A 68,521-nucleotide genomic window follows, 5' to 3' on the forward strand; every position below is an offset into this window, starting at 1 on the left:
GGTTTTGGGAACTGCTGACCACGTATCAAATCCCAACTGTTGCCTGGGTCAACTTTAAGACATTTATGTAACTGGAAGTGAAGATAACATAGGAGATTATGTGGTCTAACAACCCTTTCACACATGAGGAAATTTAAGTCCAGCCACACTAACTCACAATACACTGCTGGGCGGGGATCAAACTCACACTTGCCAGGCAGGCATTTATGCCAGTGAGCTGAATCCTGGGCCCATGCTAAGTGTTCCTTTTGTGATACTAGGGCAACTGTAACTGTGGAGTAGCTATGTAAGTAAAAGATAAATCTCCCTGGCTTGGACTAGTCCTTCTAAACAACAAAACAGAATAAAAACACAAGGGCCAGGGATAGAGCTCAGGGGCACAGTGCCTGCCTGGCAAGTATAAGGTCCTGAGTTCGACTCCTGATACCAAAAACAAGGACAAAAACAAAAACACAACGCAACAAACAACAACTGGGAGTGGTCAGATTGGCTTTAAAATCAAGTGAAAATCCCTACCTACACTGGGCAGGAATTTGGTGTCTGGCGTAGGCTGGAACTTTCCTTGTGTTGATCAACACTTGGTTTGACTTCAGGAGACTTCTGGCTAATACAGAGATAGGCTGGACTAGACATTTTTCAGGTGAGATAACTGGCCACCTGCATTGTAGCATTTTTTTTATTTTAAAAGCAAAACAAAAGGATAGAAGTAATACAGGATTTCAAAAAAATGGTAGGAAATTAACAGTAGTTAATGTATTGCATATATACTTTTTTGTACCAGGGATCAAACTCATGACCTCTTGCTTGCCAGGCAGGTGCTTGTGCCACTGAGCTAAACCCCTGAGCCCCATACTGTATACTGTTATCTTAGAAGTAGTTGTTCAGATTACAAGATTTAGGCATAAAAAAAATGATCAAATGATGAAAGCACAGCTGCTCTTTTGATGCACTGGAGCGTTTTATCCCATTTGAAAATAATTCCTAGGTTGAATGATTTCAGTTTCTACTATAGACTTCTATATTGGGTGATGTGAAACTATTAGTTGAATTCCAAGGAAATCTTGGGTGCATAAAGTGTTTAGAGCCATAATCCACGGCTGAGAATCCCACCTATGCTGTATGATATTCAGGTCAGAGAGTCTGGGGTCAAATCCACAGTGTGGTATCTCACTAGCGGCGGAATTTTAAATGCAGTGATTCACCTCTCAGGGGTATGGTTATCTCACCTGCAAAATAGGCGTCCCGATGTCCGTCCCACAGAATGTGTCTGTCCCCCAAACTGGGTTGGAGGTTCTGAGTCACAGTGACATTTCTTCAGTCACTTAGTCCCAGCTAAGTTGGTGCTAAACGATGTACCAAGTCAATTCTACCCCTCTTTTCTTGGTCTGATTCTTCACTCTTCCTAAAGCAAATTTCCAAAAAAAGATTTGATTTCTGGCAGTTGAGACTAGTGGCCTGGGTTAAGGGGAAAGGCGATTTCGTTGTTTTGTTTCTCAAGAAGGTCTCACTCTGTAGACCAGGCTGGTCTTGACCTCACCATCCTCTGCCCCAGCCCCCATGGCCCATGCTGGGATTGCAGTGGTGTCCTGTGGGAGGTGTTCCTTCTGAAGGCACCCGGGGTACACTTTCAATGGGTCAGGAAGGAGACCAGAAAGCCCCAGCAGCCCTGCTGCAGGGCTGAGGGATGAACAGTAAGGTCTCATTGCATCTCCTCCCCAGAGGCCAGGCTCCCCAGCATAGTCAGGAACTGGAGCCCCACAAGACAGAGCCATTGGCCACCAAGAGTATCATAAGAGGTGACCATGGGAGTCTTCCTCAGTTTCCCAAAAAGACAACTTAAGTCTCTGATTCAGGTGTGACCCTCAGAAGATTTCGCTGATGACAGAGGGGTTTTCTCATCAAACTGTAGAGAGGTGGAGTTTAAATTCGGATTAGCTTCACCCAAACAATATTTAAAATTTTTCAGATTCTGAGTCACAGGCATAGCTTTTTGATGTGGGTAAAATGGAGCAAAAAAAAAAAAAAAATGTTTGTAAAGGCAGGGAAGCCAAGGCAGAACTCTTCAGTAGCCATCGCCTTTCCTGCAGACAGCTCCAGGCTCCAGGCCCCGCTTCCGACTGCCTGGTGTGACGGCTGCACACTGAGCTCAACCCCTCTGTGTGGCCCTCTGCAGGGACCATGAGAGACACAAGGAACCCCCAGCCGGCGGGTGGCGCCCAGTCTGCTGGTGGGGTGGAGGGGTGACCGCTCTCCAGCAGAATGACAGCCCGAGAAGTCAGGTTTTCATACCAGTGAATATCGTGTCCAGGTTTCACCTTCGAGAGTCACTCTCCGGTGACAGGATTGGGAGTATGTTAATCTGACTTCTGGGGGGACTCAAGCCTAGATGCTTCCAGTGCGTGGCTGTGAGTGGACAAGAATCAAAGTCACACTGTTCAAACATAATGTTTTCGAAAGTAAGAATTCTTGAAGTGGATATAGATTTACATGAACTAAACTTGTCACGTAGCCTGCAGTAACCATATTTTGATTCTGTCTGTTAGAATAAGGGAAAGAAGCAGGAATTAAACGTGGAACAACGTTTTCTGGGAAAACTTACAGAATCTATAGCATAACTTGCCTGAGACAGATTACCATGATTCTTATAATCCACAATGAGATTAATGAGATGACTTATTGAATGAACTAAGATAAATCTGAAGCCTTTACAACTTCACAAATGTTAAAAATCTGTTTCTGCTTAGAATCTGATACAAATCTGTCCACGTGAAGTTTCTGGACCTAAATGTACCTCATTTGCTGCGTTTAACAGGGACCAGAACTGTGCTTTGATGTTTGCTGGTAGAGCTTTTTGGTTCACAGATGATAGTCTGGAGGGTACTCTTTTAGGGGAAACCCAACAAACCTGCTTACTTTTCAGCATGTAGGTCGCTGGCCTCACTCTTATGTTTTCTAGATGCCAAAGACCTTTGATTACATAGTTGATTTTCTTCTCCTTTGCAGGTTAAGCCATGTTCGACTTAAGACACAAAAGGTGGAAATACTAAGTTTAAGATTGGTCCATTTATTATCTTTGCCATCGTAAGTACATTCCTCCAGTTCTCAGCTTCTGATGCCTGGAACATCTTTTACGCTTGCAACATGTACCCATCTCCTGTCTCCTTGTCCGAAATGCTGGGCATTAGCAAACCAGATGCTTCTCAGGAAACAGTGCCACCGTGCAGGAGGAGAAGTTTGAGAATCGAGAAACTCACTGTGAACACTCAATGCTCGGTACAGTCCTCTGTTATATTTAAATAACTTGAAGCTTCTGATTTTAAACAGTATAAAATAAGGTACGAATTACATACAGTTTTAGAACCATTAAAAAAACATATCTTCAAGTAAACATGTATAGTATAAAATTTGCAAACCTTTAGATGAGTCATAAAATCTGGGGAATTATTGCTGTGAAATTGTTCTTTTTATTCATAAAGAACAACTTCTAAGGTATTTGTTTGTATTACAGGAATTTAGTTTTACATTGAATAATAAGTGGTAATAAATGAGTGCTCTCAGGGATCCAAGAAGAATAATTAGGAAAAACAAAGGTAAAAATATTAAAATTCTGATCAATATTTAATGGAATCAATTTAAACTTGATAATCAATTTTCAAGAAAACCTGATAGTTACTGTGCTTTATCTTTATATCCAATAACTGCATCAAACTTAATTTGGATCCTTTGTCTTACAAGTGCCAGGAAACGCTCAGGAAGGATCCTAGAAGAAAGATACGTAAAAATTAGGAAATTAATATCAAGTGCATTTGTAAAGTATCTTCTTTTAATATACATTTATTATGTAGCATGCATTCATTTGAGACAGGATTAAGAACTTTAACTCAAATCCATTTTATTCAAAGATAAATAGAAAGAAAAGAAGAAGAAGAAAAAAATAAGCTGGATGTGGTGGTGCATGCTTGTAATCCCAGCACTTGGGAGGCTGAGACAGGAGGATCACTGTGAGTTTGAGGCCAGCCTGAACTGCATGGTGAAACCTTATCTCGAAAACACTCAAGAAGAAGAACAAGGAGGAAGAGGAGGAGGAGGAAGAGGAACAGAAGGAGAAGGAGAAGAAGAAGGGGAAGAGGAGGCAGAAGAAGAGGAGAAAGAGAAGAAGGAGGAGGAGAGAGAGGAGAAAGATCATTAGTTGGGTCCAGTCTTGAAGAAATTTTTAAAATACAGACGGTTTGAAAAGTAATAAAAATGAGGCCAGAAAAATAATCAACATACTTCAGAAGCCATCTCAGACTGGAACAGATATGGTAATAAAGACCTAAAAAGCTCCTCGGAGAAAGAAAAGGTGATTAAGAATAAGGCAAAGAGCCTGAAGCTAACACTGGGAGTCTGAGGCCTGAGGGACAACTCAGTGAGACCCTGATTCAAAAGAGCAAAGACAAAAAGATAACATGGAACTTCCTGTGCCTCAGGCACGCTGGAGCCCCTCACACCCATTAGACCCAGCACCCGCTTCAGCAGACCCAGATGGCGAAGAACTCCTAAACACCACAAACTAGTTCAGAGCACTATTTTTAAAACTAGAAAACAAGCGATTACTTATCAGGGTCGTAAAAGAAAGACTAACTACTAGGTATTGAGAAAATGAGTAAAGAGCAAACAGAAATGATTAGACTATAATAAATGTGTAAATAATAATAAATGATAATAATAATAAATGAGTAAATAGCAAACAGCAATGATTAGATTAGGGTGGTGGAAAACAAATTAGAGAGATATAATCACATTGCCCCAAACGGCCTGGATTAATTCTAACTTGGGATTGATTATAATAAACCCAAGAGTAATCATCGGCAGAAGATTTTAACTGTAGGGATGTAAGTCCAGTGGGGGAATCTTCGTTTAACATGTTTTATTTATTTTTTACAGTACTGGGGGTTGAACCCAGGGTTTTTGCACCAAGCTACATCCTCAGGGCTTTTTATCACTTTACTTTTGAGACAGGGAGTACAAACAAGTGCCACCATGTCTGCCTATAATCTGCATTTCTCACCAAGTATGACATTTAAATCCACACAGAGTCCAATTTAACAAAGCATTTATTCAGTCGATGCAGCCTCTAACCAGAGGTTGCTTCCTGAAGCCACCCGGGAAAGAGATCGGGCCCTCCCAACTCGCAGACCAGGCCACTCATAATGTCTTGCACCACAAGACGGCTGCCCATGGAGCCCGCAGGCCTGCATTCCTCAGGGCCCAACCCACAGCCTGGCTCTCCAGTACACCGTAAGTCCAAGGGCTGCCTAGCGGCCAAGGCTCCATGCAACCCCCCTGACCCCACAGCATGCATCTGAGATGCTGATGTGAAAAGCATGTTTCAATGGAGGTTCTGCAGGCCACGGTGTGCCTAGCACAGAATTTCCCCCTCATCACCATCTGTCTCCTCAGTGCCCTCGCCTTGGCTAATAACCACAGTGCAGGAGAGAATCCTGAGTTCCTCAGACTTAATTCCTCTAAACTTCAGACTGAAATCAGGACATCCAGAACTGCCAACAGAAGAAAGAAGTTATGAGCAATTCCTCACATGCCCCTGACACGGGTTTTTGTCATGTGATTCTCACTCAACGCTATTTTCATTATGAGTAAATGAATGTAGCATTCACTTCACTGAATCTTAGCACCTTTCTTTTGAGACAGGGTCTGACTATGTAGTTAGGGTGACCTTGAACTCATTATGCAGCCCAGGCTGGCCATAGCAACCCTCCCGCCTCAGCCTCTGGAGTACTGGGACTACAGATATTCCTTAAATTTCTGATCACTTGGTTCATCATTGTAAAAACTGGGTCATGCTTGTCCACACCAACTGAGCCAACCAATCTTCACACAGCCAGGCAACAATACTAACCCTCTGGTGTAGCTGGGACTAATGACAGGTCATGGGCATCTTCCAAATTTTATTGTTTTATTTTCTTTTTCCACAGATGATGATCCTTTCTGTGTCTGCTCTGGCTGAGTCCATTTTCTTTCTCTTTAGACAGTGGCCCAAATTTGGGTCCCTTATTTCACAGGTTGGAATGTCATGGCTGTCTAGGGTCATGGCTGTCCAGGGCATGGCTGAAGGACCACACTCAACATTGCAGTTGAGTCTCCCATCAGGGTGGGGGACCTTGAACGAGCTGCTGGGTAGCACAGAGCTGTGGTCTCTCCTTCAAAAAGTGGCTATGATGGGACTTGCTCTGGCATTCTTCCCTGGGCCTTTTGTGAAGTTTGGGCCTTCTGTGAAGTTTAATGAGCTATTATACAAAAATATTTGTAAAGTACAGAACCACATCCGCTAGGGCAGTGGTGGGGACCCTTCCAGAGCCTTCAGCTGACACAAACAGCAGGCTGTGCACCCCTGCCCTAAGGTGTCCTTATCAACATTCCAGGAATTTCAAGGCTTAAGCCCTCGAGAATGTTCACATCACCATTTGCTGGTTTAAAATGCTCATTGCTAAGCTGCATTTCACAGAATGTAATAGAGTCTAAGTAGATCCCCGAGATCCGTACTGTGTTTAGATGCGATCTTACTATGCAGCCCAGGCTGGACTCAAACTTGGGATCCTCTTGAGTAGCTGGGCCTACAGGTGTACACCACTGTGCCCAGCAGCTGTGCACTTTTTTTTTTTTTTTTTTGTCTTTTTCATTTAATATCCACCACCAGCACCACCAGCCTTTCCCCTGCCACATGCTGTGTGTATGAATGGCCTGGGGAAGACACTTGGAGAAATACTAACGTGAAAGTGAAATTAAACACTGCACAAGAACTTAGAAAAAAGAACTTTAACTTGGGTTTCTACTACGTTTCTTTCCATTAAATTCATATTCTTTCCAAAAGGAAAAGGAGGAGGCCTAATTTTCTTTAGGGCAGGAGTGGCCTGAATACCTTTAGAAACATATACATTTGAAATAAATATACTCCCTTAGTTTTCAAAAGATCTGAGAGGATCTGAATACTACAGAAAAACTTGGTATTGAAAAGAAAGTGAATCCAGGAGCCAAAATTATACTTTATAATTCATATCATTTAAATATTCTGCTGAAAGACAGGAAGTAGAACTGCTCAGTAAAAATGCAAACAATATGCTTAGTTTTGAGCTTAAACCAATTGCCCTTTGAATTTAACCTGCTTACATGTGAATGGAAAAATTAACACCTGTTCATAAGTGTTCTCAGGAGCTCCTGTGTTAAGAAAATGTCTCAAATTGTGATGGAGAAGCTGGGCGTGGTGGTTCACATCTGTAATCGCAGTACTAGGGGAGGCTGAAGCAAGAAGATCACCGAGAGTTTGAGCCTGGGCTACACAGTGAGTTCAAGGACAGCCTTAACTGCACAGAGAGACCTTGTCTCAAAAAAAAAAGTAAGTAAATGTTGGAGACCACTACGAAGCAAAGTGGTTCTGAGCAGGATTTAAAATTAACTAATTGGCTTTCTATGTTTATCTGTGAGTCTGTCCTAGGCCTCGGCCCCTTGCCTAGTGATGGGAGCTGATTCCTAGTAAGTGAACCTCTATGAATCACTGGTCCTGGCTGAGGCCTGCAGTGGCCTGTGAGGCCAGAGAGACCTCAAAGGGCACAGCAGTGGACACTCTGGCTCCAACCCCAATTAACAAGGTAGAGACTGTAGCTGAAAAGATTACTCCTACAGTCTCACTTCTACCATGTCTTCATGATAAGACAGTGCTACTGAATTGACTTGATTCATGACTTGGAGATGTCCTTGAAGTGACTCCCAAGGTCCTGCTCATTGCCTGCACTTTCCTCAGTCTCTCCACCCTTTGTCCTTGGTCCTAATATAAGTGGACTGACCCAGAGAATCCTTTGTCTTTACCCTCGAAGCCTCGAGCTTAATTAAAGGGTTTTGACCCTTCTGGAGCCCTATAAATCATACAATTTGTCTCTTTTTATTTAACCTCCACCCTACACTCTTTGGGAGATCGGGGATCTAGGACAGAACCCGATAAGTAAGTAAATAAATAATAAAATAAAAATAAATTCATGGTGGACACATAGGAGATCTCATCTTTTTTCTCCCAACATCTACTTAAGCATGTTAGGAGCTCGGCACTGAGTCGTTGTACAAAGAAAAGTCAGACAGCAAGCACTAAAACAGGGCTTGGAAGCTGGACACCTGTCTCAGTTACTTTTCTTGTTCCTAAGAGAAAACAGCTGACACCCAAAGTTAAAGGAGGAAAAGTTTGTTTAGCTCACAGTTTGTTGAGGTTTCAGTCCGTATAGTTGGCTGCAGGGCAGGGTAGCATGGCAGAGGGGCATCGCAGAGGACAAAGAGTCCACAGCAGGCAGTAAGAGCAAGCAAGGGATGACCGCAACTCTTTTGTCCCTTACATCTGACTCAGGCTACTTACTTAGCGTGTGTAGTGCTGACACTTAATCATAGTGTCCTTGCGCCTAGCATTGCACGATGAATCAATTCCAGCAGCACACAGTCTAGACTCAGCCACCTCTGAAAAAGCCCCACTTACACCCACACAAAGCTTTGTGGGACATCTAGACACAAGCCATCCCTTTACCTGTGGATGTCAGGTATTTTGTCTCAGTAATGAGAGACAAGTAACTAAGACAATTATCAAGTGCCTGGGCCATGTTCAACCATGGTCTGTGTTTCTAGTTTAGGGGCTGGAAATTCAAACACAGGTCATATTTTGGATCTGTTGAAATTTTCAATCTTTAGGTCACTAGGTGGCAGGTACCTATCATAACACAGATTTGAGTCACAGTTGAAACGTTCTGTATTAAAATCTCTGAAAGTGAAATTCGAGAATCTATTTTAAAATAGGTTTCCCATGATCCTGATTCCCACTGACTTGGGGAAGCTTTAGCCCAGGCACAGGAACAAGAGATTTTGTCCCTTGGTGACCGAAGGACCTCTCACTGTTTCCTAAGTGTCACCCAAAATACTAAACCTGTAGCTCCCCATCTTGGTGACACAATTGAAGTAGCAGCAAAGTTGCTGCATCTTCCCAAGCCCACATTGTGCTTCACACCAAGTGGATCAGGATCCTGGAGGACAGGATCAGGCTCTGACACTTTAAAAACCTCCCAGGTTTTTAAACTCCATTGTGCACCAAAGTTCGGACCTACTGACATTTTAATCGGCACACAGATTGTCTGAGATCCTACTGAAAGGCCCATCCTCTCCCAGAGAGTCTGTATTTCTTTTCCTTTTGATACGGAGGATGGAAATCATGACCTCACCGTTGGCAGGCAGGTGTCTGTGCTGCTGAACTACATCCCTGCCCCAAGAGTCTGTATTTCTAAACAGTTCTCTGGGAAAACCAATGCTGCTAGTGTACGGAGGACACTGGAAGCAGTCAGGGGCAGGGATCTCTGTGACCATAACAGATCTTCAGCAACTCCTTTGTTGTGACTCCCCCAAAGTAAAATGTCAGTGCTGTCTGTGAATGCAGACTGACAGCCTCGCCATGGAATCCTTTCATCTCACTGTGCTGATTCCAGTACTTGAAAAATCCTTTAAAAGGATCCTGCCTCCCAGGCACTCAGGTCACTCATTTCTAAGACAAGACTTCCAGAAATACACAAGCAACAAAAACGCGTGGAAATGATCTGCTTCCTCTACCCAACAGTGATACTACTCTTATTTGATTGATTAACACCCGTCGTTCTAAAATCAGTGGCATCCATTCTTTTTATTACCTCAATTCCATTTAATTCCATGCTATCAATTGTCTAATTTTAAATGAATAAAAACATGCGGTAGATAAATGCTCATTTATACTTCTGACAGACATGAACTGCCTACCGTTTACTTACCTTTCCATCAAGGTTAAGAAGTGGATAATAGATGGGACGAAAATCATCTTCTGTTCAGTCAAGATGCCATTCATCAGCTTGTCGACCACTTTCTCAGGCTCCAGGATAGATCCCAAGCTGAAACCAGATGCAGGCATTAGGCACAAGCCCAATTCAACATAATGGCACATGAAAAAGATTTCCAGGGGGCTGGGGATTTAGCTCAGAGGCATAAGTGCCAGGCTTGCAAGCAGGCAGTCGTGAGTTCGATCCCTAATACCAATAAAAACAAAAAAGACAAAAAAAAAAAAAAAAAAAAAAAAAAGAAAGGAAAAAAGAAAAAAAGAAAAAGATTTCCGAAGTTTGGAGGGGCTCAAAAGTGAATGGTCAGATCACTCGTGCATGGAAAATGAAGATGATAATAACTTTGATGTTGGCCATGTCAGGCAAAGTTTCTGTGACAGTGAAACAGAGCAAGAATCAACTGATACACACACAAGTAATGCAGACCTCTTTGATTTAGATGATGAAGAAACCAGCAATGTGCATACATACTTGACTGGTTGAAATGGTACAAAATGGTCATGCAACTCAATGTTAGAACTAGGTATGAAAATATAGTGGGAATCTTGGCAGGGGTAAACCCTATTAAATGAAATGCCAGCATTGTCATTCTGTGTTGGAAACTGTAACAGGTGAAATGCTGCAAGATATTGTGAAATACACAAGTGCTGACATACAAATAAAATGTTCTGTATACACTGATATGCATACTGAAAAATGTATTTATTATGATACCTCATTAACTGAACTGAAAGTATTCATAGGTCTACTGTACTTAGCAGGGCTTTTGCATAGTAATCAGAGGAATATAGAAGACTTATGGAAAAGCAGTGGGTGTGGGCTTGAGGTCTGCAGAATAATGGTGACACTGAGGACAGTTGACTTCCTTCAAAACTGCCTGAGATTTGATGCCAGAACCACTTCACAAGAAGAAAAACTGATAATCTAGCTGATATTTGTTCAGTGTTAGAGAGATCTGTGGTTACCATCAAGCTACATGTCATCTGAATACATGACTACTGATGAGCATTATGCAGCCTTTCAGCTCCAGCAGCTCTAGCTTCAGGCAGTGTATTCCCCAAAAACCTTCAAAATATGGCAGATTCAGCCTTCAAAATTATGCCCTTGCAGATATGCAGATAAGCAGATATTAAACTTCTTTCTCCTTCTCCTCCTCCTCCTTATCTTTTTGAGGCAGGATTTTGCTGTTCATTTCAGGCTGACCTTGAACTCACTTTGCAGCCCGGGCTGGCCTCAAACTCACAGCAATCCTCCTGCCTCAGTCTCCTGAATGCTGGGCTTAGTGCCACTACACCCAGCTTGTTATGCTTTCAATTTAGAATTTTATCTGGAACTCTGCCACCAGGTCCTTATTCATATAGTAATAAACCAAATGATATTGTGAACAGACTCATTGCTCCTGTTGCCAAACTAACTGGAGTATGATATTTGACAATTGGTTTACTGGTTTCCAATTGATGTTACATTTGCTAGCAGAGCAAAACTTGACCAATACACACAAACAAAGCAGAAATTCCCCATGAAATTTTGCAATTTCTAACCAGAGAATTACATAATACAATGTTGGGTTTCAGAAAGATATAACATTGGCTTTATATAAGGCAAAGTAAAACAAACTGGTCTGCTGATGTCAACATTTCACCAGGATAGAAATACTGATAAGGAAACCTCCATAAAATGGAAGCTGGAGATGGAAACTTTCTGCAACAAAATGAAAGCTACAGTAGATGTTATGAAAGAGTTAGGCAACAACTGTGATGCCACTCGAAACACAAAGTATCAGCCAATTGTTACATTTTACTCAATCCTGAAAGTGTGCGGCATAAATAGTTTTACAGTTAACAAAGAAAATAACAAATGCAAGATATCACTGAGAAATTTTCTTAGAGGATCGGGACTGGAACTCATAAGAGATCATTTACAAGAGAGGAAAAACAATTTTTTTTTCTGCACAGGGAACTAAGTAAAAGCAATTGTGGAGCACACCGGTGAGCTGACGGGTGAACAGGCAGGACCAGCACCACAAAGACTACCACAGCAACAGGGAAACAAGAAGATGCCAGCTGTGCCCCAGAAGAAAGGGCAGGAAAACAGAACATAGGTGCTATCAGTGTAAGCCATGCTTGTGTGTGGAGCGTGCAGTGTCTTGTGTGAAGAGGCCTTGGGTGTGGCAGTGGAAGCAGTGCTTATTTCTGTGCTAGACTTTTGTTTGTGCTTACACTATTGTTCACATAGAATTTTATTTTTCATGTTACCGTTTAGGTTTTGTAAGCAAGTAAACAGCTGATGTGAAAATGCTGATGTCTGCTCTAAGCATTCATTACACATTTGTGTGAATTCTGCCTTGGCTGGACAGGGGAAGCAAAGATTATTTTGTCGTAGAGTTCTATAGGAATTTTTATTATAGTTCACATAGGAATTTATTTTGGATGTTATTTTCCAGGTTTCATAAGCAAGTACACAGATGATGGGAAAATGCTGATGTTTATTCTAAATGTGCAATACATATTAGGAATTTAATACACTAGTTTATTGATATTTTATGTTCCTATTATACATTGTATAAAAACCTCTGAAAAAATGCCCAAGACCACTGAGGTGTCAAGTATGTGCTTTAAAAAGGCCAAGACAGCAAAAGACACGTGCGGTCAGTGTAGTGCTGCGTGTATATGGAATGTATCAATGTCATGTGTGCAGATGGCCTTAGGTATGACAACTGAAGTAAAGATTATTTTTTTGGTAGAGTGCTATTGGTATTTTCATTGTAGTTCATGTAAGAATTTACATCTGGTGTTATTTTTTTAGACTTTGTACCTCCAAAAACAGTCACTGAAAATATTGATGTTTTAAACACTGAAGCAATATTAAAAATTTAATGCTTTTTTGGGGGATTTTTTCCTATTAAGTGCTCATTGTGTAATATAATAAAACTCATGAAATTAAAATTAATAATTCATCAATAGAAATGTTCTAAAGAGTAAATGTGGATGTTACACACCCACAATAATGTGTCTTTTTGACAAAATTCATGTGATGCACTGCAAGCTATGCCAGGTGTGGTGGCACAAGCCTGTAATCAATTCCAGCGCACAGAAGGCTGAGGCAGGAGGATCCATGCCCGAGACCAGCATAGGATACACAGTGAGTTCAAGATCAGCCTGGCATATATAGCACAATCCTGTCTCAAAAAACAAGGCAAAAGAAAATTTTCTCTTCACAAGCTGATTAGCTCACGTTTCTCATGATACAACACAAAACTCACTACCACAAAGATTTTTCTTCCAGGTATTTCAGAAATTAGGGCAGGAATAGTCCAGCAATGGCCAGGGGACCAATCTATCCTTCCAGATGGGGAAATTAGAGAGAATTTATCTAAGGGCCACAAAGGTCTTCTTGAATTTAACAGGCTGTCAATATATACTTTAAATAAAGTATTGAGGGCTAGGGATTTAGCTCAGCAGCACAAGTACCTGCCTGGCAAGTGTGAGGTTGTGAGTTCAATCCCCAGTACCAAAAAATTAAATTAAACTATTGATATTTAAATTTAGTTAACAAATATAATTCTTAATCTTTAGAGCACCAGATTTACGTCTGATTCTCATAAACTCCATGAGATGATTTATTACAGCCTTCCCTGGAACCTTGTCTCTTTGCAGTGAGTTACATGTTTAAACATAAGAACCCCTGAAGTTTGGTGGAGTCCTCGAAGAGAAACTTTGGATTCCAAGGCAAAAGAAACTATTTCAAACTTGGCTCCTTGGAGGCTGGCTCAATCTTCTCCCCGCAGGAATTTGACTGTGAGTAGCGTGGTGCGCGTTCTGCTGTTCCTGGGCTAGTTAAACAACAGCCTCCCTCAGGGGATGGCTGAGAGCCTAAGAAAACGGTGGGTCTCACTTAGCATCCCAGAGTGGATGGTGTTCAGTGAGGGGGCATGCTCTTTCCCCCAGAAGTACTACACTGCTTTTGCTTTCAGAATCAGCTCATTTTTAGGACACATCTGCACCCCGTTTAGCTTGGGGTGCAGGGCCCAGCAGGAGCCCTTTCCCAGGCAGGATGACAGCCCTGCCCTTGGACTGCAGTGGCCCCAGTTTCCGGTCACATTTTAGCAAGTCCCCGCAGGTTTAATTGGAGTAATGGAGTTTTGCCAAGAGAGGGCGCTCTTGCCTTGCAAGCCTGTCTTGGCAAGGTCAAAAAATTCAATGAAAACTAAAAAGTACGCTGTTTTTCACCCCCTGAAAAAGATTGAATTAAAAAAAAAAAGACTCAGATGTTATTTGAGCACCTAAATCTGAAAGCAACAGACAAAACTGTCAAGTTTTCTCTTCATTTGGTCGTAGTTTTAGTGGACTCAATCCTTTCTACTCCTTGAAGTTAAATCTTATTTGTTCATTTTCTTTTCCCTTCAGCGTGCAGTTAGGCTTTTACTGATTAAGACAGATGAATTTAAGCACTGGCCTGCTGAAGTATACACTCTGACCTCTGTTTTATTTTTCATCTGCTTTGAGGTGGGGCCTTGCGATGTTACCCAGCTAGCATCAATCTCATGGGCTCAGCAGAACCTCCCACCTCAGCCTCCCCAGGCTGGGAGCACAGGGCGCCCGCTGCATCCGGCTTCACTCTTACTGTTGCTTTCTAACAAAACTGTGTCTTATAAATGGACTTTTGGGGCCACAGCAGGAGTCCAGATAGTACAGTTTAAGAGTTCTCAACTTAACAGTGGCCCTGCTTCAGGTCTGAATTTCGGCTTCCTGGAGCTCCCTAGTGCTCTGGCCATGCTCACAGCCCCACCCCGAGCCACGTCCCAATGGCACAGGGGACTGCAGCACACCCCTTTGCAGGTTGGGCCTGCTACCTGCATTTCCACTTCTGGTATTTCCAACTTCCGGTGGGTTTCTTGGGCTCTAGTCCCATCAAGGTTGGGGGCATCATGGGGTGGGCTCATCACAAGTTAGGGGGATCCGTATTGGCTAAGATTCTTTGAGGGCCCCCAATTCTCAGCCTAATGTTGGCTTTCTACTTGGGCCACTTGGGTGGTGGCTGAGGCTGAGGCACACAGCATTTAAAGCAGAGCTTTCTCTCCTCCCAGGTGTCTACACTGAAGAGTTCTCCTTCCTTTCAAATATATTCTCACCCAGAGCAGCTCGGTTGGAAGAAAAAGGGATGAAGTGTTAACATCTAGAAGCTGAACCTCAATAATGCAATAGAATAGGTGCATCCATGTAAATACAGGAACAGATCATGGAACACGTTTTCAGGGAGAGGAAATAACGTGTTATTTAACGAATAACATATAACAGCTCACTAACTAAGCACTCTCTACTTCGGAGCTGTACCCCTAGAAATAACCTCAGTTTAATACATTCTCATGAAGCCAAAAACTCAAATGTAAAAACGCAATCATAAAATATCTACCAGTAGCTGCTCATTTTATTTTTTAGCACTGGCTTTGTGTCGTAGTGTTTATCTCCTAGCAAAACAAGTGGAAAAGAAGGTGAATGTGTATTTTCTCAAGGTTGGCATGGAAAAGATCTTTCTAAATACCTCCGAGAACCTAAAGGCCATGAGGGAAAAATACTTTTAGGACTTTTAATCCCAAAAATACACATTAGGGCAACAGGTAATAGGAAATTGGGTAAAAATGTGCGTGCGATGGACAGAAAGGTATGGGGAGAACAGAGCAGCTCAGGCTCCTCACCAAGCCCCCAGCTTGGCAGAGAGAAGGGAGCAGACCAGGACACATGCAATCCGTCAACGAAGTCAAATGGCTACAGATCACATTTGCAGGCATTAGCTAGACATCCCGGCAGAGCAAGAGGACGGCTGATGCACTGTACTGCGGTAATTAAAAGACCAGTAGAAGGCAGACAGATAAAGAGGTCCAGAGCAAGATGTGGTCCCGGCTCTGTGGGCCAGAACACCAAAGGGTCACACTCTGGGGGGAAGGGACACGTGGATATTTACAATTGTGCACCCTCTCACGCGGGCTTCTGGGATCTAACAGAAGGAGATAATTATCCAAATGTGAAAATACTATGCGCACAGGATGTTCGCGATAGCTTTGGTAGGTTAAAAATCCAGAAAACTGAAAACAATCTTAAAAATCTCACCAGGAGACACTGTAGTCAGTAACCTTATGGTAAAGGTCTGTTTTATCAATATGAAAAGATGCCTGTAATAGAATACACACAGAATAGCACTGATAAGCTTCTAGAGGAAGAGATGTCCATGAAATGAAATAGTGTAGAAGCAGTTTATTTACTGGTTCTAGGGCCTCATTAGTTCTATAATCCAGTTCCTAAAAATTTAGACATTTATTCTACACATAGAGACCACTAAAAGGACATTTATAAAAATGTTAAAGAGTAGTTTCCATTAGATTATGGAAGCATGAAAAGGAACTTTCTGATTTGTGATTTTTTTTGTAATGTTGGGATTTTTAAAAATATGCATTATTGCTGGGCGTGATGGTGCACTCCTGTAACTCCAGCACTTGGGAGGCTGAGGCAGGAGGATCACTGCAAGTCCGAAACCAGCCTGGGCTACAAAGTGAGCTCAAGGCCAGCCTGAATTGCATGGTGAAACCCTGTCTCAAAAAGACAAAAAAAAAAAAAAAAAAGTATGCATATGCATTATGATTACAAAGACACTAAATCTAGTCTCAAAGAGAGAAAACATTGAAAATTATACTCAGAGCTAACCTTTTGTGATTTTACTTTTTTTTTTTTTTTAGTATGTGTGCTGCCAAAGTGAACACACGTTATTTCATTTTCTAATCAGGGAAAGAGCTTGGCCCAGTGCACCTCTGGGAGGGTAACCCTTGCATTACCAAGGAAAGAGCTTTCCACATGCAGTCTTGGTCAGCTCCATCACAGTCACCTATGAAGCTTTCTAAACAGGACCCCTTCCCTCTCACCATCCTGCCCTAGCCAACCCAGAAGGCAATCATCTCTGGCTTGGAGACCCAGTGTGGGTCCCAGGCACTCCCAGTGACAAGTATGTGTCTTGGCGTCTGAGAACCACTGTTTAGGATGGAAAACGTATCATTCGTATGTATATGCACAGTCCTTCCCTCTCACTTTTTCTTGCTTTCTTTGTCTCTCCATCTGTTTTCCCACGATCTACAGAAGCTGAAAGCAAAATAAACTAAGGACATTGAGTATCAGGTGTTTGGGGGATTAAACTACTTAGGGAAATCCAAAGAATGAGTGATGCTCAGAGCCACCACTAACCCTTCTGCCTCTATTTCAGTGTCCACTTACTTGGTGGTTGGGTTTTTAATGAAGCCAGTGTTGATGAAATTCGGGCAGAGACAAGTTGTTTTGACTCCAGTTCTTTCTAAGGCAGCCAGTTCTTCGGTCAAAGCTCTGTGAAATCCAACAGCAGCAAACTTGCTGGAGCTGAAAATGAACAGAGAGTTCACAGGCTGACTTAAAATCACCCCAAGGCCTGCTTGCTTAGACTCCTGCTTGGCTTAGTCAGGGATCACTTGGTGACTACCAGCTTGGGTCCCCCGGCAGATCGGGTCCAGTATACACCATGCTCCAAACCAAGTTAAGATGCCAGGGACATACTGGTCAACCAGTAAAACCTTGGCAACACGAAAGACGAGGATCAGGGTTAGAGCATGGCAGCTGTGACTGGGCTGAGGCCCAGTGCCTCGTGTATGAGAAGGCCTGGGTCCGTCTCCAGCATCACAAAAACAAAAGACAATAAACAAATAAGCTAACTTTTCTCAGTGAATAAGACAACACTCCAAAATATACATTGCTAAAGATATTAGCAGAAAGCTCACAAAATAAAAGTATCAGTGCATATGACATTTACATTCACACATTACAGCATTTTAGGATTTAAGGAGTAATTCCTATAAACATAAAGGACAACACAGTAATGCTTTTGCTTAGCAGGAAGGGTAAGGATATGTGGATAAGTATACTGTTTTTCAATATAAAAACTTTATGTTATTTATTTTGACACAGGGTCTCACTGTGGAGTTCCGCTGGCCTTGAACTCATTATGTACCCCAGACTGGCCTGGGATGAGACAATCCTCCTGCCTCAGCCTCCCAAGAGATGTGACCTCACAGATGTGTGGCACCATACCTGGCTCGGATTTTTATTTTAGACAGTTGAATCCAGCAATCTTTTAAAGCTTCAGTCTAGTGTTTAAAAAATGGTGAAAAAAATCAAAACAATGAAACATCTTTATATTCCTCAAAGCACAGGTTAATTGACAGTATTTTCTAGAAGGCTGCTTGACAAAGGTATCAGATGACTCATTAACAGTGCATTATGATTTTAGGCCTGACATCATCTCTAAATGTTTACCCCAAAGAAATAGTTAGTTTGAAGACTGAAGTCCAGGGACAGTCCATGGGATACATAATGGGGATCAGGACCTTACAATGGCTAAGTTTGCATCCTTCCCTAAGGGATAAATGGAGCCTTGGGATTGCGGCATCATCCTTTTGAGACTCCACATTAACTCTTGAGAGGGGTCACCCTCTCCCAACCACTGAGACTAAACTAAACTACTAAGAGGATGAGAAAGAACACTCCGGAGCAAGACCCTTCTTAGCATTGCATCATCCCCACCCACCTGAGTCATCTCAGCATTGTGTGTTGCTACAGCGTCATTGACCCCTGAATCTTCTGCAGTCCTGGATCTTCTGCTAGCCCCTCCCAGCAGTGTAGACACCCGAAAAAGAGTGGCTGGTTTGGAGGATCTGCGTCTTTGCCCATCCTGAGGCACTGATCTCCCAGCCCACCATCATGCGTTACTGAATTTGTCTCTGTTTCTTACTTTATCCTTCACTGCACCCCTCATACAGGCAGTTGGAGATCTTTGCCAGGTCTCCAATAATGTTTCCTTGAAGGCAAACAGTTGGAGAAATTTAAACGTCAGCTGTTGCTTGGTCATCAGGACTTACAGCCCCTTGTCCTGGTTACGTCACGGTTACAAATGAAGTGTGGTGACCGATCTGCGTTGGTCTGCTCTGGTCTGGCCACTGAGCTCCAGACCTGGACCATTCAAAAGCATCTGTAGGATCCACACCCCAAAATGGGCTTGAAGTTTAAAGGACGTTGACCTGGAACTCCTGATAGCTCTCTCTTGCCAAAGAGGGAGATACCCTGTCTAAGACATTAATTACAGAGCCAGAAAAAAATTTTCTCTTTTGGTCTGGGGGTTTACAGCGTTTTTGTTTTGTTTTGTTTTGTTTGTCTCTTTTTGAGACAGGTTCTCACTAAGCAGTTAAGGCTGGTCTTGAGTTCACTTTAGCTCAGGCTGGTCTCAAACTTGCAATGATTCTCTTGCCTCAGCCTCCCTAGTGCTGGGATTCAGGTGTGTGCCATCATGCCTGGCAAGACTTTTGTTCCTTCTAATTTAAAAAGAGAGAGAGAGAGAGAGAGAGAGAGAGAGAGAGAGAGAGAGAGAGAGAGAGCTACTTGGGATTAAGCCCAGAGCCTTGTGCAAGTCCTCAAAATGATAGATAAGCTTAATAAATGATGGCACTGAAATTGAAAAGAACATTGCACACATGCTTTTATTAGCATGCAAAATGTATTATTTTAGATTAAAAATGCAGGATTTTCTCAGTGATGGCTACATCTACATTTACAATTTTTCTCACCACATGCTTATATATAAAAATTATCACAAATGCTTATCATGGTTATTTCTGTGTGGTGAGGTTATCAGTAATTTTTTTCTTTCACTAATGTCTGATTTTTCTTAAGTTAGGCAAAAGAACAGAAGTGCCTCAGAGATACCTATTTTGAACGTACATTTTGAATATCACAGAGAACCTGTGTGTGAGATTTTCCCCACCCTTTGCTTATAAAGTCACATCAAATTGTTTAATGTACATACTCTGAATTTTCACGTTTTATTCCACATTATTCCTCTGAAAAACATTTCATTACAGGCTAAGGTTTTGCTGGGTCTTCCTATCCTGGCAACCCCCATAAATGGGCTATTGGGTTGACCAAGCTTATTAGCCAACTCATTTTCCTCTTAAAGATACTAGTGGAAAAATACTCAGTAAGCAGGAAAAAACCCATCTTAGAATCAGGGTTTCCCACCCTCTCCTGTGAGTTCAGTTCTGTGGTCTCGCATCTTTCGCATCAATCAATATATTTACTGAACGCTAGTTAAGTCCACAAAGAAACCAAGTGTTTTCTCCTAAAATAGACTACTAAGACTCTACTAGGGTCCAGGCTGTGCGCTCAGGACAGCGCTCTCTGGGCTCACCCCACATCCGGGGCCTGAACACCATGGTCAGCTCCCACAGGCCAGGCGCCCAGGATGTGAGCTGGCACTGCAGCACCCTGCTGGGCTCTGAGAGGACAAAGGGACCAGGTAATTCATCTGCTTTACGGAGGAAGGAAATGAAGCAAAGAAGAGTCCTGTCATTTGCCTAAGGTCACACAACCAGTAAGCAATTGGTCAATATTCATCGCAATCCTCTCCCAGAAATGACTTCAGTAAATGGCAGACAAAAAGGAAGTTATTACAGTCAAGTTGCATGATGCAAAACCGCACAGCCAGGAAAAGGATCCACAACATCGATCAAAGACAGCGGGGATGCATCCCCCAGACACTGTGCGTTACATGTATAAAAGTGAAAACAGGCAAAATTAATGTGAGGACGCACGAGGGGCTGGTGACTGGGAAGAGATCCAAGGGGCTCCTGGGCCTGGCCACGCTCTAGTTTTGACTTGCACACTGCTGACACAGATGCACACTTAGGAGCAGCTCACTGGGATGGGCACTAAGGACTTCTTTGCTTATAAATATACACTGCACTTCAACAAAAGTGCTTGCATTCAAAAAGTGATGTGTGAGTTTCACAGCCAGCTGCTGAACTGTCTGCCTGCAGAAATCTTAGTGTCCCAGTGATCAGGAGATGAAGATGACCGCAGTGACTGAGGAGCCCAGGCTGGTGGCCGCTGAGCACTCCAAAGAGCTCTGTACGAGTTCAGAACCACAGCTGTGTCCCTCAACTGGATGGGTACAAACCATGCGTGTGGCTGCAGTGGTGCCCTGTCAGTCCTAGTGAGACCCTCTGTGTATTTTGTCTTTATTTCCTTTTTAAATTCTTTTTTTTTTTTTTTTTTGGTGGGGAGGGTCAAGACAAGTTGTTGCTGTGTACTTTAGGATGACCATAAACTCACTAAGTAGCCCAGGCTGGCCTCGAAATCGCAGAGATCCTTCTGCCTCAGCTTTGAGAGGGCTGGATTTACAGGGGGGCGGAAAACCATGCCTGGCCCTTGTGTGGATTTCATAAAGCCAGGCCCATTTTCAGGGGGTCTGCCTGCCCATTGCGGGGACCGTAAGTGCTGCTGCCTAGAACTAGGTAGAGCATACTTGGGGCAATTGTAGGTGGCCCGCTGCTTTGATGGGGAACCTTTATGTCTCCCCCAAAGTGCCACCACCAGTCACAGCACATCCTCTGTGCATAAAGCCCTGTCTCTCTTGGCTCTGGTTGAGAAGTCCTCAATGGAACAAATCCACGAGCTGGTGTTCAACATGCAGAGGGACAAGGACACCTGATTACCCAACAGCCCAGCCACTGAGCTAGAAGCCCATGAGGGAGTGAAATCTCACCAGCTCTGGCAGCATGCTATGGCTGGGGTGCACATACCACCCTCTCAAACCCAGTCTGAGTCAAATACAGGGCTGGGCACCGCGGGTCGGCTTTCCGGCTGCTTTAGCAGGTTGTTTTTCTTTCATTCCTCTGCTTTCTCTCCTCCTTTTCCTTTCCCTGCCCACTCCCTTCCCCTACCCCTACCTTTTCCTTCCTTCCTTCTTTCCTTCAGTCAAATTTCCTTTAGTCAAATCAAAAAGCTATGTTTTTAATATTATGAAAGGTTGAACCCAGGGCCTTGGAACTCAACTGGACCCCGAGCCCTTTTTTCACTTTTTATTTTGACACAGGGCTTGAATTTACGATCCTGGTTCCTGCCCCAGCCTCCCAGAGTGCTGGGATTACAGGAAACAAACACATGTGCAGAAAAGGGAACCGATATCCACGCTGCTTTGCTAATTTGGGTTCCAAAAGAACCCGATGATAGTGAGCAAATGCCAGCATTACTTGTATACATACACATTTGCATAATTATAATTCGAGTTTCATTTTGGTTTTTTTGAAGTTACGGTTTGATGGAACATAATAGTAGCCAAGAGCTACTAGGTGTGCACTCCCCATCAGGTCTGCGGAGCCCAGGCAGCACACCATTCCGTGACCTGCTCGTTACAGCACAGTCCTTGGGTATTACAGAGGCATGGACAACCAGCCAGGTGTGGTGGTCCACACTTGTAATCCCAGCACTTGGGAGGCTGAGTCAGCAGGACCACTGAGAGGTTGCGGCCAGCCTGGGCTACACAGCCAGAACCTGTCTCAAAAAACCAATAATAATAATTAATAATAATAAATAAATAAACAGGAATGCATAAGCATTAAGTTTTAAAATTTCATTTTTTGCTCTCACTGTTTAGAACATCAGATAATACAAATATATACACACAGGCTCTTTTTCAGTTTTGTTTCCATGAAATGTTGCTTATCTTTATTAATAATAAAAATTACTGGTTTTAATTTTGTTCCTGCTACGAAAACGTTCTTATTAATCCCTCGCTGCTCAGAGGGATGAGAAAGGCTTTGTGCCGGGTGCCGGGTTCATCCCTGGATGACCCCCCCCCCCTGCTGCTTTATAACCGCCTGGGGGTGACCTGGCGAGGATTAACCGGATGCGGCTGTTTTACAGGAGACTGTGCTCTGCTTATTTTGGCAACTCCAAAGCACTTCCATGACAAAGGGGGCGCTCCTCAGACAGAAGGCGCCTAGCAACCCAGCTGGAAACCCAGCACGCGCCACCTACCAGTAAGCCAGCAGGAAGGGGACCACCGTGTGCCCGGCCGCGGATGCCACGGTGACCACATGGCCGTGATTATTCCTCATCATCGCGGGGAGGAATGCCTTCGTGGTCTGGAAACAGTTGGCAGTGAAAGGAAAAAAAATTAGATAATATCTCCAATTCACAGATCTACTGGGACTAGTTCGAAACAGTTGATTTTTTAAAATCACTGTTCCTGGTATAAATGGGGAAAAACCTAAATTGCATAGGCGTCCACCGGAGGCAGTACATCTGCAGACCCACATTAGAAAAACCCAGGCAGAGAATCAGCTCAAACTGCTTCTGCTCCCCATCCTCCACCTCCGCCCACAGCTCTTCTCCACCCGCCCAGACATTCCATAGGAACACTCCTCTAGCTACTGAAAGAATTTACACTTAGTGAGAATTTACTGCAGAAGTGTTTGCTGATCCAACATTAGCGGTGAAGCAAAGTACAGCCTGCCCATGGTCACCCAATGGTTCATGTTCTTGAGCTGACTGAGCACCTAGGGTAAGTGCTGGGGGTGCTCAAACCCATCTGACTACTAAGATTAGAAACCTACAAAACAGCTTGTTTGACGTGGAAGCAATAACACAAAGCGACTTCCAGGAGAACATGGCGGACAAATAACAGCAGCCATAGAGGCTCTCTGAGATTACCAGTTTAGAATCCAGGAGCGGTGCCATGTGAGGAGTCCTACGTGAGGGGAGATGTACCCTGCTGACCCAGCAACGAACTAAGCTGACAGAAACCAACTGGAAATGCAATCCTGATGCTATAACAGGAACAGATAAAAATCTCAGTGCGGAAGCTGGATCCCGCACCATTGGAAGCTGTGATTTGAATTTCTTGCTGCCGCTACTGCGTCCCAATCCACACGGCAGGGAGAGAGACGCATGAAAGCTCCAAGAGCTGGAATCGGCGAACCAATCAGCGTTGAGAGTGGGACTGGCAGGGAGCCCTGCATCAACCTGCAGTGAGTGAGAGAAATGGGGACCCTTTCATAGACTAGGAGGCTCCAAAAGAGGACATTCTGGGAATGAGCAGACTAGCTGGAACAGGGCCCTGCAGTGACTTTAGTCTCATATTCCCCTCTCAAGCAGGAGCGGTGGGGAGTGCTTGGCCTGGTGACGCCACGGACTAAGACCCAGTAGGCTAGCCCAAATCAGGTCTCTGCACCTGGCGGTGCACCCTAGCAGTGAAGCATTCAGTAGGTTGACCTGGAGGGGCGGGCCCAGCAGAGGCTGCCCAGGTCTGTGTCTCCCTAGTACACTGCAGTGGGCAGGAACACCTAGCTGGAGGATTCAAAACAAACTGTAACAGACAAAGAGAAAAAACAAAAACAAAAACAAAAACTGGGCCTCCTACAGATGCTTGTATGGAAGGAACAAAAAGTATAGGAAAAGGGAGCAACAAAAAAGGGTCCTCAGTCCCCAATCCTGAGAACACTGATCCAGGAAAGGTAAATGCAAAAGAGAATGAAGACAGAAAACATGCAATATCAGACATGGCACCTATGGACATAAAGCAGTATCTCTGGAGCCTCATAGATGAGTTCAAAAATGAAGTATTTAATGAAATAAAGCAAGAAATAAGTAGAATAGTTAGAGAAATGCTAAGCACTGCCCAAGAAAAAACAGATGATGGAATGGAAGAACAGCAAAAAAGGGGAGAATTGTTTGATGGAGAAAATAGAGAAAACATAGAATACATAAAGCAGGTTCAAAGAGATTACCAGGAAACTAAAAACTCTATTGAAAGCTGGCATAACAGCTTGAAAGAAACCAAGGATAGATTATCAGAACTGGAGGACAGATTTGTAAGGTGGGAGCATGAAATGAAAAACTTCTTTAAAATAACAAGAAAACAAACAGCAATAATACAAGGACTAGAAGATGATAAGAGGATCTATAACTTAAGAATTAAGAACATAAAAGAAGAAGTAGGGACTCAAACAAATGAACTACAAAGCTATTCACAGAAATAATCCAGGATAATTTCCCTAATTTAGCAAAAGATAAAGATACTCAGATATATGAGGCATACAGGACCCCAGCCACCTACAACCCAAACAGAGCAACACCCAGGCATATAATAATCAAAATTCCAGAAATCCAATATAAGAACAGAATATTAAAAGCCATCAGAGACAAGAAACAGATCACTTACAAGGGAACACCCATCAGAATTACAGCAGACTTCTCGGCACAAACCATCAAATCACGAATAGCATGGGGGGAAATAATTCAAGCTTTGAAAGATAATAACCTCCAGCCAAGATTGATATATCCTGCACAACTATCCCTGGAAATTGATGGAAAAACAAGGTGCTTCCAGGATAAAGAGGAACTAGGGGAATTTGCAACCACCAACTCAACTCTACAGAGAATACTGCAGGATATTCTAAAAATGAAAAGTACCAAGATTCCAGAAACAGTGGCAGAGAGGCCCCAATGAATGGAGCAGAAAGCAAAATGAAGAAGACAAACTGACAACTAATGACAGAAAAAGAGCTGAACAGAAATGAAGCAGAGAAGGTTGGATGGTAGGAACAGCCATTTTGGGGAAAACAAGACATCATAATAGGTAGTGCTGATTTAATATCCTCTCGTTTTGAAGTCAAATCAAGCTTTTGTTCTTCTGTCTCCATCAGTTTTAACATGTTGTGTCTTATTGGATTTTATTATATGTGATAATATAAACAAAAACTTTTATAGACAAGGAGATTATAAAGAAATCATTGTTCATTTTCTGTTAGTTGATTCTAAATACCCTGTAATACTGTCATTCTCTTGAACGGTTTTACACTGTCTTGATATGTTTGATACTACAGTATATGAAGTTATGCCCAAAGATTTTAAGGGAAGAGACACTATGGTAACTACTATTAAGTCGAGATTATCTTGTGGTGAAATACTATTTTGCTTAAATGGCTGTTTTGACTTATGCTGTTTTGTTGTTATGCCCTCCTTTTTTTTTTATCTCAATCTCCTTTTTATTATCTACTTTTTCATTTTTAACCTTTTAATTAAGGGAAAAATAAATAAAAAATAACAGGATATATTGTAGTAACCCACTTTGATTTCCTATTAACTTGACTTAAAACTCTGTATTGCTCTCACCATCTTGTTTTGTCTGATTTTCCTCTATTCTGTTATGCTTGATAGTACCAAGTTTGAAAGTATAGGCAACAACTATGAAGACAATAAGATTCATTGTGACGCCCATTCTGGTTGACTATTATCTTCTTTTGAAGTCCTCTAATGTCTCCAATGTTTTGGTTTTATTGGTTTTTTCTTTACTGTTTGGTTCAATTTTATTATAACTGATAATATAGGAAATTCTTTTTAAGATAACAAGAGGCATTATGGTAACTATTGTTGATCACCTTGTATTTTGTTTTTACATTATGTATTATGTCCATCATATTGATTTGACTGACTGTCCTGGTATGTCACATTTGGTTTTACTTTCTTCAAAAGAAAGAAAGTAGTAGGAACTGTGGGAGTAATAAAACCCAAAATGTGTAATTGTCATTGTACAAAAGAAAGGAAAAGAAAGTTCTCTAAAAGATATAAGTGTACAAGATAGATAACCATATTACTGAGTTTTGTTGAATCATTGAACAAAACTGTTTGCAGTCTCACTGTTTGAAAGTCCCCTCTATATGCTTTAATTTTGTAACTTCAACAACTATTTCTAAGATGACAATATGTAATTAACTAGTGATTTCCTACTGTTTATTTTTTCTGAAATTCTGTAAAACTTGTACCCTTTTTCTTTTTTATCTTTAAATAAAATTTTAACAAAACAAAACAAAACCACAAAGCAAGGCTGCATTGTCACCAGTTTCAATATTCTTTCTATACTAACTACCCCAATCTCCCACCCTCAGAGCATGGAAGGACCCTTTTTTTTTATGAAAGTGGCTATTTGGGAACTATTTGGAGTCCTCAGAAACACAGGCTATCAATATAAAACTTAATGCAATCTGCAGTTTTTTAGGCCAGGAAATATTACAAGGCCTCACTGTTACAAGAATCTGAAAGTAACCTGGATTCCCTTGTGGGATCACAGACGATTCCCGAGATGGTTTCTATTATTTTCTTTATTGCTAAGTAAGCACACAGATGTAAACATCTAGTTTAGAATTAAAACATATACAGTATTGAAAGTTTATAGTTACTGGATTTATTATTTGTGTGTGTGAGGGACAATTGGTGGAATCTGGTCATAGCATGAAAAGTGAAGTCTTTATACATAATGTTATTATAGATGGCTAAGTTAGGTAAAAATATTATAGACAGTCAGACAGGGCTGGGCCCTTGGGGAAGTCAGTGTAGAAGATGTGAACACATAGGGCTGGGAATTTAGCTCAGCGGCATAAGCACCTGCCTTGTAAGCACGTGTTCCTGAGTTCAATCCCTGGTAACAATAAAAAAGAAGAAGAAAAAAAAGATGTGAACACATCAAAGCTGTGGCTGGAGGTGCTTCTGAAAAAGATTAAAGTCATAATGGCCCGATTTATACACTTCCCTAGGGGATAAATGGAAATTTGAGATTATTGGTCCCATCCTTTTTGAAATTTCCCATTATCTCATTAGAGGTGGGCCATCCTCTCCCCCCCCCCCTCCACTAAGACTAAGAGTGTTAAGATTAAGACTGAGGCTACTAAAACTAAGACTAAAAATAAGACAGACTATAGATTATTGGCCAAGGTTAATGATGTCATCTATATGACATTGCTACTATTGGATCAACAATAGCCAAGAGGCTAATATTGTAATCTTATTGGTTGACTACAGTTTTGACTCATGTTGTAGTCGCCTTGTGATTTTGCTCTGCAAAACTTTCTTAGAGAAGTGAGATCATTAGAACCCATTCAGGACCATTTCTCTTAGGAGTTATTTCTATTCCCCATCACTATTTCCCATTCTTATTCAAGTTGCTTCTTTTAACCTCCTTGTTACTTAGAATTCATTCTTCATCTTCAGGAGCATAAACTCAGTGTGTCTGACATCTAGCATGTTGAGAGTTACACTTTTCTCCCCTTCTTCAGTGTTATCCCTGGAACCTAGAGAACACTTTAGCCTTGACTTAATGCTTTCTTATGTATGCTGAAAGTTCTTTACACTTAATTGTTGGGGCTTTCATAAGGGAATGTTTTTGTAAAAACAAAACAAAACCAAAAATCATACTCACCCAAAAATGTGCAAGTACGTTGACTTCAAAAGTCTTTTCAATCTGAGGATCTTGGGTAGCAAACAAGTCCGACGTGTAGACCACACCAGCATTGTTCACTAAAATACTCACATCTCCAATTTCTGCTTTCACCTTTAAAAATAAAACAAGAACAATATGTTTATTAAGGGGTGTGTCAGTAAATTTGCATGCAATGACTGCATTTTTCTACCAGATGTGGTAAAAAGAAGTTTGCTCACTTATCTTCCCATATAAAAAACCAAACCAAAACAAAACAAAACAAAACCCTTTTTTATCTGAGGTCCTTACATCTATCTAACACATCTTTGTCAGCCTTCTAGGTAGAAATTTTCTCCTGCAATTTAATCTTTGACTTTGCTCTATTGATTGTAGCTCAAGAAGTATTTATCTGGCTGAATAGAATTTAGAATTTATTTTTTTAAAACACTACTTCAAAAGGTAAGCAAAAAAATTAAATTACTGACAAATTCAGGGCTATTAAGGAGAATTATGTAGAACTGACTACACTATTGAGCTGGGTGCATCTATTTCTTTATTTGTGATTCTGTTTTCATGATCACTGTTTCACTGATTCCAAATCTCTCCCCATTAGGCGGCAGCTGGTTTAAGGCCAAAGGGTGAGTACTTCTGGTTACCCTCAAATTGAGCCCTGGGTCTGCCACAAATGGGACTTTGAACAGTTAGTTAATCTGTCTAAACTTCAATTGCTCCTCTAAAAGAGAGATAATAATAGAGCTTGCTTGTTAGTTACTGTGGGGACAGATGAAATAATGCAGATAAAGGGGCTGAACAATGCTTTAAAAAATAATGCAGCTAAAGGAAGCTGTTATTACTGTCATCATGATTATACATCATTATTGCATATGTTCATATACAGCTGTGTACAGGAACATGTCTCAAGGTGATTCGCTCAATCTTTGGAGCTACCTATGAGGGTAGTGAATGTGAAAATATAAATACAGCAAGTAACATGCAAATTATATGGCATGTTTTCCTACTAATGTATTTATGGTACAAGTGTTGTTATGACTTGTGTCTAGATGTCCCCCCAAAGCCTCATATGGACATAGGTGGGGCTTCTTCAGAGGTGGTTGGATCTAGAGTCCGTGATACAGGAATTGATTCATGATAGTAGCAATGCTATTATAAGGGCATTAGGATTAAGAGTGTGAGTGCTACCTGCCCTAAGTACCTGCATAAGATGTAAAGGACAGAAACAGCTGTGCTTTTGCCACCTTCTGTCCATCGTGAACTTTTTCTTCTCTGCAATGCCAACCTGCTTTGGAGCCAGCCAACTGTGGACTGAAACTTCTATCAGCTTGAGCTACCTAAGCTGTTTTTCCTTTAACTTTGGATGTTGAGGATCTTGTCTCAGCAATGAGAGAAAAGTAACTTAAGAAAGAATTTGGGACTGGAGAAACAGGGTCATTGCTGTGACTATTCCTGACCAGGTGGTTCCCAAGTCTTTATCAATGGCTTGTGGGAAGAGTTTGGAAAGCTTTGGAAATGCTGGATGAAAAAGGAAAGTAGGAACACCTCAGGCTGTTCTGTATGGTAGATTCTGGTCAGAGCTCAGTAAAAAGCTGGTAAAGACCACACTGGAGAGGATTCTTCTGGGAAGAAGAACTGCATTGGTTGCTGGAGTCCAGTCAGTGAATGTTACGGCTTAGCAGAAAGTTTGTTTGCATTTTGCTCATGTCCAGAGGCTTTGCCTGAGACTGAGATTAAGGACAGTGGACTAAATAATCTTGCAGAAGAAATTTCAAGGCAGTTGAATGTTGAGGTGGTGGCATGGGGGCTTTTAGCCATATCTATGTTAAGATTCAAGAGCAAAGAGCCCAGTCGAATGACTTAAAACATTGTGAGTTTGGTCAGAAAGGAAGCAACAGTAAAGTTGTGACCTGCAAAGATGGAACAGAGGAGAAAAGACTAGCAAGAAAATGTCAAGTATTTCAGAAGAGGACAACAGAAAAGACAGCCTGAAGGTATCACAAGAACACTAGGACTCCACTTCTCACAATCTCAAAATTGCAGTAGTGGAAAACTTTGCTTTCAGAAGGCAGCCACAGTACGCCGTGTTGCAGAATGCCAGCAGCCTAGGGGATCTGTTCGCTGGATTGGGTTTAGAGGGCTCAGTGATTCAGGCACTTGGTCTCTACAGTTAAGGGAGAGGGAAGCCTGGCTACTGCTCTAGCTGGCAGCAGACCTTGGCATCATCCATTGCCAGGCAATGTGTCCCTGACAGGGCAGTGTAGCTGGGAGTGTAAAGACACAGGTGCAGTAGAGACCCTATAAGTTTGGAGAAGTCAGGAAAGTGGATCAGCTGAAAAAAAATTGCAAGGACAGAACAGATGTGGCCCAAGAGAGAAGCCATAGGTACTGTACTCCCAAATATTGAGTACAGTTATCCAAGTATTGTAATCTCTTTTTTAGTCTTTCTCACAATCCAAAAAGCTATATTTATAATCCCATTGAGACGTCATTGGAATCCCAGCAAGTTAATTCTAATCTACCACGTCCAATGCAACCAATGGCGAGAATAAAGACACCAAGACATATTTCAAGTTAAGGGCAGCCAAAGGGGCCTAAGTCTAATCCCTGTGAGGATGTGTGGACAAAGGCTTTGATCCTAGGCCTCTCCCAGAATTTATGATCCTGTGAGGAATCGGGGTGGCTCAGGGATGAATGACAGTGAGCACAGCAGGAACTACGTGAGTAACTTGAGCTGCCTAGCCAGATAGTGAAGAAAACATCTCTGCAAAATGCAGGGATAAGGATATGCAGGATCAATCTGCATAATTTAATTAAGGTAGCAACTGCATTGTTTTAGGAGGCTGTTGCTTCAGTTTCTGATATGTAAACTTTTGTGCCCTGGCGATTCATAGCCTCTTTACCATGAGGTCCTACCTTGTTGACATTCCTGAAGCTTATGGCTCTACCATCGTGCAGTGCCCATATCTTCTGTAGAGAACACTGAGAGGAAACAGGAGACTGTCTGATAGCTTTAGAGATTACACACCAGTACCTCAGCTAGCCTTATTTACAATGCTTAGAGCCAATTAAAGTGAAAAAAAAAATCATAGTCAGCTCTGTACATTTAAGTATAAAAAAATAAGTCTCAATATAATCAAAGTTGTAGCAATTGTTCTGCATTCAAGGAGAGTCACTCAAATTGTTTCTCACACATAGGAGCTACAACCACTGGAAGTGCTATAGGAGTGGATTCCCCCAGCCCTGTGGAGCTCACATCTAGCCACAGATTGCCAAGGATGCTGGACACTGCACTACAGGATTTAAGAGCTGCACTGCTAGATTTTGGACTTGCTTTGGTCCCATTCCTTTGTATTCCTGTATTTGTAACTTTTGGAAAAATAATGTCTGTCCTATGCCATTGAATATTGGAAGTGTTTAACTTTTGTTTCATTTGTACAAAGGCTAGAAGCTAACAGTTTGCCTTATATCTCAGAAGAGATTTGACACTTGGACTTCTCAGCAATGCTGAAACTGCTAAGAATTTTGGCAACTCTTGGAGATAGACTAAATGCCTTTTGCATAAAGGGGTATACATGAGTATTTGGGAGACCAGGGGTGGAATGTCTAGATCACTTCCAAAGCTTCATGTGATCATATTGGGGGCTTCTTCAGAACTGGCTGGATCTAGAGTGTGTGATGCTGGGATTGATTCATTGGCACAGAGATTAAGGGTGTGAGTGCCACTTACCCTAAGTACCTAGATAAGATATAAGGGATAGAAGTGCTGTGGTCACCCCTAGTTGCCCTGCTACCTTATGCCTACTGGGGGCTGTTTCTCCTCTGCAGCTCGACCCTGCCTTGTAGCTAGCCAATTATGGAGTGAAACCTTGGCCAATTTTGAGTTAAATAAAACTTTCCTCTTTTAACTTTGGGTTTCAAGTATTTTCTTACAAGAAAAGTAACTAAGACAGGTGTGCTTTTCTTAATTACATCTTTTCCTTGATATTAATTCAGAAGGAAGAACTTCTGAATTAATCAATCATGTGGAAGGCTTACGTAAGCCCCGATGGCCAAACTCCAAAGGTCACTGCACCTGTCATAGGTAAAATGATCACAGTTAAGGAAATATTGGCAAAAGAACATGGCTGCATGCCAAGAACAATAAAAAGTAACTTTGAACTGTAATACCTACTTACACTCAATAGGGAAGAATTATATACAGTACAATTTGTCTTCAAAATAATTGCTCTAGGATTGTCGGGGTAGAGAACAAAAGTCAGCCAAGAAGCAAGCCCTCCCTGCAAACTGGTGCCATGCCTGGGCCACTGGGGGAAGAGCCAGATGCCAGCCCCTACTGGATGCACGCTGGGAAACAAGAGCCAACACTCCACCCCTACCCCGCCACCATAAGTGACCGGCTGATCTGAAGAAACACAGGCTGTGATGATGGCTATGGAGGTGGAATACAACGTAATGCTCGTGGTGTTTAGTGCTTTACTGACTTTGCAGGCCTAAAGCCAGTAGTCTGAGCATCTATTCAGAGGGTGGCAATATGCAGTGTGGCATCTAGGGGGATTTCCTTCTGAGGGTAATGGCCATTGTTAATCCCTACTGTCTTATTTTGAAATCTTGTATCATTTTCGTTGTTTTGTTTAGTTGGGTTTTGTTCTGTTTTTTTTTTTTTTTTTTTTTTTTAAATCGGTACCGTGGATCGAACTCACAACCATGCACTTGCAAGGCAGGCACTTATGCCACTGAGCTAAATCTCCAGCCCCTGTTCTATTTTGTTTTGATTTTGTTATATCCAATGGCATGAGCAGCTGTTTCAAAGACAGCAAGATATATTTTGGTAGCAATTTTGGATTTACTATTTTATCATGTTTTGAAGTCCTTTACTGCATTCATTGTTTTGTTTTTATTGGTTCTAGTATGTTCGGTTTTGTTTGATTTTACAATGTCTGAAGTTATGGGCAGCTATTTTGAAGACAGCAGGTGACCACTGCTGATTTCCTACTGTTCTGAAGTCCTGTGTCACTCACACTGGTTTGTTTTGATTGGCTTTGTTCTGTTTTCTTTGGCTTGATTATATTTATCTTTAAAATAAAACTAAAAGTAGTTTTAAAAAATAATAAGCTTTGAATATGGAAAAAGAAGGCACAAGCCAAGGGACGCTGGTGGCCCCTCAATGCTACACAGTGCAAAGGGCAAGATCTCTCTTTAGAGTCTTGAGAAAGAGTCTGTCCTGAGGCCACCTCCCCTTCAGTGTTTTCATCCTCTATGAACTGTCAGATAATAAATCTGTGATTTAAGTCACCAAAAAAAAAATCACTCTAACTCTCAACCCTAATGTAATCAGTGACTATACCCTTCAAATAATCTTCCCTTGCTTGAGTCGGGGTCTCACTACCTAGGAGAAGCTGGCCTTGAGTGTACTCTGTCACGCAGGCTGGCTTCAAACTCATGATCTTCCTGCCTCAGCCTCCAGAGTACTGAGATTACAGGCATGTACCATGACACTCAGCTCAGATCACAGACTCTTGAGGTTTAAACTTTACCGACTCAATGAACTGTGATAATTAAATGAGATCAGTAATGAAATCATATTAAATGCACAACAAAGAGAATAAAACCTTTCAACAGGCTATTTGACACCTCCCGTCTGGCCCCTAACACAGGTAGCATTGTCTCTAAGTGACAGCTATCCAGAGAAGCTGGCTTTTAATCAGGACGTGACTGTAGGGTGAAACCAGGGAGGGAGCTTAGTTAGGCAAAGAACCCTAAACAGATGCTGCGTTGCTAGCCCTTGAGGCTGGCTTCAGTAACCCCAGGGTGCTGATGTCTGGCTTCATTATTTCTTAATAAACAAAGCAAGCTAGAGTATATTGAGTTGGCATCAGATGTCTAAATAGTTACTTCAAAATATCTGATCACAGATCCTTTTCTATACTTTGCTTAAGCAGACAGCCTTAGAACAATTTCCGCAAAAACACTTCTGTAAGGGTATGTGGGATAGGTTAAAATAATAAAATTGTTTTTCCCAAACAGCTTAGTCCCAGATGAGTATGGAAATAAATATTTCCCATTTAGGTAACTAAGGATGTTGGGCCAGTAGATCCTTCTAATAATACCTAAAAACAAAATTATATAGGTACATAGCTAATTCAAGGCCAGCCTGAACTACTACATAGTGAGACTCTGTCTCAAAAAAATAAACAAAAAAACAAAATAAAACATGCAAATCTAAAATTCCCTAAACAAACAGGTCCTCAAGTTTGTTTGGATCAGAACCCTTCACACTTACTGAATCAGAACATCCAAAGTTGAGGTCAAGGAAGCTGTATTTTAAAGAATTTGCCTAAAGTCATGTGTGGTAGCGTTTGCCTGTAATTTCAGGACTGGGGAGGCTGATGCAGGAGGAAGGCTGGGATTCTGAGGCCAGGCTGGACTTCATAGCAAACCCTGGCCTGAACTATATAGGACTATTTGAGATCCTGTCTCAAAACAAAACAAAAAGATTGCCCAGATTATTCTGACGACCTCCTTCCATTAAGGTAGCATTTAGTTCACAGATACAAGTGGAAACTCATTCAAAGTAAACCTCATTATGTAGACTGCAGTCTGACTGCTCAAATATGCTTTACAGGAATGATTAAAAAAATACAAAATAGGTTTACCCTGACTTTCTAACCCAGTTCTTAGGCCTTCAGAGACCCTGTTAGCGACTTCTCAGGTGTCACCCCAAGGCATCTGCCAGTACCAGCAAGCAGCTTGGGCTACCTGAAGGCCTAAATGCAGACCCTGCCCTTGGCTCTTGAAAGCAGACCTCTGGGTTGAGCTCAAGAGCGTCTGTTTTCCCCATGTTCCCTGGAAGGTTCTGGAACAAACTAATGTCAGCATGTCAATTGCAGGTTCAAACCCCAGGTCTGCTGTTAGTTAGATGCGGTCTTGGGGAAACTCACAATTCTCATTGGCTTTACTTCTGTCACCAACAAACTTGACTTTCTCTAAACACCTCCTGGTTCCAACACAAGGAGATTCAGTTAAAAATGAAGGCTCACCTTCTTGGCAGAGCTGTAGATATCTTCCCGGTTACTGCAGTCTACCACGAAGGCATGAGCCTGGGCACCCAGCTTCCTGCATTCGGCAGCTGTTTCCTCAATGCCATGCTAGAAGCAAGCAGTGAAAGGCATGAGACAAAATTGATGACAGGGACATAGCACCCCAGCAGCTAGAGACATAGCAGGAAGACATGCTCTCAAAAGAAAAGCTGTAGCTGGATATGCTGGGCACACCTGTAACCCCAACTATGCAGGAGAAATACAAGCTCATGCCCAGCCTGAGAAATTCAGTGGCTTTTCTGTCTCAGGGAAAGAAAGGTGTATTATTTATTAAAGGATTTATCTCAGTGCAAAGGCCCTGGGTTCAACAACTAGTACCGCAAAACAAATACCAACTTCACAAGGTATTTTATTTGGATCAATGAACATTATGTCTGAGATGCAATCAACTGAGGAATCTGTCCCTGTATATTTGTAATAAAACATACAAAGGTGGGCTGGGGATTTAGCTTAGTGGCATAAACAACTGCCTGGCAAGCACAAGGTTGTGAGTTTGATTCCCGGTACCAGAAAGCAAAACAAAACAACAACAACAAAAAAATACAAAAGCCAAAAGGCAAAACATCATAGTGGTCAATAGGAAATTATCCTGATAAATGCAGTAGGAGAAAATATCAGATTTGTTAACAAGAAATTGTTTACACATATAGGGTAAAAGAGAACTGAGGGGGTGTGGTGGCACACACCTGTGATCCCAACACTTGGGAGGCTGATACAGGACGATTTCTAGCTCAAGGTTAGTTTGGGCAATATTGTTAAGATCCTATATCAAACAACAACAACAACAAAAACAGTGCAGTGGGATCAAAAAGCATTTTTCCAAACTGATCACACCACACACAGATTCAGACAATAGGAGTCCAGCATATCACAAAGTCCAGCGTATCACAAAGCACTCTTGTGGTCTGCACTTTGCTTCACATTTGATATGGCGGCACCAGACCTCTGGATATGCTCGCCAAGTCGGTATCCTCACGGTTAACTTGGGCATGCTAGGAAGCTAGAGAAGGCTGAAGACTGTTATACGCAGCCACCAGCACAGAAGGGCCAAACCAGCCTGAACCACGTGTTGCAAAATGGGCAGCAGACTTCAGGCAGTCCCAAGGGGGCCAGCCATTTCTAATCACGGACAGCTGATAGCTGGGTTTTTACAACCCACAGCGTTTGCATTTGCTCTGCTAGTCAATGGACCTTTTCACATAACCACTATACCCAAATTATATGTACAAAATTATTAATGTAATATTCTATAATCCTTCTGGATAGTTTTTAAAATCGAGGGGGTAATTTCCACCCAAGCACATCTCCATTCAGACTGGTCTGCTGCAGAGCTTTTCAGCCTCGGGGGCAAGCGCTGGGATCCGAGACCCCACAGGACAGCTTGTGGCTGTACCTTTGGCCTCCTTTGCTGTGCCACGCAGGGCTCTGCATGGGCTGATCCCTTTCTGCCAAGAGCATAGCATCTTCTGAGTGTCTATCCTTTTTAGCAAATCTGGGGATGGAACCCAGGTCCTCCACACTGACCTCCACCCCCTGCCAGTTTCTACTTTTTATTTTTTTGGGACCAGGAATTGAACTCACGACCTAGTGCTTGCAAGGCAGGCACTTATACCGCTGAGCTAAATCCCTGCCACTCTCTATTTTTTGAGACAGGGTCTTGCTACTTCATCCCGGCTGGCCTCAAACTTGGGATCCTCCTGCCTCAGCCTGCTGAGTAGCTTGAGAGTACAGGCTCACTGATGACCTCTGCTCCTAACTGTCTCCACCTTTAATGTTTATGTTTTTTATTCTTTTGCAGTGCTGTGAATGGAACTCAGGGCTATATGCACAGTAGGCAAGCACTCAGCACTGAGCTACACCTCGGCTTCTACTCTCTTTCTTCATAAAGCCTCTCTGGCCACCTGGAAATGAATGTTCCCACCTCCACCCTCCCCATGCTTTTCCACATCTTGCTTCAGTTTGAACTCGACGTTACACAGCATGCCACCTTATCTTTGGCACGTAAGGTCTGTGCTGCTTCGGTGCCATAGGCTTGATTCTGCATGGCAGTGGGACCAAGCATACAGTAGCTGCTCATGCTGTTGTGAGCAAACGCCTTTCACTCCGGATCAGAGACAATGTGCAGACTAGTACGAGGCACAGAGATCACTGACCTAGTGTCCTGCTGGCCAGGAAGTGTAGCTAACTCTGTCCCCCAGTTACTACCTGCCAGACAGGATGCTAAATTCCACGGTGTCCAATCTCAACTCTTCCTCCAGGCTTCCTGAGGTAGGTACTTTTACTCTGTCCACTTTACAGGTTCAGAGGTGGCCTGGCCCCAGTCTGACCACACCACAAGGCCCCGACTCAGCCACTGGGCTTGGCTGGGCCTGGTTTGTACGTTTCATTGCACAAGTAGGTATTTAACCTCTACTTTCTTTACTAGACTGGGGGGAGGGGACCCCGGCTCTGGTTTGCTGCACTGTTCCTGGGGTCCAGGCAACAGACACTCTAAGTACTTGTGACCACTGTCTCCATCGGCCACCCCTTCACAGTGTCACCCACCTCGAATTCTTGTTTATGAGATTGGAAGTCGAGTCCCATATAAGGGGCAGCATTTCAGGCCACTGAACCTCTCTGCTCCAGCCCCAAAGGTAAAAGAGGTCAGATTTGAGGTCTTCCCCACCTCCTTAAGCCTGCATCTACCCCTGTACTGGCTGAAAAGTTACATTTGAAGTTCTTTTTCTTTCCATTTTATTGTTTTTACTGACGATGATCTCCCAAGCCCAGTGGAGGTGTGTGTGTGTGTGTGTGTGTGTGTGTGTGTGTGTGTGTGTGTGTATTTAACCCTAGCACCCGGAGGCAGGAGGTCAGCTTTGTGATCCAGGCCAGCCTAGGCCACAGGGAGTTCAAGGCCACCTTGAACTACATAGGGAGACGCTGTCCCAAAAATAAAAGTAAAAAATAACTAAGTCTAAAAGACGATTTCATAAATCACTTTTGGCAATAACCACAGCACAGTTCTGCTGCTTTCTTTTGGGTACAATCTCTAAACTACTGCAGAAGGGGCTCGGTAGGCACAAGCCTCCCACTCTCACACAACGCTCATTACAACTATCACTTTTCCATACAGTTAGGAGACGGGGTCTGTGACCTTGGGAGATTGCAGATGAATTGCTGGGTCTAAGCGCGGCTCGGTGTCCAGTGGGATCTGCGAGCGGGCAGTGGCCGGAATCTGTCCCCTCTAGGATCATTCCTCAGGTGATTCGGCGACAATCAACTCCCGGCCCGCCCACATAGCGGCGATAGTAATTCTCACCGGGCTGCTTTGCTAAGGGGTGGCTGCAGGCAAAATGTGGCCGTGTCCACAGACCAAAGGCACCGGAAAGCAAAGCCCCGTCGGCGCCGTTACCTTATTGATATCCCAGAGAACCAGTCTGCTTTTGCGTTTGGCAAATTCGTAGGCAGTGAGTCTCCCGATTCCATGTCCGGCTCCAGTGACGAGGACGATTTCTCCGGCGACTGACTTTTTCTTCTTAGGGATGAAAAGCTTGATGAGAGACTCTAAGCAGCAGATGAGGAGCAGGGGCAGGAGCAGGAGGAATCTCAGGAGAATCCTCATCTCGCGGAGCGCCCGGGCGGCCACGGCCCCGTCCCCGTCCCGACCACTCCGCACGGCTCCCAGGCCTCTGGGCTCAACCCCGGGAGCACACAGCGCAGGGTTCCTGCCTCGAGGGACGAACCGCCGGACCGCTGCTTCCGCGGGGCGGGCTCTGCTCGGCGCCTGCCATTGGCCGGGCCGCAGCGCAGCGCCCTGGGGATGCGGAGGGGACGCGCGGGAGGGGACCCGAGGGGCCGAGCTCGCGCGCCCGGGGCGCACCGACCTCCCCGAGTGGGAGGTCCCTGATTTCCGCGAACCACGCCTCTGGGAAGGCGCACGGACTGCGTCCCAGTCCCGATCCTGCTTGCAAAGTTGCTGCTGCTGCTCAAGAGATACAGATGCAAACGCTGCGTCCCCGCAAGACCCGGGAAGAGCCAGCGGTGCTGGGCCCTGCAAAGAAACGAGCCCACCCCACAGTTCGGTTTGCATTAAGCACTATCTCTGGAAGACAAGAAATTCTGTCTTCCAGCAGCCAGGTATAATCAAGTTTCAAGGAAAAAACAGAAACAGAAGCTTGTATTAAACGGGACTGTTCCCACGAGGAAGGACAATACCTTCGGGGAGCCCCTTGATCTATTAGAATTCGGAGACAACGAAGCATGCATTGCACTCACCAGCGACGCCAGCCGCTCAGAAGGCCAAGCAGGAGGGCTGCACGTTCAAGCTCAGCCTGGGCCATTTAGCAAGGCCCTGCCTCAAGCGGAAAATAAAAGTGGCTGGAGATGTGGCTCAGAGGCGAGGTGTCCCAGTGCTGGTAGATAAAATCACCCTAAAAAAGAAAAATAGAAAGCACACAGCTTCACACCTGAAAGCTACCTGTGCGAGTTTGGGTTTCCTCACCTGTCTCTACTTATGCACATATGCGTGTGTCTGTAGACTGAATATTCAATAGAAACTAACCAGTGATTTAAAAATAAATCACCCCGAGGGGTAACTTAGGGGTGGAATGTTTGCCCACGTGCAGGTCCAAGGCCGATAGGAGACACTGATGACAGGATGAAACTGAAGAGGGAGGTGGAGATCAGGGCTGGGGCTACATGACAAGCAGCTGGGCGGGATGTGCCGGAGATCTTAAAAACCTGGGCCCAGCCCGAACCAATCAGAAAGCGACATTGTCACACACACACCTCTGAATCTGTCGCTCTTTGCAGGACCAACCAGGAAAATGCTATCTTCAATTCTTTTACACTTGGAAAAAACCAAGCCAGTGTCTCCTGCCCCAAGGTCTGCCCAATGTGGCTAGCAGGGCCGGCCGGGCGGCTGCGCCTTGCTTGCAAGGGGGAGCCCGGCCCGGCCCGGGAATTCTGAGCACGAAGACCCGTCCCGGTCTGGGTCGCCGGTCCCGTCCAGCCGGGGACAGGCCCGCCTCTGCCCACCCTCGGGAAGCGCGCATCTCCCGCCCCGCATCAGCGCAGGACTTTGTCCCGGACACCGGGAACCTGGAAAGGACCCTCCGGCCTCCACCGGCTGCCCCTTCCCGCTTGGGTGCGGTGAGAGCCTAGTAACGGGTCCTGAATTACTTTTTTCCACTTGGCGTTGTAGAGAGTGCCTGGATTTAGGCCTGGTGGGAGACACTCCAGGCCCTGGAGGGTGCGAGGCCATCCTTCACACTCAGGAGCCAAAGTCACAGGTTGGGCACACTCTCTGCTCCCTCTTAAGCAGCCATGCCTCCTTCCTGGGGGTGAAGAAGGATGTTAAAAACACAGGTAGGTGGGCAGGAGACAAGGGAAAGCACCACTAAACACTGTATTTTTAAGAACACTGTAACTGCCAGGCATGGCACTCCTGTGATCTCAGCACTTGGGAGACTGAGGCAGGGGGATCCCAGTAAGCTTGAGGCCAGCCTGGATTATATAGTGAGTTCAAGGATTGTCTGAACTGCATACAGGACCCTGACTCAAACAAACAAACAAACATACAAACAAACAAATCCAGCACTGAAAAGACTGCAACCTCCGGGCCTCAGCTGAAGTCACCCCTGCATCCATATCTGAGTTCCCCAGCAATGCTGACCCTCCAAAGACCAGTTTCACTGAGAAAGTAGGGAGCAGGGGCCTGATCCTAAAGTAAAGGAGCAGACTGAGAAAATACAGTGAACATCTAAAATATCCATCTTAAAAAATAAAACAACACTGGAGCCCATATGTGCTAACCAGACCACTACCTTCTGGAGGAGAGACTCGTTTTCCTGGAATTTCCACCTCAAAAAAGCATCTGTGCCCCTATTCCAGAAACGGTCCTCTTTTTGGAGGGCCCATGCTGCCTTTGAACACATACTTTTTGAATTTGTGCCTAATAAAGCTCTTCCTCAGGAGGTTGAGTCAGGAAGATCATCATGAGTTCGAGGCCAGGCTGGGCTACTTGGTAAGTTGAAGGCCAGCCTAAACTGCCTAGTGAGACCGTGTCTCAATCCCCGCTACCAGTACAATACAATACAATACAATACAATACAATACAATACAATACAGTACAATACAATACAATACAAATGGCAAGTTTTAACCCATTAGGTTGACCAAGGTTTCACTGGTCAGGAGAAAGAACCCAGCACTGGGAAGCAGTCCTCCTTGGCGTCTATGTGGTTCTCATCTTTCTGAACGTCTGTGTCTTAATGCGTGAAGTTGCAGGAGTCCCGTGATGTTACAGTGCTCGCCTGGCCATTCACCTCTACGTGAATTGGGGAGTCTGTGAGGGTGACCAGCGATCTTGTGAAGATGGCTGTCACATGATGCATGACAATTAGCTTTTGACACAGGGAAAATATATGATTTTATACCCTTGAGATTCCTAAAAGTACCTTAAATTAGAAGTGCTTAACATATGCTCTACGTGGACATCTTAAAGTCAGTCTCTTCCAGCCTCTGTGTTGTGTGTGTGTGTGTGTGTGTGTGTGTGTGTGTGTGTGTGCCTGCATGTGTGCATATGGTAGTGAGGACTGAACCCAGTTACACTCACAGAACTGTTTTAAATTTTGAGAGAGAATCTTACTGAATCCCTAAATTGCCCAGGGTGGGCTCAAACTTTTGATCCTTCTGCCTCAGCCTCCCAGAGTGCAGGAGTTAAAGCCATACCCTGCTGCCAGCTGCTGTCTGCCATGGTATTTATTTACTTTATTCTTTTTATATTTATTTATTTTGTCTTTTTGAGACAAGTTCTCACTGTGCAGTTCAGGCTGGCCTTGACTCATTTCGTAGCCCAGTTAATCTTGCAACAACCGGCCTGCCTCAGCCTCCAGAATGCTGGGATTACCAGGATGCGCCACCATACCCAGCTCTGCCATAGTGTTTAAAAACAGCTGCAGCCAAAGGGTAAGGACAAGGGTTTTCATCAATGTCTTGAGCACTTAGCAAGCTAGGCTTTATCCAATAAATGCTTCACATATGCATACTTTTAGTTTCTTTTACAATAACCATAAGCTGTAGGTTCAGTTGAAATCTTGCTTACATGAACAGAAGAGTAAAGGGTTAAGGAAATTAAACAAAACTGTCTGAGGTCATAATGCAAACAAAAGTTAAATTTAAACCCAGCTATGTCATTTCTGGTTACTTAACCTGTTTCTGGTTTTTCTCCCTCTCATGTGTGTGCATGCGTGTGTGTGTGTGTGTGTGTGTGTGTGTGTGTGTGTGTGTGTGTGTTTCTGGGGATCCAAGCCAGAGCCCCACACATGCTAGACAAACCCTCTATCCTGAGTGACAGCTACAGCCCAGTGTCACTTCCCCCGAGGTCTGGGTCGGTAAAATTGATGTAATAGCAGCTAAATTGTTGTGAAGAGTAGACAAAACACATGTGAGCACCAGGTGGGTGCACAAGAGTGAACGAGATGCACAGAAAGTACACTTTGCACACACAGGCCCAGTACACTTGAGCAGTCCTCAGTAAGAGGTGCATGCATGTGCAAAGCTGGCTCGAGTGCGGAAGACAGCAGGCAGCCAGGGAAGGCCTGGGCCCGAGCCAGGAGGCAAATGACCAGGTCTTGGTCAGGAAGTAGGTGGGCAATGAAATCCAAAGATGTAATGCATGAGGTGGCAGCAAGGTGACAGACACCCACCATGATTTTTCCTGCCTCTCTGGAAACTGTTCTTCCTTCTCATTTTGTTAGTTAATGAACCACTTGGATGAGACAGTGGCCAAGAGGCTCCTGCAGACAGACACTTGCTGCATGCCTTGAATCCTCATAAGCCCGTTTGTAGTTTGTTTGTTTGATTGGCTCTTTTGGATGAGACAGGGTCTCCCTTTGTTGTCCAGATTGGCTTTGAATTCAAGGTGATCTTCCTGCCTCAGCCTTGTGATTGCTGGGATTACATGCCAGCAACACCAAGCCTCGCTCCCAGTTCTAGTTTAAGTAAGATGATTTTAATCTCACCGGTTGACCTTAGCTTGACTGGGAACCCTGCTCATTGCTTGTTATAAAAACTGCTAGACCATGAGTCCCCATGGCAGCACAATCTCAGATCCTTTCTCCACTAAAGGAGTGATTGATTGCTCTCTTCTTAACAAACATTCCTCCTGTCAATCTGCTTTGTCCTCACATTTATTCTTTGACTTCTTGAGACATACACCAGATTACTCCTCCTCCCATGAGATTCTAGGTGTACTTAACAACTTCACAGGCCAGCTGACAGCAGTCACACCCACTGCAAAGCATGCTGGGAAGGACACCTAGGAGCCCTGGCAGAGTGCCTGAAGGTGCCTAAGGACACACTGTTAAGAGCTTCCCTGTTACCCTGGAACAGCTGCCTTTGCAGTTGTCCCTGAAGTCTGAATTTTACAGCTAGACCATGTTACAAATGAGCTTCTGCGACCCCATCTTCTTCTTTTAAAGTAGTCTACAGAGATTCCTTTCCCATCCTCTTCATGGTCCAAGAACTTTACATTTTGTAATCTCATTGAAGCATTATCGGAATTTTGGAGAGTTAATTCCAGTCCACCACTTTCACAGCAACTCATGGCAAAAATAGACACTAACACATATTTATAATTATGGGGAGCCAAAAGACCCTGAGTCTGGCCCAGATGAAGGTTCAATACAACAGAGGCCCTGACCCAGGGCCAAAAAGATTTTATTATTAATTTGTGAAGAAGGCAGTGGCTAGGGGATGAGTGAGTAGGAGCCCTGTGAGCTGGGCTATGCAGGAAGCCTGAGATCACCTCTGCTATATGCAGAGAGAAGGGAACGCAGAAAGCCCAATCTGCATGGAACAGTTGAGGTGGCATTTAATGTTTTGGCAATGGTGCTTCAGCTCTGATGTGCAAGATCTTCTGTTAAGGGAAGTCATAGCCTCTTATCTCAAGGCTCAAACCCAGGTAACAGCTCTGGAGTGGTGGTCTGCATCCTGCCCAGCTCAAACACACTTTGGTGGGAGGCACAGGGTAGGGAAACAGTGACTGTTGTCACCTACCTTCACAGATTACGCATCAGCACCTCGCTGGCCCTATGTACATTCTTTAGAGCCAGCTGAAGTGAAAAGGAAATGGCTCAGCCAGCTCTGTGCACATCAGTACATGGAGGCGGGGCCAGGTTAGCAGGGGGAATCACTCTTTGTTCAAGGAAACTCATCCAAGTGGTCCTCACAGTAGTGAGTGGATGAATTCAAAGCAATGACCATATCTGGTTTAAAAACGGCTCTTCAGAGCAGATGGTTCAAAAGATACAACCTTTCACGGACTTCAGCTGTGCCTGATTCTTAGATTAGACTCTGTGTATGTGTGTGTGTGTTGAATTTAGGACCTTGAATGTATTAGACAAATGTTCTTACTACTATGCCACACCCCTGGCCTCAGATTAACCATTTTTTACTTATTTACCTGTTTCTCTCAAAGTTGACTTCCATGTCCCGGCAAGTGCAAAGTGCCCAGCTCAATTCCCAGTACAAATATATATATAATATATATTTATATTATATATATATCTCACATTAGTTCCTGATTTATCTATTTTTGACCATATTGATTGTCTCTTTTGACAGTTGAGAAAATAGTTCGCCGATTTCTCACTTCTCATCTCTCTATCTGCTCAATACAATTACATCATTCTTTCTTATAAAAAATAGTCAACTTTATTGGTACATTTTAGGTATACATAATGATCACATTCATCATATGGAATTTGTACCTGTACATAGTATGTCTTGATACGTTTTTCCCCATTCCCCTACCCTTCCTTCAACCCCTCTTCCCCTCCATACTTATAAAAGATTTGTTTACATTTTTTCTTTTTCTCATTTTTGTTTCCTTTCCTTTCCTTCCTTTCCCCTTCCTCCCTTCCTAGTTGCCCTTCTCATTTGATTGCTTTCTTACTATTTCACGATATCTATTATACATTTTGGCTCTTATTTATACTTTCATTTTCTCATACCAGAGAAACAATGCAGTATTTACACATCTAATTTATTCGTTTAAGAGTATGGTCTCAAGGGCCATCCATTTACCTGTAAATATCTCATATTTATCCTTTTTTATTTTGGTACTGGGGATTGAACTCGTGGCCTCATGCTTGCCAGGCAGGCGCTTATGCCACTGAGCTAAATCCATGGCCCATATTTATGCTTCTTTATGGCTGAGTAGAGGTTCATCATATAAAAACCCCCACATCTTCTTTATCTACCTATCAGTTGATGGGCACTTGGGTTGTTTCCAAGATTTAGCTATTACAAACTGTGCCACTGTAAACACAGGTGTGCAAACATCAGTGTGCTATGATGCTTTTAATTCTTTTGGGAAGATACCATGAAGGAGAATAGCTGGGTCAAACGGAACCTCTAGTTTTAGGTTTTTGAGGTTTGATTTACTGGTTTCCAGTGGTTGCACAGTCTATACTCCAACAGTAGACAGGGGTTCCTTTTCTCCCACAGCCCCACCAGCATTTATTATTGGTTGATTGTTGATAGTAGCTATTCTTTCTGGAGTGAGATGGAATCTTAGTACTTTTAAAATTTGCATCTCTTGAATGAACAGTAATGTTGAACACTTTTTCATATATTTATTTAGTGTTTTTATTTCTTCATCAGAGAAGGTACTCTTTTTGGATTGGGTCTTTAAATTTGGGAGGTCTGATTGTTTTTTTTTTTTTTTTTTAGTTCTTCATATATTCTAGATAATAGTCCTTTATCTGAGGAGCAGCTAGCAATGTTTTTTCCCATCCTGTGGGTTGACTCTTCATTCTGTTGGTGGTTTCTCTTGCTGTGCAAAAGCCTTTTACTAAGACAAGATCCCTGTTGTTGATTCTTTGTGATAATTCCCGTGAGATAGTTTTTGTCACTCTTATGATTGCCCCCATATCAGTACATTGCTTTTGTTACAACTTCTTTGATACTTTTTGTTTAGTTGTTAATTTGTACAATTTATACATATATAATAATCACATTTATACCACATTTGTAATATATTCGACACTTTTTATGTCTCGCTCCAGCAGTGACAGACTACAAATGCTGGCTTCCCATTTCGTGAGAGGAGGTTACGCCTTTTGCTTGCCCTCTGCTGTCCATTTCTACCTTCTGATTTTTATTTTCTCTGTGTTTACAGCTACACTGTCAAGACTAATAATATTTACTTTCTACTCTGCAGCCATCTCATGCACTTGGTTTTAATAAAAGAGGTAGTGGTACAGGGGAATGAAACTCCTGACCTATTATGTCCAGTACGAGTTCATGTTCTCTGAAACTGAAGAATGAATTTTAGGAACGATGGAGATTAAGAGTAAAATATATTTATTGAGAGGAAGAAAGCTTCTGTCTGAGAGGGACAGAAAGGGTCCTGGGTGGGTGGCGAAGGACTCTGTCTTTTGAGGGATGTTTATAGAGTAAAATCATGGGGTGAAATGGGTTTCAAGGTGGGGAAAACTGGGAACTCACAAGGGAGACGGGCATAGGTGGGACAGAACTATGGTTAGCCAATAAGATTAGTAGTTCAGGTAAAACTGATTAAATTGGGGACAAATGGGGAAGCGAGTCACGTAGAAAGTGGGTATTCTTAGAGAGCAGTGACTCTTCCCTTAGGGGGCTTGAATGGTGGCTCCTAGCTTCTTCAGGGTGACAGGGAACTATTTAGAATATCAGTCCTTAGGATGTGGATGCACTTGCTTGATACTTTGTCTTGAGGCCTGGCTCACAGCAGGAGGTATCTGTCTCCCCCACAGTTGTAAGGAATCTGGGCTTCTGCACTGGCTCCTTCATGTCTGACTGCCTGTAGTATTTATAACTAACTCAGCTGCCTACAGTCCACCTCCCCCCCAAGAAGTGACCCGAACTGCCAAGAGGGGGTGATGGGTAATGACTGATCTGGCTTCTTCAGGCTGAAGAGGCTCTTGTGCTACTGTTAGAACAACTAATGACATCCGATTTTGAAGGACAGCCTGTCTCATTAATTTTATCTTTGTAAACAATTATTTTTCATTAACTACCACCAGGAAGAAACAATTTTCCATCATCTGATTATAACCGCCCTGATGGAAGAAGCTGGCATCCATGGGAGACAGGGCATTCAATTTCTGGCTGAGAGTATTTGGGTTGAATATGTTCAGGGGACCACTCCCAGATCGGGGGGCTTGAAGAGGGGACCCTCAAGCAGCCTGTTTAGTAGCTGTGTCAGCTAGTTGATTGCTCTGAGATATTTCGTCAATTGGTTTTTATGTCCTTTACAGTGAATTACTGCCACTTTGTAGGGTAGATAAACAGATAATAAAAGGTCATCTGTTTCTTTATGATATTTCATAGGAAATCCCTTGGCTGTTAGGTAATTTTTTTTCCCATATGGCGGCTCTGGTCAGACCTAAGGTCTGGTCAGCTCTGTTAGCTGAGCACTAGTTCCTGGTGCAAGTGAGGAGCTTTCAACAGTGTGGTATAAAGTTACACCGCATACCCTGCCTTTTCCCTTCATCTTCCGTGAAGGAGTTGCCATCACAGAAGAGGGTTAAATCTGAGTCAGTAAGTAGAGTGTCTCATAAGTCTTTTCTGGCTGCATATGTCGGAGGAATTATCTGTTCACAGTTGTGTTTATCAATCTCAACTTCTTCCTTCTGTTCTGGCAAGAAGGTGGCGGGATTCAAGGAAGAATGTGTCTTTATTTGAATGGCTGGTACAGCCATAGATTTCCCTTGGAAGAAAGGAGTTCTGCCACATTGTGAGGTGTACATACAATGCGGTCTTTGCCTAAAGTCAGCTTGGTTGTCTCTGCCAATGAGAGCCACAGTTGTCACAGCTCTGAGGCAAGCAGGCCATCCCTTTGCTACTATGTCTAATTTGTGGCTCAGATACCCTATAGGCTGTTGAGCAGGTCCTCAATCTTGTAAGCACTCCCAAAGCCATGCCTGGCCTCTCATCTACATATAAATTGAAGTGGTGTCCTGTGGGTAGGCTCAGGGCAGGGGCACTCAGTAGTGCTTGTTTAAACTTCTGGAATGTGGTTTGGGAATCAGGTTCCCAGATTAAAATATGAGCATCTGCCTTTTGGGTCTCTTTTATAAGGTGATAGAGGGATGGTGCAATCTCCCCATATCCTGGTATCCAAAGGCTGCAAAAGCCTGTAACCCCTAGGAATCCTCTTAGCAGGTTTAGAGTTTTGGGCTGTGGGAAGGAAAGAATGGGTTTAATTCTTTCTTTTCCTAGTCTTTGGATTCCCTTGGATATGATGAGACCTAAATATTTTACCTTAAGAGTGCAAAGTTGTGTCTTAGATTTAGAAACCTTATAACCTCTGTCTGCTAGAAAATTTAACAGAGCACAAGTGCCTTGGTTACAGAGCTCTTCTGAGGGGGCACATAACAATATGTCATCTACATATTGCAAGACTGTGACCTGTAAAAACTCAAAACATGCCAAGTTGTGGGAAAGCACTTGTCCAAAAAGATGTGAACTATTTATCTCTGAACCCGTAGGGGAGCACAGTCCATGTCAATTGAGATGCTTGGTCCTGTGGATTTTCAAAAGTGAAAAGAAATTGAGAAACTGTATGTAAAGGGATACAAAAGAAGGCATCCTTTAAATCTAACACTGAAAACCAACGAGGATCGTCCGAGATGTGAGAAAGCAGAGTGCATGGATTGGGTACCACTGGGTGAATGGGCACTACTACCTCATTTATCAATCTAAGGTCCTGTACCAACCTCCATTCCGCATTGGGTTTCTGAATTCCCAAGATTGGATTATTGCACGGACTATTTCAGGGCTCAAGTAAGCCTTGTGCCCTTAGATTATCAGTTATAGGTATTAACCCTCGCTTAACTTTGGGTCTTAAAGGGTAGTGTCTCTATGTGGAAAAATAGTAGAATCTCTGAGGTGTATCTGTACTGGGCCAGCTCTTATTGGCCCACCTCTTCTACCTTAAGTTGCCCATACTTCAGGGTTTATTTCTGTCTCCATGGGGGGAAGGCAGCACACCTGACTTGGGTGCATATATATCACAGTATTTAAACATGATAAAATGTCTCTTCCTAAGAGGAGAACTGGATTTTCAGGTATAATCAAAAATGAATGTGTAAAAAGAAAACCATCCCAGTTATAGCCTAAGGGTTGTGAAAAACAGCGAATTATCTCCTCTCCAGTGACTGCTTTCACTGAGGTGTGGTGACTAGAAGGAAGGCCAGGATCGAAAAGAAGGACCCAGAGGTTTGCGCCAGTATCCAGCAATAGGCTAGTTTCTTTCCCCTCTATAGTCATGATTATCCGGGGCTCCTCTGTGGAGATGACAGTCCAGCCAGAGGGAAAAAGCAGCAAGTGTCCTGGGGTCCTTCGGTCCTGCTGGGCCAACTGATAGGGTGGGCCTGAACCCTGGGACCTTGGCCTCAGAGGGTAGTCCGACCTCCAGTGGTCACCTCTGCAGTCCGGACATGGCCCAGGTGGCTTCTGAGTACAGTCCTTCTTAAGGTGACCTGGCTTATGACAATGATGGCAGGTAAGTTCCTAGTTGAGCTCTTCTTGGAACCCTGAGAATCAGACTTAGGGTCTGTTTCTCTTAATGCTGCAACTAAGGCGGCTGCTTGTTCTCGGTCTCTTTGTTTTGTCTCTTTGACCTCCCTCTCATCATGATTATAAAACACTGAGAAGGCAACTTTTACTAAAGTATCAAGTGAACTATCTGGAGCAAAAGCCATCTTTTGTAGCTTTTTTCTAATATCTGAGACTAACTGGGTAATGAACATGTCTTTAAGCAAAATCTGTCCCTCTATCGAATCAGGATCTATGGGCATACATTTTATTACTGATTCTGATAAACAATCTAAGAAGTCAGGGAGTTTTAACCCTTTTCCCGAGAAATAGCTAACAATTTAAAATAACTGGAAAGCTTGGTTTTTGTCCTTAGACTTTCAAGAATACACACTTGAAAATGTCTCCTGTTCCAATCTCCTGTATTGCTGTCAGACCAATAGGGGTCTTGGGTGGGAACTGCTTGTGCCCCAGTGGGAACTGGTGGTTCCCCTGGCTGTCTATCTTCTGGCCTTATAAAATTAGCAGTATGATCTTCATCTCTAAAAGCAATAGCAGCTTTAATGCTGCTGTCTTTCACTAGAAGTCAGTGTCTGATTTAAGAGTAACATTACATCTTTCCAATCTAGTTCATATACCTGAGTAAGTCCTCTAAAGACCTCAATGTAATTGTCAGGGTCATCTGAAAAATTTTCAAGATCTAATTTTATTTGTTTTAGGTCACCAAGAAAGAAAGGTACATGAACTCTGGAAGTTCTAGATCTTCCATACTTCCTGTGAAGGATATTGCTCTAGAGGAGCTTGCTTAAGCTCAGCTAAGGATGAGTGTAGTGCTGTAGAGGCCTGGATTACAGCTGGTCTAGAAGCCTTATCCTCAGGGCTGGAAGGGCAAGTGGAGGAAACCTTAGGTTCAGTAGAAGTAGGAGGACATTTGATCATGGCTATTTCATCCTCAGATTCCAAAGGTTCAGGAGGAGCGATTTTAGGCTCTGGGTACTGCACTAGATGCCTGAAGTACCTGGGGAGCTGAGTTTTCCTGTGGCTCACATTTACATTTATGATATAAATAAGGAATATTTCTCAATGTGTAGAAAGTCTGAATGAAGGACAACTCTGACCACTTTTTCTGCTTTTTACAGTATGTCTCTGCTTATAAAAGAGTATCATAGAGTCAGTTTGGTTCTGGGGTAGGTAGGCCATGCACTTGTACAGAGAAATACCAATTGGCTCTTTTTCAACATGGAAAGGTTGGACATCCTCTAGTGCTTACGCATGCATTCTAAAGGAGTGAGAGGCTTTGGCATGGAGTTGCCCATGTCTATAATGTAAAAGCAAGGCATAAGTATGAAACCTTTTTGTACCCAGGCATTAAACTCAGGACCTTTTGCTGAGCTATGAATGATATTGAGCTATCTAGCTATGCAAAAAAGGAAATGAAATTAAATAATTGCTCCTATTTGATAAATATTCCCTAGGCAACTTTTCGGTTGAAACTGCTCCATGCCAGGTGGATGTCTTGTGGAGAGAATGGAAGATAGATTTGGTCAGTCTATCCTCCCTCAGCCTGGTACGCAATCCTCTCTTCCCAGATAGCTTGTGAACTTTGTTTCCAGAAGGAGTGCTTAAAGAAGAAAGCATAACTTTGTAATAAACTACTACTCTGTTTATTGAAAGAGAGCGTACGTTAAAAAGGTGAGTTGCAAACAGAGCCCTTATCAGGTTGTAAAGTAACTCTCCTATAGAGATAGGTAGAACAATTGACTGAAGGAGCTTTGCCCCATGCACTGGGCAAAGGGGTCTCCAGACACTTGTGTCCCACTTAGTTATCTAGGTAGCCTTTCCTAGTGACAGCACAAGGCTATTCTTTATTAACATTTCTATATCTTTAAGCTCACAGGTTAAATCTAGCAACCACATTTTATTAGTCTTTTAGGCACATTGGAAAGAAAGTCTTAGTTATTCTTAATTAACATATGTATATCTTTTTTTACTAGCTGCTGTGGAATGTAAGCAGCTGCTGCAAGCTACCTCAGTTTAATCTCTGAAGGGATGGGTAGTCTAAGTGATCTGAAAATCCACTGAAAAGTTTAGCACGAGTTCTTAGTCTCCACTTAATGGAAATTTTCATTGGTCATGAGCAAATGTCCACTGAGGAACTTTTGGGTGCCCACCAGAGAGTTGCTCCGGCCAGGATCCCTCAGTTCTCAGTTTCTTTCTTTTTTCTTTTTTTTTTTTTTTTTGTCTTTTTCCTTTTCGTCAGTACCAGGGATTGAACTCACGACTGCCTGCTTGCAAGGCAGACCCTTATGCCACTGAGCTAAATCCCCAGTCCCCAGTTCTCAGTTTCTGTTGGCCCAGATAATCAGCGGTCAATCTCCAGAAAGGAATCCAGCTGTCTGTCTGGTCAACATTCCATTGACTCCATTGGCCACTGGCCTCAAGGGGGAGTCACCAAACAGATGCTGGGGAAGCTGTCTTCTGCTTTTGAGGATGGCAGCTGCTATAGAGCAATTAATTAGGTGGCAGAGTAAACACCTTTTGTCAGGTTCTATAAGGGATAGTTACAAAGCCTGAGCAAGATCATTACCTACTGCTCTATGAATTTACAATAAAGGTTTTAGGGGCTGGAGATTTAGCTCAGCGGCATAAGCGCCTGCCTTGCAAGCAGGCAGTCATGAGTTCGATCCCTGGTACCGATAAAACTGAAAAAGACAAAAAAAAAAAAAAAAAAACACACACAAAATGGTTTTAAAGTCCACAACTTGAGAGGCTGGAAGTCTTATTCTAAATGTGTTTAGGTCCCATATGTGTGCTGCTTTGGGGGATAGCTTCTTCCACTGTCACATGGAAGCCGGTTCTCCCCACTGTGTCTCAGGTTTAATCTCCAAAGGAGATTTGCCCAGAACACTGAGTCGGGACATGGCTCTCATGTGTGTTCTCCTGGATGGGCACAATTCTGATGTCTCATCTGACCCAGAGCCAGGCCTAAGATGAGTTCCCTGTCTTTGGCATTAGCAAATGCTCATTTTCTATGGGCTTAACTTAGAAGGAAAAGATTTGAATAGTCTAGAGTTCTTTCTGACTTCATATGCCTCTATAAGGAAAGTACAAAGTGAGACATGAGTAGAGGTAAAGTCAAAGGAAGGAAACTGAAGGAGAACAGGCTTGAAATTTCCTGTAGAGTATAGAGGAGGATCAGAGCCAGCCTGCCCAAGTGAAACCTGTCCTCTAAGTCTTGAAGACAAGCCACCAGGCTAACACTGCTTAAATGGTGGAAGGAGTCCCAGTGTTTATTATAGACATGTATATTTTCTAAGTCTGAGCTAGATTTCATTTAAGAGAACCATTTTATAGAAGTTTACATGAAAGTCTGTTGAAGATGCTTTATTGTTATTATTTCTGGTGCTATGATCTAAATACAGCCAAGCAAGGAGTACCAGTGATTTTAGCCACTAATTTAAATTTAATATGTACAAGAACAAAATAATAAAAATACATCACTAAAGAAATATCATGACTTTATAATTTTCCCATGTTTTAATTTAGATTTATATATATATTTTTGTCTTTTTCATTTTTATCGGTACCAGGGATCGAACTCACGACTGCCTGCTTGCAAGGCAGGTGCTTATGCTGCTGAGCTAAATCCCCAGCCCCTGATTTATATTATTTTAATAAAACTATATGAGGCAAAGCAATTAAAAACAATGGGCAAATAGCAAGCAATTATCACAAGTAATTATAAACAAATGGCAAAGACAAAGCAAAATTTGAAGCATAAAGATTTGTTACTTATTTAAATGAGTCCCAGTCCAGAGGCTATGAAACAAAAGCAAACTCTTACCTCAGTCCCATGATCTTGGTGGAACCTTCAAATGATACAGGGGAATGGAACTCCCAGCATACTATGTCCAGTATGAGTTTGTGTTCTCTAAATTGAAGAAGTAATTTCAGGAACAATGGAAGTTAAGTGTAAAATATATTTATTGAGAGAAAGAAAGCTTCTGTCTAAGAGAGAGACAGAAAGAGTCCCAAGTGGGTTGCCAAGGACTCTGTCTTTTCCAGGGACTTTTATAGAGTAAAATCATGAGGTGAGAAGGGTTTAAAGTGGGGAAAAGTAGGAAGTCACAAGGCAGACAGCCATAAGGTGGGACAGAACTATGGTTAACCAATAAGATTAACTGTTTGTGTAAAACTGATTAAATTGAGTACAAATGGGGAAGTAAGCCTCGTAGATAGTGGGTATCCTTACAGAGCACTGACTCTTCCCACAGAGGGTTGGGATGGTGATTTTTCACTTCCTAAGGGTGAGAGGGAACTACTTAGAATATCAGTCCTTAGGATATGAATGCATTTGATCTTTTGTCTTGAGGCCTGGCCCACAGCAGGAGGTGTCTATCTCCCCCATAGTTGCAAGGTATCTGGTCTTCTGCACTAGCTCCTTCGAGGACCTCACCCTGTCTCACTGCCCATAGTATTTCTAACACAGCTGCCCCTAACAGTGGGAGGAACTGCTGTCATGACTCTTCACAGTAGCCTGTGCTGTGTCTTCTAGACAGAGATGTATCTTTATTCTTGCCCTTTTTCTCTCTTGCTCAGCCCAAGTTTGCTCTACAGAGCCACTTTCCCCCTCACTCCTTTACCCTTCACATCTTAAATAAACTTTTGGCACCATTTTTTGTCTTGTCTCATTCAATTCTTTGTTTGAGAGAACTGGAATGAGTTTACTTGGTGAGCCATTTCTGAAGGAGTTACCTGGTAACAGTCTCTTTGTTGATTCTAAACACTGTAAGTCAACAAACACTATTCCTTTCTCACAACTAAATAGCAGCCTTCCTCAGCATGGTGCTGTTTTGTGAATCGCCTTGAGGGGAGCAACCTAGAAGAAGCCAGTGTCCAGAAGGTTGAGATAGCATGTGAGACTCCTGAGAGAAGGCTGGAGTTTGGCTCTATCACTTCTGGTTGTGTGAATTTGGCAAACCACTTACACTGATCATGTCTTGGCTTCCTTACTGCAAAATTAAGGATATTAAGAGCTACCTTGAGGTTATCAAGAGCATTGCATGGTATTTTTCAAGAGTTTCAAACAATGTCTGACATACTGTAAGTGCTATGTAATTTTTTTTAACAAGTCCCTTGGGAAAAATAAAGATTCCTTAGAAATACATATATTTTTAAAAGTGCTGTCATAAACTCACTGTCTGTTGACTTCCATCACAGGTGAATCAGGTTACCCAACATTGTTCTCTTATGAAGATGTGTTGGTTATTTTAGGTCACATAGGTACTGGTTTTTCACCCTCTGTGTTGTAAACACCCTTAGCACCATAGTTTTGCTGTTATAGAGCTGGGATAAAATCCAGGGTCTCCTGTGATTTAGTCAAGTGTTCTACTGTTATAGGTGGCTGAATTAGATAGAAATTGTCAGTTCTTAAAATTCGCTGGACCTTGTCCTTCTTATGGGAAGCCACTACTAAAGTTATAAATACCCTGGTGATTGTATTTGACTCCTGCATACTTAATTAATTTCTATAGATACCTTCTACTGTAGACCAGATCCCAAGATAAAAGGCTAAACTTGGCCCTCAAACCCCACAGGGAGACCTTAATATGGCTTTTCGTGTTTTCAAAAACAGAGATAGCAGTGACACTTGGAGTTCTGAGACAGGTAAATCAACACAAGGTGGAGATGTCTGAGCCCCTCCATGGACTATGCCTCCAATGCAGCAGAAGGATATTGGGCAAGAGAGTACCCCATCCTGGCATTTCTCTGGGCTCTTACCCCAGGCCTATTGGACTGTCCTAGCCACCAGAGAGTAGGTAAGCCATCCTAACTTCTAGCCCTCACAGGAAATGCCAACACTGCCAGATTCATCACTAACAGACCTGCTTAAACTTGCTGCTGAAGACTGACAGGGCTCAGGGCCCACAGCCCCCTTTAAGGTGTCCTTCTCAGAGTCCCAAATCCCACTGAAAGTCTCAGGTAAGACATTCTCTATACTTGTGGACATAGAAGCCATGTATAGGATTCTTTCTGAGCTTTTAGACCACTATATTAAGTCCTCAGTCTCTATAGGGGGTATTGATGGCCAACCTATACAGCCTTTACAAGACAGGGCCTATCTCATGCAGATTCCAGACTGCTTCTTCCCAATCCACCCAGTGGTGCCAAATCTTCCCTCCACCACTCATTTTATAGTCCTAAATCTTAAAAATGCTTTTCATTCTCTTGTGTTTATGCAGACTGACCCATACACTGAGGCCTCAACAGCTTATACCTGTTATTGCTAGTAAAGCTCTCCTCAGGGATACATATCACCCCCTCCCTTTCCTATTCATCAATTTCTCATACACAGCCCTGGTCAAGACTGACAGATAAATTTTATCTTCTTTCCTTTGTTTATACTTTTTCAGAATAAATAAAAGCCTTTCCCACAACCAGGGAGACTGCTGATATACTTACTAAAGTCCTGTTACAGCAAATCATCCCAAGGACTACAACCAGGTTAGAGTGACCCATACCTGGTCTTCTTGGCAATCTCAACAGTGGCCAAAGTTGCTAGACTGCCATCCTGGTTTCACATCACTCAGGCTAAGTGGTGCCCTTCCAGCCTTAGATCTAACCATCTTTTTTCCTACTTATCTCCACCTCACCAAGTGTCACAGCCACAACTCTCAGGCAGTCATGTTTTGTTATCCAGTTTGGTTCCTAATTTCTTATTCTTTTTACAGCAAGACTCTCAACAGTATTTCCTAAAGGCTCCCACATCATACATACCAGAGACAAGTCTTACCTACCTACCCTCTTAACTTTTACCCTTTCAGATGGGGGAATAATCACCTCTCATAACTTCCCTCCTCCTAACCCCACACTTATTTTTCAGAATTCTGCCTCACCATGGCAATGATTCTACCTCAACATGGTCCTGATAAAATGACATATCCAAATTAAAGGCACCTTTCCTTCTACCTCACCTGGGTCCTTAAATATGATAGTGGCCTGCCTCCTCATAACACCTTGTCTTTTAATTTTTCCAGTCTAATGTATGGGCATTCACCAGTGATAAAGTTGTCCTGGTTAAAACTCGTGGCACCAACTTCTATACGGGCATCAACTGTCATCCCATCGACTCTCCTAAACCCCAGTACAGTGCCCCACTTTGAGCAGGAAACAGTAAAAAAAAAGAAAATCTTCGCCCTTTTTCCTAATAATCAAAAGACAGAAATGAAAGGTTTTTGCCCCAGATGGGACACTGTAGCCGGTGTGAAGGCTTGGAGGTGGAACTAAGGGGGTCTATCTTTCCCGCCCCTAGGCAATTTACCTGTTGCATGAAATGAATACCAATGGGCTACCTGTGCATCACTAATGCCCCTTAGGCACCACCCCGAACCTAAGCTACATGTATGCCCCCACACCACATGTCTGGCAGAGAGAATGCCAGATCCCGGGGTGTCAGGGGGTCTCTCCCCATGTTCTTAAAATAAAGATCTCTTTTATTTCATACTTCTTATCTTTTCAGCCGTGCCAAAATCCTATCAGATAGTTCCCTTCTGCACTGAAAATTCTATCAGAAATACTATGGGCAGTGAGACAGGGCTAGGTTCTTGAGGAGCCAGAGCAAAAGACTAGATACCTTGCAACTGTGGGGGAGACAGACAACTCCTGCTGTGGGCCAGACAAAAGATCAAGCAAATGTATCCATATCCTAAGGACTGATATTCTAAATAGTTCCCTGTCACTCTGAGGAAGTCAGGAGTCACCATTCCAACCCCCTAAGCAAGAGTCACAGCTCTCTAAGAATACCCGTTTTCTATGTGACTTACTTCCCCATTTGTTCCCAATTTAATCAATTTTACCTGAACTATTAACCTTATTTTCTAGCCATAGTTCTGTCCCACCTTATGCCCATATGCCTTGTGAGTTCCCAGTTTTCCCCACCTTGAAACTCATCTCACCCCATGATTTTACTCTATAAAAGTCCCTAGAAAAGACAGTCCTTTGCAACTGGCTCAGGACCCCTTCTGTCTCTCTCAAACAGAAGCTTTCTTTCTCTCAATAAATATATTCTGTTCTTGGACTTCATTGTTCCTAAAATTCATTCTTCGATTTCTCTAAAATCTGGTACAAGAACTCTTACTGGACATCTAGTAGGTTGGGAGTTTCATTCCCCTGTATCACAATCTTAGAGCTGGACCCCTCACACCCAGCCTTGCGACTTTGCCCTAAGTGATATTCAGTCCCAAACACCTTGAAAAGTCATAGTAATACCATACTCTAGTAGGCTTGATTGTCTCCTCTTTTGGGTCCCTACTCTATAATGCAGCTCTGTAGACACCGTGACCTTTGTGACAGTTCTGACAGAGTACTGATAAGGGGCTCAGATTGTGCTGGCCTTGGAGATGTGACTCCCACCTCCTCTGCCTGTAAGGGAAAGCCTTCATGGGGTGGCCACTTCCTGTCTCCTCCATGGCAGTGACTGGCACACTCAAGTGAATGCAAGATAAATCTCCAGGATATAGAGCAAAGTTACAGATAGAGGGCTGCAAAGCCATCTGAGATAAAGCCAAGATAAACTATAAAATGCAATGAGGCAGAGTCCTTGCACAGGTTGGAACCAGGACTGTAGAACTTTATCCAAGAAGAAATCCAGAGATAGCCAGTACTCCATGGTTATTCCAAGGAGATTATTCTGTGCCTCTGTACTTTGTTCTTCTTGGAATATTTCCAGCTGTTAGTTTGTGATTTTAGGGACCAAAGTCCAAATGTTTCCACTTTCCCAGTTGGAGCCTAGTAAAGAATTCATGTGCTCCATGGTGTAACATTCTCTAATCTTTTTCTACAATATTTTCTCATTTTACAGGCTACAATAAATGATAAAAAGGTCATTGTGTTACACTTTTCTCAAACAGAAACTTTCCTTCTCTCAATAAATATATTCTGCTCTTAGCCTCCCTGGTTTATAAAATTCATTCTTTTTTTTGTCTTTTTCGTTTTTATCGGTACCAGGGATCGAACTCACGACTGCCTGCTTGCAAGGCAGGCACTTATGCCACTGAGCTAAATCCTCAGCCCCATAAAATTCATTCTTCAATTTTAGAGAACATGAACTCATTCTGGACATAGTAGGTCAAAAGTTTCATTTCCCTATATCGTTTGGAGGTTCCACCAAGATCATTGGATGGAGGTAAGGGATTGCTTTTGTTTCATAGCCTCTGGCCTGGAACTCATTTAAGTAACAAATGCTTTTTATGCTTCTAATTTTGTTCAGTGTTTCCCCATTGTTTATAATTGCTTTGTCTCATATAGTTTTGTTAAATAATGTAAATCTAAGTTCAAACATGAAAAATTATAAGGTCATGATATTTCTTTAATGTTACATTTTATTGTTCTTGTATATGTTGAATTTAAATTAATTGTTAAAGTTACTGGTACTCCTTGCTTGACTGTACTTAGATCATAGCACCAGAAATAATAATAATAGAACATCTTCAATAGACTTTCATGTAAACTTCTATAAAATGGTTCTTTTAAATGAAATCTAGCTCAGACTTAGAAAATATACATGTCTACAATAAACACTGGGACTCCTTAAACCATTTAAGTGGTGTTAGCCTGGTGGCTTGTCTTCAAGACTTAGAGGACAGGTTTTACTGGGGCAGGCTGGCTCTGATCCTCCTCTATACTCTACAGGAAATTTCAAGCCGGTTCTCCTTCAGTTTCCTTCCTTTGACTTTACCTCTACTCATGTCTCACTTTGTACTTTCCTTATAGAGGCATGTGAAGTCAGAAAGAACTCTAGACTATTCAAACCTTTTCCTTCTAAGTTAAGCCCATAGAAAATGAGCATTTGCTAATGCCAAAGACAGGGAACTCATCTTAGGCCTGGCTCTGGGTCAGATGAGACATCAGAACTGTGCCCATCCAGGAGAACATACATGAGAGCCACGTCCCGACTCAGTGTTCTGGGCAAATCTCCTTTGGAGATTAAACCTGAGACACAGTGGGGAGAACCGGCTTCCATGTGACAGTGGAAGAAGCTATCCCCCAAAGCAGCACACATATGGGACCTAAACACATTTAGAATAAGACTTTCCAACCTCTCAAGTTGTGGACTTTAAAACCTTTATTGTAAATTCATAGAGCAGTAGGTAATGATCTTGCTCAGGCTTTTAACTGTGCCTTATAGAATTTTGACAAACAGAGGTTACAGCAGCTGTCACTCCTAAAACAGAAGACAGGTTTCCCCAGCATCTGTTTGGTGAATGCCCCTTGAAGCCAGTGACCAACCGAGTCAATTTGAGTGCTAGCCAGACAGGTGGATTCCTTTCTGGAGACTGACAGCTGGTTGTGCGAGGCCTATGCAAACTGAGAACTGTTATAGTATTCTGGTGCAATCGACAAGGCAAAAGTTCAAAAGGAACAGGTTTATTGATCACATGGAAAGGAGCACACAACCCAGGATGGTTGGGCTGTCTCCTTTGACTAGATACAGAGAGGCAGAGGGTTCTATGACATCTGGTTGAAGTGTCGCAGGGGATGGATATTGATGACATGTGAAGAACCAATTGGAATTCTCTGTGCCTATAAATAGGAAGGGGAGTTGCAATTAGGGCTGAAGAAGAAGCAGGAAGTGGTAATCACTCCTGCTTTGGCCTTCCGCCATGTTAGACCACCGCCTTAGTTATGCAGTAATTTATACTGGGGCAAGAACCTTTCAAGAACCACTGAGGGGACATGGCCAAGACACCTATAGTTTCCTTAATGGGCACTGGCTCCCCAACCACAGAAAACTCCCCTACCTCTCTATCTAGATCTTTCTGCTAGTAAACTAAAGATGTTCCCTAAACTTTTCAGGCAGTTATACGCAACTCTCCCAAAATTAGGCTAAGGCACCTTGCAACAGCTTTTTGCATTTGAAAAGAAACTAGCAGGAAAGGATTTACATTTGTGCCTTGCGTAGGTTAATTAAGAGTAAATAAAGCCTTTTCCTTTTCTGTGCCTTTACTAGCCGGTAAAATGTGATTGCTACATGAAAATTTATAAGTTTAACCTTAAGCTTCAAAGATATAGAAATTTAAATAAAACATAGCCATGTCCCTCCACTAGAAAAGATCACCAAATTCATGAACAAAATGCAAACTGCACAGGAAACTTTTCAAAGAATCAACAACTGGGATCTCATATGATTGAAAAGTTTCTGCACTTCAAAAGAAATCACTAACAGCGTGAAAAGAAAACCCACAGAATGGGAAGAATTTTAGTTGACAACCCCTCAGACAAAGGACTTATATCCAGAATATATAAAGAATTGAAAAACATCAAGCCCCCCAAATTCAAAGACCTTCTCCAAAAATGGGCATCTGATATGAACACATAGTTCTCAAATGAAGAAATACAAATGGCAAATAAATACATGAAGAAGTGTTCATCATCACTGGTCATTCAAGAAATGCAAATTAAAATAGCACTGAGATTTCATCTCACTCTGGAAACAATAGCTGCCATCAAGAAATCAACTGATAACTGTGACAGCTCGGGCCCCCCGGTATAAAATCCAAGGAAGCAAGAAACTGAAATTTGGGGAGCAACGGCTTTATTTAGGCCGGGCCTGGTGACGAGTCTCACCAATTTGAGGACTGTGCGCCAGAGACTGAAAGAAGGGGATTTAAAAAGCAGGAGAGAGGGGGGAGGAAAAACAAAAACCCCGCAGAGCCATCAAGCTGTTGACTCAAGTCTGGAAACTTAAAGCTGACCACTTAATTCTGACAACCTCAGGAGCCTTTGGTGCCTTTCAAGTTACTCCCATCCTGCAGATAAGCATTATCTTAGAATAGCACATGTGCAACAACATTTGGAGAAGAAAGTAGAAAATTAATTATCTCAGGACAGCTTGTTATCGCTAACAGGTGCGAAGGGGTCAAAAATTACAAGAAACTGAAACTTAAGTTTTTACAAGGATTTGATATCTAACCCTTTTTTTAATGTTTTTTTTTTGTCTTTTTCATTTTTATTGGTACCAAGGATTGAACTCACGACCACCTGCTTGCAAGGCAGGTGCTTATGCCACTGAGCTAAATCCCCAGCCCCGATATCTAACCCTTTTGATGCATACAGAACAAAAGGAGAGCATTGGTTGGGGTTAAGCCGTAACATCTTTCTGTAATTTTTTGAAGCTAAGGCACATTTTATGACAGACCACCACCGGGTTGGGAAGGGGTCACCAGAAACCCAAAGTCTTTATGGCCTTTCAGGAAATTGAAACTTAGCCTAGATAGATAGGTAGGGGAAAGGGGAGGCAGTGCGGCGCATTACAGAACAGGCAAGCAGCGTCATTATTTTCTCCTTCTTTCTGGGGAGGGGGGAACAAGGTCAGGTAAGGGTTATGCTAACAAGCAAGTCTCCCTGCACACAAGCAAGTTACTTCAAACAAGTGTAAATTAGGGAAACATCCTGGTTTTCCTCAGCGGAGAATGGGGAAGCCTAAGAGTAATTAACAACTCCTGTTAGCTTGTCTAGCACCGCATCTGTTATTTGTAGAGAGCAACAATGGTTAACATATCAATTAGGTAAGGTTTTACAATTTTTTTTTGTCTTTTTCCTTTTTATCAGTACCGGGGATCGAACTCACGATTGCCTGCTTTTAAGGCAGGCGCTTATGCCGCTGAGCTAAATCCCCAGCCCCTGCAATTCTTTACAGAGGAGAGCATTGCTTAACATATCAATTAGGTCATCCAGAGGGAAAAGGAAAACACATACACAGTAGGCCGCATTATAGGTTTTGCTATAATACACATATAATGAAGCTATTTTTTCCTAGAGTACAACAATAACAAATGTTGGTGAGGTTTGGGGGAAGAAGCAGGAGCACTGCTGCACTGTTGGTGGGAGTGTAGACTGGTGCAACCACTATGGAAATCAGTATGGAGAATTCTCAGAAGATTGGGATTGGAAGTTCCATTCAACCCAGCTATTCACCTCCTGGGTATTTTCCCAGAAAAACTGAAAAGCTCATATCACAGTGAAATATGTGCACTCATGATCATAGCAGCACAATTTGTAATAGCTAAATATTGGAAACAACCAAAATGCCCATCAACTGCAAAGTGGATGAAAAAAATGTGGCATTTTTGTATGGTGGAATATTACTTAGCTATAAAAATGGATCATCTTGAGGCCTTCATAGGCAAATGGAGACAACTTGAGCCTATCCTCATTAGTGAATAAACAAGAATCATATTTATAAATATCATATTGTGTCTGCAGTGTAAAAAGTAATAAGAAATGTAGAAGTAATAAAACCCTAAATGTGTAAATGCTATTGTAAAAAAGACAGGAAAAGAAAGTGCTCTAAAAGATATAACTGCATGTGTGTTTAAGTGTATAGGATTGATAACCATATTACTAAGTATTTGTTGGATAGTTGAACAGAACTGTTTGCAGTCTCGCTGTTTGAATGTCCACTTTGTATGCTTTACTTTTGTAACTTGAACAACTATTTCTAAGAGGACAATATGTAATTTGTTAACTAGTGATTTCTTACTGTTTATTTTTTTTGAAATTATGTATAATTTCTACACTTTTTCTGTTTTTTTCTTTAAATAAAATTTAAAAATAAAAGATTATCTAAGTCATTAGTGAACAAAAATGCCTTGGTGAATTTCCCTGAGGGCCCAGGGCAGAGGTCCTCAAGTTTATTTGTTGTCTCTATTTCCGAGGGAATCTTCTTCCCAGAACAGAAATGCTTTAGCCCATCTTTTTACAATAAACAAAAAGCAGTAGTTTGTTACAAAGGTATGCCTCCTTTTTCAAGCATTCCTTATAAAAACAAAGTTCTTGAGCTATTTGGGAAGATAGGATTGGGGCCAGCAGAGGGTGGATAGGCTGACCGAATCTATCTTCCATTCTCTCTAAAAGTCATCCACCTGCCCTGAGCAGTTTCAACTCAAGGAATGTCTAGGGAACGTTTATCAAATAGGAGTAAAAAGAGATGCCTTGTTTAATTTCCTTTTTGTATAGCTAGATAGCTTAATGTCATTCATAGTTCAGTGAAAGATCCTGAGTTTCCTTCCTGGTCCTGCAAAAAAAAAAAAAAAAAAAAAAAGGTTAATTTTGATGTTCTTTTACAACTAAAATCATACTGTAAGAAGGAGAAAAAATGGTTAGAATTGCATGATGTTGAAAGTTTCTTTGTATTAAAAGATAATTCTTACCTATGCTCCAGGTATAATTATAATCCTTATGAGACTACTCCCACTCATAGGTCTCCTTCTCTCAGTGACTTAAAGCAAATTAAGCTACAACTAGGAAAATTTTCAGATGACCCAGACAACTACACTGAGGTCCTTAGAGGACTTACTTGTGCCTATGAGCTAGGCTGGAAAGATATAATGTTACTCTTAAATCAGATGTTGACTTCTAGTGAGAGACAGGCAGCATTACAAGCTGCTATTACCTTTGGTGATGAATAGCATAGTGTTACTTTTAGAAAGCCAGAAGATAGACAGCCAGGGGAACCACTAGTTCCCATTGGGGCACAAGCAGTTCCTACCCAAGACCCCAAGTGGCCTGACAACAATACAAGAGATTAGAACAGGAGACATTTTCAAGTATGTATTCTTGAAGGTTTAAGAAGAACAAAAACCAAGTCTTTAGTTATTTTAACTTGTTAGCTATTTCTCAAGAAAAAGCTAAAACCCTCTTTGACTTCTTAGATAATTTATGGGAGGCAATAATAAAACATATGTCTATAGATCCTGATTCGATAGAGGAACAGATTTTGCTTAAAGACATGTTTATTACTTAGTCACCTCCAGACGTTAGAAAAAAGCTATAAAAGGTAGACTTTGCTCCAAATAGTTCACTTGATTCTTCAGTAAAAACTGCTTCCTGAGTATTCTATAATCAGGACTGTCAGAAAACCAGAGAGAAACAAAGAGACCAAAAAGTGGCTGCTTTTATTGTGGCATTAAAAGCACAGCCCTTAAGTCTGATTCTCGGGGTTCCAGAAAGTGTTCAATGACAACACCTTTACCTGCTATCACTGCCACAAGCCAGGCCATTTAAGATGGCCTGCCTTAAAAGGCCCCAGCCATGCCCTAACTGGAGGTAGATGGTCTTCTGAGGCCAAAGCTCCAGGGTTCAGGCCCATCCTATCAGCTGGCCCAGCAGGACTAAAGTTCCTCGGGGCCCTCACCTCCTCCCTCTGGGCAGAGTGTCACCTCTGCCTGTCATCTCTGCAGAGAAGCCCTGAGTAATCAGGACAAGAGATAAAAACCAGCCAACTGCTGGGCACTGGCACATGTCTCTGTGTCTTTCTCAACTCTGGCATTCTTTCCAGGCACTGTACCTGTTGTTAACTAAAGGTACCAAACCCCAAGGCATCATACAGATGAAAACCAATAATATGCTGATTCTTTTTACTGGAATCCATCAGATCTTGTCCAGAGAAAGTTATGTGATATATATTGAAGCCTTAACTATGCTCAATGAGCCTTAAATGACACTTCAACTGCTCTTTCTCCTAAATAAAATAAAATTAATGAGACAGGTCATCCACCAAAATTGGATGGCATTAGATATTCTAACAGCAGCACAGGGGAATACTTATACAATTGTAAAATCTGAATGCTGTGTATACCTTCCTGATTCTGCTGCTAATATCTCAGTAGCTATTCAAGATATTAGATAACGAATCAATGACATGTCAGATTCTAAAATTCCCTGGACTTTATCTTTATAGAAATTAATTCCAGTTCTTTTTGGTGAAATTTTTGTTAATTATACTCATGATTATGCTGCTGATTTTATTCTTTGGCCCATGTATATTTAACTGTTTCTTTGGCTTTGTCTCCTCTGGACTTAAAGCTGGACACCTACCCCAAGATGAAAATGCCTGGTGTCTATCAAGGGTCTCTAGACAGGATCTCTGCAGAAGTACCTCTGATTGCTGTTCAACCATAAGACCCTCTTCAGCCTGAAGAAGTTAGATCGATCATTGCCTACTACCCCTTCATGGCAGTTCAGATTACTTCTTTAGAGGAGGGAATGTAAGAGGCAGCTGAGTTAGTTATAAATATGATAAGCAGTCAGATAGGGCTAGATCCTCAAAGGAGCCAGTGCAGAAGCTCAGATACCTTGCAACTGTTGGGGAGATAGACACATCCTGCTGTGGGCCAGACCTCAAGACAAAAGACCAAGTAAATACATCCATATCCTAAGGACTGATATTCTAAATAGTTCCCTACTACGCTGAGGAAGTCGGGAGCCACCATTCCAACCTCCTAAGGAAAGAGTCACAGCTCTGTAAGAATGCCCACTTTCTATGTGACTCGCACATAGCACCTCCAACCCAGTGCTAATGTGACCTTCTCCTCCTCGGGCCCAAACCCCTCCCAAACACAAAGCTGATAAAAGCCTCTCATCCCTTTGTCCTCTCAGAGGGTGCTTGCTTCTCTTCTGCAGCCCTCCTGTGCCTGCAATAAAGGCGTCTTTTTGTCCGTCTGTTGCTTACACCCAAAATCCTATCAGCAACAGCAACAACAACAAAAATTTGGTCTATGTAAGTTCCAGTTTGTCTTTTTAAATTTTTTTGGCAGTGGGAATCAAACTCATGACCTCACACTTGCCAGGAAGACACTGTCCCACTGAGCTGTATCCCTGGCTCTTTCGGATTTTTTGAGACAAGGTCTCTCTATGTAGTCTCTCTCTTGAACTCACTATAGAGTACTGGAATCATGGGTGTGCTCCAGCACATCCAGCAGATGTTCCATTTTCAAATTCCAACTTCTATTTAAATTATTAAATATTATTAAGATTTCTTTCCCAATGCCTCTTCCCCAGCCCTAACATGACCACTGGTCTGATGCCTTTCTCTGTAGATTTGCTTATTCTGAACATTTGTATAAGCACAATCACACATTATGTACTCCTTTGTGACTGGTTTCTTTCTTTTACCATAATGTTTTCATCGAAGTCATACCTTATATCAGAACTTTACTTCTCTCTATCACCAAATAGGAGACCACCCTAGGAATACCATGTTTGTTTACACATGCATTGAGGAATATTTGTGTTTTCACCATATTTTGGCTGTTACTGACAATGCCACTTGCATATATGTGTAAGAGTTTATGTGTGAACACATGTTTTCAACTGTTTGGGTCCATCCTAGGAGTAAAATTGTTACCTCTAAGTTGAAGTTTTTGAGAAATGGCCAAATTATTTACACACAATTGCACTGTTTCATATTCCCAACTGCAGGGTATAAGGTTCCTCTTTTTCAACACCATTTGCCAATACTTGTAATTTTTTTTTAAATCATTCACCATAACGGATATGAAATAATGTCTCATTGTGGTTTTGTTTTTCATTTCCCTAATGACAAATGGTATAGAGCATCTTTTCATGGCTTCTTGGCCATTTATATCTTCTTTGAATAGTGTTGATTCAAGTCCTTTGCTCAGTTTAAAAAATTGGCTTGTTATTTAGTTGTTGCGTTTCAGAATTCTTAATATATTCTCGATACTCTACCCTTATCAGGTTACAGAAAAACCAGTATCAAACCAAAGACTTTTTGTACCAAGGAATCTAGAAGGCAACTTATTTATTATGCTAGCAGGCTGGCAGGACCAAGTAGGAATCACCAGGCCATATATTAGCTTTGTGTTTAGATTAAATACAGTTTGCAAGCAGGAAGTACAAGGTAGATGGCAGGTTATTACATGATTGGTTAGATGAACTGGATTAAGTCACATATTGTCATCAAGCTCATTTTAAGAAGAAATTGTTCATTATAATGCAGGAAAATCCTGGGGACAAAAGGGAGAAGGATTAAGCAGAGCAGGCAAAGTTAAAAGCATCCTGGGCTGAGCCACTCTGTCCCATACAAAGACCTTGAAGCAAGTTGGAAAACTATCCACTCTTTTAGGTAAGGCAAATACAAGCCTCACATGGTTTAATTGGCCCAGTGCTTTAGCAGAAGAAAAGCAGCTGGACTCAGACCAGTCAAGGCTGCCTGAATTCAGCAGGGTGCTTCTGCAAGTGGCAGAGCACAGGCAGAGGCCACTGTTTTGATTTTTAACTTGCTCTAATACGTCTATGACTTTGCTATTTTATAACCATGCTGTTACTGTTTGTGTAATTGTGCCCTTACAATCAGACTCAGGCTTTGTGAGTATTTTCTTCCATTCTGTAGGTTGAATTTTTACTTTCTTGAAAGTGTCCTTGGATACACAAATGTTTTTAACTTTGGTGAAGTGGAACTTCTGTCTTTTTGTTTTGTTGCTCCAGTTTCATATTACAATAGGCTGATGTCAAAGCTACGGGAAAAGTAACTTTCAGTGACCAATGGTTCTGATCTTTGTTTATGTCCCCTGCCTTTGGAGCCAGAGACAGAGTCTGGGGAGTGGCACCTGTGGAGCAAATGATCCCGAACGGCAGAGCTGTATTCCAGCTCTTTCAGTCCCTTTTGTCTACAAAGTCAACCTCCTCTCTCTGCTAATCAGATCAGGCATTCTGTTTTATAGGAGAAGGTTTTTCCGGATTCTAGAATGTAAATAAGAGCCAATTAAGAACTTCAAGTGAAATTTGTTGTAGTTGCACCTGATGTAGTTGCACTCTGTCTTCCCTGTACAGATGAGAGAATGAGGTATGGAAACGTGCACTGTCCCGTGTGTTCTGGTTCATCATGTGGGAATCCGTGACTCTGATACCAAGATCACTCTTGTAAATGCTGTGCTTTGTTTGCTTGCCTGTTTGTTTTACAATAAAGCCATTTATTTGTAGTCAGTGTTTGAGACTCTGTACATCCTTCACAAAGTTAATTTTACATTATCTGATATCTCTAAAACCTAAGCTTTGAGC

General features: G+C 42.5%; 1 protein-coding gene and 1 long non-coding RNA gene across 2 annotated transcripts; one reads left to right on the forward strand and one right to left on the reverse strand.

The window, feature by feature from the left end:
- Positions 1–3,044: 3,044 nt before the first annotated feature.
- On the reverse strand, positions 3,045–38,882 carry Hsd17b11 (hydroxysteroid 17-beta dehydrogenase 11). Its single transcript, XM_003469377.5, has 7 exons — positions 38,490–38,882; positions 35,039–35,146; positions 27,987–28,118; positions 22,769–22,875; positions 17,147–17,284; positions 9,825–9,941; positions 3,045–3,760 (listed from the first exon to the last, which is right to left on the reverse strand). Exons 1-7 carry the CDS (start codon positions 38,697–38,699, stop codon positions 3,670–3,672), a joined length of 903 nt encoding a protein of 300 aa, XP_003469425.1. The 5' UTR covers positions 38,700–38,882; the 3' UTR covers positions 3,045–3,669.
- On the forward strand, positions 11,046–16,340 carry LOC106027605 (uncharacterized). The gene is made up of 3 exons (XR_001201191.2): positions 11,046–11,999; positions 13,544–13,684; positions 14,974–16,340. It is a non-coding gene; the product is annotated as an uncharacterized LOC106027605 (long non-coding RNA).
- Positions 38,883–68,521: the final 29,639 nt, after the last annotated feature.

The sequence above is a fragment of the Cavia porcellus genome, unplaced genomic scaffold (assembly GCF_034190915.1).
Source record: "Cavia porcellus strain 051 isolate PalLab524CR breed Dunkin Hartley unplaced genomic scaffold, mCavPor4.1 scaffold_5, whole genome shotgun sequence".
Classification (NCBI taxonomy): Eukaryota; Metazoa; Chordata; class Mammalia; order Rodentia; family Caviidae; genus Cavia; species Cavia porcellus.

Excerpts from the sequence above, each read along its gene's own strand:
- Hsd17b11 (XM_003469377.5), bottom strand. The coding sequence starts at position 38,699 with ATGAGGATTCTCCTGAGATTCCTCCTGCTCCTGCCCCTGCTCCTCATC. Across the intron at positions 35,147-38,489 it reads TTCTCTGGGATATCAATAAG|CATGGCATTGAGGAAACAGC; the intron begins GTAACGGCGCCG and ends GCTTGCTTCTAG. Across the intron at positions 28,119-35,038 it reads TCTACAGCTCTGCCAAGAAG|GTGAAAGCAGAAATTGGAGA; the intron begins GTGAGCCTTCAT and ends TTATTTTTAAAG.